Source organism: Pagrus major, chromosome 3, assembly GCF_040436345.1.
Source record: "Pagrus major chromosome 3, Pma_NU_1.0".
NCBI lineage: Eukaryota > Metazoa > Chordata > Actinopteri > Spariformes > Sparidae > Pagrus > Pagrus major.
The window spans coordinates 9,916,664-9,988,752 of NC_133217.1; the positions used below are offsets into that span (position 1 = coordinate 9,916,664).

General features: G+C 40.8%; 2 protein-coding genes across 3 annotated transcripts in view; both read right to left on the reverse strand.

Moving 5' to 3' along the window:
* Positions 1 to 15,603: 15,603 nt before the first annotated feature.
* On the reverse strand, positions 15,604 to 56,264 carry sh3bp5lb (SH3-binding domain protein 5-like, b). The gene is made up of 6 exons (XM_073463512.1): positions 55,916 to 56,264; positions 55,549 to 55,611; positions 25,420 to 25,548; positions 22,145 to 22,306; positions 17,319 to 17,492; positions 15,604 to 16,580 (listed from the first exon to the last, which is right to left on the reverse strand). Exons 1-6 carry the CDS (start codon positions 56,162 to 56,164, stop codon positions 15,960 to 15,962), a joined length of 1,398 nt encoding a protein of 465 aa, XP_073319613.1. The 5' UTR covers positions 56,165 to 56,264; the 3' UTR covers positions 15,604 to 15,959.
* A 2,120-nt stretch (positions 56,265 to 58,384) lies between these two features.
* gtf2h4 (general transcription factor IIH, polypeptide 4) overlaps positions 58,385 to 72,089 on the reverse strand; it is a 21,266-nt gene continuing 7,561 nt past the window's right edge. For both annotated transcript variants that reach the window (XM_073463376.1, XM_073463375.1), the window contains exons 6-14: positions 70,504 to 70,612; positions 68,946 to 69,014; positions 68,720 to 68,803; positions 64,582 to 64,753; positions 63,635 to 63,765; positions 62,002 to 62,049; positions 61,816 to 61,894; positions 61,241 to 61,302; positions 58,385 to 60,212 (exon numbers count right to left, since the gene is read on the reverse strand). In XM_073463376.1, the coding sequence (XP_073319477.1) occupies positions 60,102 to 60,212; positions 61,241 to 61,302; positions 61,816 to 61,894; positions 62,002 to 62,049; positions 63,635 to 63,765; positions 64,582 to 64,753; positions 68,720 to 68,803; positions 68,946 to 69,014; positions 70,504 to 70,612 (865 nt within the window). In that variant the 3' untranslated portion in view covers positions 58,385 to 60,101. The remainder of the gene's footprint in view (positions 60,213 to 61,240; positions 61,303 to 61,815; positions 61,895 to 62,001; positions 62,050 to 63,634; positions 63,766 to 64,581; positions 64,754 to 68,719; positions 68,804 to 68,945; positions 69,015 to 70,503; positions 70,613 to 72,089) is intronic.

Sequence of the window (72,089 nt, forward strand, 5' to 3'; positions counted from 1 at the left end):
TAGTGGAGACCAAGAAACATGAGGGGTAAGGGGCATAGCTTCAGATTTAGAGCGATTAATTTTGTAACCTGAAAATTGGCCAAAAGAATTAATTATTTCAACGACTCTTGTGATAGAAGATTCGGGAGTACATCATCACAGTAAAGAGATATTTTATGGTGTGTGGGGCCCATTTCTATGGCTGTCACCAAAGGATCACATCTAATGGCCACTGCTAAGGGCTCCATGGCAAGGGCGAACAAAAGTGGCGAGGCCGGACAACCCTATCTTGAGCCATGTCCCGCTGCAAACGCAGAAGACCTCAGGTCATTTGTAATGACAGAGACACAAGGGGCAGCATATAGAAGAGATATCCACTTAATAAAGTTGTCACCAAGGTTAAATTTTGAGAGAACACCCAGCAGTTAAGGCCACTCAATCCTGTCAAAGGCCTTCTCTGCGTCAAGGGAAATGACGAGAGATCGGGCCACATTGAACCATACCATACTGTATGAGATTCAAAAGTCCGGGTCACAGGCCTGTTCAGCCTCTCTTTCTGCATTTCAGAGGCTTGAGGGAGTTTGACAGATGACAAGAAATTATGCATCAAAGCCTCAGAATTGTGATCTGATTCAGAATTGTACAAGTGTTCATAGAAAACAAGGAATGAGTTGTTAATGTCTTTGTTGTTATTGTACCAGAACTGTTTTTTATAACTGGAACAGCCAGGGAGCCAGCGTTTCCCTTAATTAAATTTGCTAAATACTTGCTTGGCTTGTTGCCAAATTCATACATCTTATGTTTACCGAACAGTAAGGATTTCTGAGCCTCTTTAGATAGAAGAGTGTCCAGAGCTGCTGTGGTAGCATCAATTTGGCGCCTCAGGTCTTCTGAAGGCTTAAGGTTAAATTCTCCCTGCAGTTTGTTTAGTTGATTTTAAAGAAGCTGTTGTTCGGCCCTCTGTTTTTTCTTAAGATTCACTGAAAACAATGTAGTAGCGTGGCAATGTAGTAGAGTGGCGAATAACAGCCTTATCAGTTTCCCAGAGTAAACTAGGAGACACATCTGGGGTGTAATTCTTGGTAATGAAATAATTAAACTGTTCAGTAAGATACATTTTAAAGTTTGGATTTTTAAAAAGGTGGTTTGGGAAGCGCCATGCCCCCCTAGTGCTCTGAACCCTGCCGGATATGACCAAAAACACTGGTGAGTGATCACTTATGTTAGGACCGTCCACATGGTTCTGACATCAGATCAGCCCGCATGTAGCTCAACGCTTAAATGCGGCCTCCTTGCACTAACGAAGCCTGGTAAACAAAGGAAAGTGCACCAACCCTAATGTCCAGTAGGTGGCGCCTGCTTGTCACAGTCCGCCCAGGTTTGAAACTCCCATCTCCCATTGTCTGTGAGCGCACCGGACACATTAGTTCTGCCACGACCGGAGGAGATAAGTACAGCTGGAGAATCATTTAAACGCGGTCCCAGAGTTACGTGTTGCTGGAAGCATCAGCTTTTGCCTATGCAACTAATACTCAAAGGAAGCATACAGATGTCTGGATTTTACCCGCCTAGGCCGCAGTCTTTCATCTCGCTGGACGAGCCAAAACTGCCTGGTGTTCACCAAACACGCTCCGGACCCAGAAAAGAAGCTGTGCAACCAGCGTCTTTCCCCGCCTGCAGAAGGAGGATTTTTCCTCAGAAAACGCCCACTTTGCCCCTTTTCTTAATGCCCACGTCGATTACGCTGTTTTAACAGCCAACGCAGGACGCTGCAACCAGGGCCGGCCCTGGGCATAGGCAGTATAGGCAAATGCTAAGGGCGCCGTCATCCATGGGGGGCGCCGCAAACGGGGGGAGAAAAAAAAAAAAATACTATTTTTTACCAGTGCTATTACTAATATTATTTCGAAATATTATATAAGCCCACATCAACATAACCTTATAGCAAAGCCTATTAAATAATGGAGAGGCCTTTTTTCTGGGTCCTGGCTGGCTCGTTGCACTGTACCTGCCCTCTATGAGGGTGGGGGGCGGGGTCGAGAGGCAAGCTGCCTGAATCTGACCGGACCGTGACCCAAAGACCAAGAGAGAGATAAGTCAGTACTGTAGCGGAACCACTATGTCCAAAAGACTGAAACCATCCGGCGCCCAGGGAAGGAAAAGAAGGAAAACAGAGGAAGCAAAACGTGAAAAAGAAAGACGTACAGTAACGTCAATGTGATGAAGTGAATGAAATGAATAGTTTAATGCATCGTAGTTACCGTTGTTGGAGCAGAGTGTTAACTTGCTAGCTTACTTCGGACGGTAGGAGCATTGTTTAATAATCAGTAAATAGCTGAGTCGACGTAAGTTAATGTTATTCCACCATAAATTCATCAGGGACATTTGGAAAGTTAACGTCAGGCCTGTTCAGGTGTTTTCATTATTAGTCTAAATTAGTCTTATGTATAGCACACACCAAGTATCTGTTTTTATTAAAATGTAACATCCAGTGGTCACATATATTCTCTTCTCTCTTCAGATTCACTTTTAAAGTATTTCACCACCACCCCCAGTGACACAGCATCAGGTGCTCCTGTCATCTACCTCAGCACACCAGAGTGACACAGCATCAGGACTAAAGGCTGCACCAATAGACCCTGCTGACTGGCCATCTCTTCTAACTGACAAAGTAAGAAAGGAGTTAGTTCACAGAGGACCATTTCAAATAAAAAACAGTTACACATGTCCCAAAAACAAAGATGAGAGAAAGTGTCCACATGACCTTTTTACCAGAGTCTTAGTCAGTGGGGAAAAAATCAAAAGAAGCTGGCTGATGTACTCAAAAAAGAATGATAGCTTGCACTGCTTCTGCTGCAAAAGGTTTCCTCCCAAAGAATACAGACTGTTTTTATTTTGTATGTAAATAGAATATTCTTTAATATGTTTGTGCAATACCTTATTTATATTGTATTTTTAATTTATCACTTGTTTCTTTCTTAAGTTTTTATTTGGTGTGATATTTTTGACTTAAAAGAAATTAAATCTTGAATACATACATGTAGTTTCTGTGTGAGTGTATGAAACTTAATTGTAAAATTGACTGTGATGCAAGGGGGCGCCAGCCAAAATCTTGCCTAGGGCACCAAATTGGTCAGGGCCGGCACTGGCTGCAACCGCCTTTAATCCAACACGAGGAAGCGAGCTGGATTAAGGAAGACACGACTACAAACGAGGCTTAATTAGTGTCTGGGCAGATACTAGAAGTTAGCGTGTATTGTATGCTTGTAAGCTACATTGTTTGTTTGTGAGTTTGTGGACCGCTGAGTCCTTTTTCAATTGTTGTTAGTTTTACGTTGTAAAACATTGTTGTTGCTTGCTTTTCCCTTTCGCTCAGCATGAGCTGATTGGAGCCTCTCCACTTTATGTAGCGGAAAGTATTAGCTTAGCCGCCGCTAAGGGCATTAGCCCTTTGTCTTTGTCTTCCTCTCTCTCTCTCTAACTAACCCACATGTACACACACATTAGGGGTTACGCGCACACACACGTAATCTAATGAGCGACCTGTTGGAGACTTATGGTTGATGACCTCGCTATAACATAAGATACGTGTGTCTGGAGTCACGTGAGGAAGACCTGGGAAATGGCGGCGCCTTAGATACACTCCCATCCTCTGCCTACAATTAATAACCACTAAACTACATAAACTCTCTGTGAAAGTGTAATTAGTGCCGTAAGTAGTCGGTGCTCCCACACAGCCAAAAGTTACACCGAATTACATAGGTTTGAGCCCACAATGAACCAGGGAAAACGAAGCGTGCAAACTCACTTGAAGAGCCCAGCTATCGTGCAAGCTAACCCTGCTAGCCCCACTAGCAGCGAAGCTAGCAAGAGAAACAACATGGGTGATATCTTCGCAGAAATTGCAAAGATGAACACGACTCTGACGAAAGTGGCGAGTGATGTGTCGACAATTAAGTCGGATACAACAGAGCTCAAAAACAATGTGAGTGCATTGCAAACTCGTCTCGAAAGGCGGAAAGTCGCATTGGTGATGTGAAAGATAGCAACGCCAGCATGGCTAATGAAAACAAAGTGTTAAGACAGAAAGTGGAACAACTTTGGAGCCGGGTTGACGATCAGGAAAATCGAGGGAGACATAAAAACATTAGGCTGATTGGACTGAAAGAAGGAAAAGAAGTGGGGAATACAATGAATGACTACATAAAGAAGATACTGAACGAAGGATTGGGGCTGCATGGGGACGAGTATGAGATCGAGAGGAGCCACAGAAGTGGGGGGCCACGGCTAGGTGATAATAACCCACGGCGGGTGATACTGGTGAAATTTCTACGCTACACTGCTCGGCAGAAAGTTTTGATGGCTGCGAAAAAAGAGAGAGGGATACGGTGGGAGGACTGCACTCTCCATCTACGAAGACATGACCACACGTTGGCACACCCGGCAGTCCTTAGGTTTACATGGAAGGGGGAGAGAATGAGCTTTACTGACCCAAAGAGGGCTGAGGTCTTTGTTTGGGAGAATGTGCGGAGCACGGAGAGCAACTTACTGTGTGATATGAACATGAGGGAGAGTGGAGCTTTATTTTGAAGGCACGGTGGAGGGGGAGACTCTCGGGCACTGCTGTAACCAGACGGTTGGTGGGAGAAGTGGAAGGTACCGTACAGGACCTACACGGACCGGAATCACACAAGGCCCAAGGCCCACTACACTGTCATGTTCATTTTAAAGGCAGTGTTTTTTGAGTTATTGTTATTTGGTATTGTACATGTCCTTGTTCTGGGATACTGTTTTTGGAGGTGTTTTTATTTTTATGATGGCAGGAGTAAGGCATTAATATGTGTTGAAGTAGTGAGGGGTAGCGTTGTGGATGAGGTTAAAGGCAGGCAAATGTGTATACTCTTTGGAAGAAATGAGTAGTGGACATATCAATATAGTGACATGGAATATTAATGGCTGTAGTACACCAATTAAACGCAAAAAAATACTAACTTATCTCAAATCTAAAGGCACAGATATCGCATATATTCAGGAAACGCACTTCAGGGACCAAGATGAAGCTGTAAAAATGAAACGTGATTGGGTCGGCCATGTCTTTCATAACTCAATATGAAGCAAGAGCTGTGGGGTTGTTATCCTTGTTAACAAAAAATTAAATTTTGTCGTACTGAATCAATTTAAAGACTCTCATGGATGGATTTTAGTTGTAGAAGCACTTATTAATGGAGTTAAAATAGTACTTTGCAACTTATACGCTCCAAACAAAGAAAACACATTCTTTTTTCATGAGGTCAATAAAATATTGGGAGATGCAGATAGTCAGATTATTTTTGGGGGAGACTTTAATCAAACATTAGATGATCATCTAGATCGCAGCAAAACCAGAACAGGCACATCAACCAGAGACAGAGCAGCAATAGATACCTTACAGGAAGAACTGGGTTTGATAGATATCTGGAGACTCATTAATCCAAAAGAACGGGAATACACATTTTATTCTCACTCTCATGGATCCTATTCATGAATAGATTTTTTTTGGTTGCTGGTTCACCTGTTGACCTGGTGATAGACTGCAATATAGGAGTTATAGCAATAACAGACCATGCACCTGTCGAATTACATATAGATATACGTTCTAATAAAGGCAAAGTTGGGAGGTGGAGACTAAATACAAGTCTATTACAAGACAAACAATTTGCTACAAAACTTGGTGGGGATATTAAGGTATTTTTAGATATTAACAGGGGGACAACAGAAATATTAGCTACTGTTTGGGATGCACTCAAGGCATTTATCAGGGGGAAATGTATAGCTTATAGTTCATGGAAGAAAAAGGACAATAAGGAAAAAGTACAACTATTGGAAAAGGAAATAGGTAAATTGGAGAAGCAGTTAGCTGAACAATACGATGAAGAAAGTTTTGAGAAAATTTGTCAACTAAAATTTGAGTTACATAAAATATATAATGAAGAGGCAGAGTATTCACTATTTAGGCTCAAAACAAATTTTTATGAAAATGGTGAAAAAACTGGATGATTAATGGCAAGACAACTAAAACGCCTGGATTCACATAACACTATCACAGCAATTAGAAAAGATGATAAACTATTTACATCAGCTTAATGAAGTTTTCAAAAACTTTTATGAAGATTTGTATACATCCGCGTGTTCGGCTAGTGATGAAGACTTGAACTCTTTCTTCCAGAAGGTGGAGCTACCACAACTTTCTTCAGAGGAAAAGGATAGTTTGGATGCTCCCATAACAGAAGCTGAAGTTAGAATGAAAGTTAGGTATGAAAACCGGACTTCCGGGTGAGACAGCATAGTGGTATGCAGCAGTAGGCAGTAGCTCCATACGAGTCGGGTGCAAAACTAACTAAAACTCGAGATATTATTACTTCAGAGGCTGTGTTTTGTCACTATGAAAGGAGCGAAGACAATTAAAGGACAAAAAGGCGTACAGAAAGTAGGGAATATAACACAACCGGCGAAACAACCCGACTCGGAGGGCTCCAAGGCGGAAGAAAATGGCGACAAGATGCTAGTGGAGAAAACTCAAGCTGGTGACATACTTCAGGAATTAACATCTGTTGCCAAAGACCTGCGGGAATTCAAACATGAGATGCAAAAGACCTTTAAAGATTTTCAAGCCGACCTCAGAAAAGACGTAAGAGAAGAATTAACTACATTCAAACAAGACATTAGCCAGAAGCTAGCGGAAACCGCTACTACTCTACAAGCTCAAGACCAGGCTATCAGCGAGGCTGAAACGCGCATATCAGAACTGGAAGCTAGCGGCCCGGTAGCTAAAGACGCCCTTCTGCTGCTTCTAAATCAACACAGTAAGTTACAAGAAAAACTGACAGACTTAGAGAATAGATCCAGGAGAAACAACATAAGGCTCTACGGGATACCGTAAAATACAGAAGGCACCTCAATGGCGGACTTTGTTAACAACCTGTTCACCACCGAACTCACCCTGCCAGACGGAGTCAACCTAGAGATCCAGAGAGCACACAGAGCACTGGTGGCAAAACCCGACCCGAACTCACCACCCAGATCTGTTATTGTGAACTTTCTACGATTTGAAATCAAAGAGATGGTGCTAAAATCAGCATGGAAAAAGAAGGTACATGTGGGTGAAAAGCAGATCTTTTTTGATCACGAAAAAGAGACTGAAGTGAAAGATGTGATTGGTGTGGAAGACACGCAAGGACACATGCTTAGAAAAGAGAAATTTTCAGTTTGAATTATACACAGACATAGTAATGTCCCACTTATTTATAGTTAATTTATATTACATCTAGTTATAAGATGCAGGGTTTATATCTTTCTTCTTCTTACAGACCCTTCTAAAATATAGCCCTCTTTAACCTTACAAAACTGCTCAGTCACTACTAAATATACAAAATAACGCAAAGATTGAGAACTAACAGCATCTGACTGGCTGGATTACATTTTGACAAATGTTGGACATATCTAGGAGGAATGGAAGAGACCACTCCACTCCTAGGGGGGGCCCCATCTTTTGGGAAAGGAAGAACCCCCTACCCACCAACAGGGACTTAAAGGGAATAATGTTTTCCCTATTCACGGAAGAGACTGTTCTTATTTCTATTTCTGTTTCTGTTTCCGTTTCTGTTGAAACATTGTTCTGTTCAGAGAAAAGAGAAGACCTAAATACATTTGGAATGCTTATTGTAAGAAGTACAGTACACAGGGAGGTTTTAAGTTACTTCACTCCATTAGACAAATGGTGAAAATAATTACCCTGAATGTTAATTCAATTCAATGTTAAGATTCTTAAACCGACAAAGAGGAAAAATGTTTTAACTAAATTACAGAGAGAGAAAATAGATATAGTTTTCCTACAGGAGACACACCTCACAGAAATAGAACACAGTAAACTTAAAAGGAAGGGTTTCAAACAAGTATTCTCATCCTTGAATGGATCAAAACACAATAGAGGTGTGGCCATTTTGATCTCAGGGAATGTGGTTTATGAACATTTAACACAAATAACAAACAAGGAAGGTACATTTATTTTAATTAAGGGCAAGATTGACGGTGTTTTAATAACTCTGTGCAATGTATACGCACCACCAGGGTCAGGATGGGAATTCTACCAGCAAATAATTGACAAAATAGTAATGGAATCACAGGGAATAATGATCTGTGGAGGAGATTTCAATCTAACCTTAAACCCGAACATGGACTCTTCTGGCACAAGAATTCTCCAATCCAAGAATATTGCTAAAAAAACACGCACCTTAATGGCAGAACTAGACATAATTGATGTATGGAGAGAAAATAACCTGGCGACTAAGGACTATACTTACTTCTCCTCCCCACACTTGACATACTCAAGAATTGATTACTTCCTGATGTTTAAGAAGGACAAACATTGGGTTAATAAATGCCACATAGGATGCATGGATGTATCAGACCACTGCCCAGTTTACATGTCAGTAAAAATAGGAACTAGACCTAAAGAAACACTCTGGAAATTGAACTCCAGTATCCTAAACAAAGACACGATTGAACACATAACACATGAAATAGAGAAGTATTTAGAATATAATGATAATGGAGAGGTGTCACCGACTGTACTTTGGGGACACATGCAAGGCAGTAGTGAGAGGTAAATTAATCGCTATGACATCCTTGCTTAAAAAACGCAGGAAGGAAAAACTAGATAAACTCCAAAACGAACTAAAAATACTAGAACAACAACACAAAAACTCATTAAACCCAAATATTAAAATAGAGATAAAAATGAAAAAAAAAATGATATCGATGAATTATATGCACAGGAAATTCAAAAAAAATTAATGTACACCAAACAAAAATATTATGAAGGAGGCAGTAAACATGCTCGACTCCTTGCCTTTAAATTAAGAAAACAACAAGCGGATAATACAGTTTATTCCATAAAGGATCCTGTAACTAAACAAATGCATCATGACATTGATGATATTAAAAGATGCTTTAAAATTTTTTATGAAAAACTATACACTCAACCACAGGTAGATAACGACAGCAAAATGGACGATTTTTTGAAATCAGTGAATCTGCCGGTGTCGTGCCAAAAAGTGATTGTCTGCCAGAATCTGACTTCCGGCCGCGGGAGCGCGCACAGCAGCCCGTTGAGCGGTAGCGCAAAACCGTCTGCTTTTCTCTGGATTAAACAGTCATAATATGCAGAAACACACAACTGCATTATAATGTAGGCCTAATTATAGCTTCGAAAGCTTAACGTTTATCACGTAACGGCATTTACGTGATAGACATGTCTCTGTGCTTGGTATGTCTGATGACTTTGTGTAGCCCTGTCTTTGGAAATTAGACTGTAATGAATATGATTAAGGCTATTGGTGGGTTTTCAATAAAGATATGATAACTTTTGCGACGATCCTCGTGACTGCATTGTTTTTTATCTGATCTGGGCCCTTCATAGTATTTGCTTCCCATGTTTGGATGTGTTTTGCAGTTTTCAATCAGTTTTCACCTGTCAAAAACTGATTGAAGGCATAGTATAGTTACTGAGAGGTGATTTCTGCCTAAATATGACTTGATCTCATTCATAAGCTTCATAATATAAAGATCTGAGCTCACAGGACAACTTGGAATTCTTTTAAAGGACCATTACAACAGAAAATGTGCATTTTCACCTGCCAAAAATTGATTGAAGGCCAAATACAGTTAATGAAAGGTGATTTCTGCCTAAATATGACTTGATCTCATTCATAAGATTCATAATATAAAGATCTGAGCTCACAGGACAACTTGGAATTCTTTTAAAGGACCATTACAACAGAAAATGTGCATTTTCACCTGCCAAAAATTGATTGAAGGCCAAATACAGTTAATGAAAGGTGATTTCTGCCTAAATATGACTTGATCTCATTCATAAGCTTCATAATATAAAGATCTGAGCTCACAGGACAACTTGGAATTCTTTTAAAGGACCATTACAACAGAAAATGTGCATTTTCACCTGCCAAAAATTGATTGAAGGCCAAATACAGTTAATGAAAGGTGTTTTCTGCCTAAATATGACTTGACCTCATTCATAAGCTTCATAATATAAAGATCTGAGCTCACAGGACAACTTGGAATTCTTTTAAAGGATCATTACAACAGAAAGCTTATGAAGCTTATGAATGAGGTCAAGTCATTTTTAGGCAGAAAACACCTTTCATTAACTGTATTAGGCCTTCAATCAATTTTTGGCAGGTCAAAAAGCCCGTTTTGTGTTGTAATGGTCCTTTAAAAGAATTCCAAGTTGTCCTGTGAGCTCTAGTGTTTATATTATGAAGCTTATGAATGAGATCAAGTCATATTTAGACAGAAATCACCTTTGAGTAACTGTATTTGGCCTTCAATCAATTTTTGGCAGGTGAAAATGCACATTTTCTGTTGTAATGGTCCTTTAAAAGAATTCCAAGTTGTCCTGTGAGCTCTAGTGTTTATATTATGAAGCTTATGAATGAGATCAAGTCATATTTAGACAGAAATCACCTTTGAGTAACTGTATTTGGCCTTCAATCAGTTTTTGGCAGGTGAAAATGCACATTTTCTGTTGTAATGATCCTTTAAAAGAATTCCAAGTTGTCCTGTGAGCGCTAGTGTTTATATTATGAAGCTTATGAATGAGATCAAGTCATATTTAGGCAGAAAACACCTTTCATTAACTGTATTTGGCCTTCAATCAATTTTTGGCAGGTGAAAATGCACATTTTCTGTTGTAATGGTCCTTTAAAAGAATTCCAAGTTGTCCTGTGAGCTCAGATCTTTATATTATGAAGCTTATGAATGAGGTCAAGTCATTTTTAGGCAGAAAACACCTTTCATTAACTGTATTTGGCCTTCAATCAATTTTTGGCAGGTGAAAATGCACATTTTCTGTTGTAATGGTCCTTTAAAAGAATTCCAAGTTGTCCTGTGAGCTCAGATCTTTATATTATGAAGCTTATGAATGAGATCAAGTCATATTTAGGCAGAAATCACCTTTCATTAACTGTATTTGGCCTTCAATCAATTTTTGGCAGGTGAAAATGCACATTTTCTGTTGTAATGGTCCTTTAAAAGAATTCCAAGTTGTCCTGTGAGCTCAGATCTTTATATTATGAAGCTTATGAATGAGATCAAGTCATATTTAGGCAGAAATCACCTTTCATTAACTGTATTTGGCCTTCAATCAATTTTTGGCAGGTGAAAATGCACATTTTCTGTTGTAATGGTCCTTTAAAAGAATTCCAAGTTGTCCTGTGAGCTCAGATCTTTATATTATGAAGCTTATGAATGAGATCAAGTCATATTTAGGCAGAAATCACCTCTCAGTAACTATACTATGCCTTCAATCAGTTTTTGACAGGTGAAAACTGATTGAAAACTGCAAAACACATCCAAACATGGGAAGCAAATACTATGAAGGGCCCAGATCAGATAAAAAACAATGCAGTCACGAGGATCGTCGCAAAAGTTATCATATCTTTATTGAAAACCCACCAATAGCCTTAATCATATTCATTACAGTCTAATTTCCAAAGACAGGGCTACACAAAGTCATCAGACATACCAAACACAGAGACATGTCTATCACGTAAATGCCGTTACGTGATAAACGTTAAGCTTTCGAAGCTATAATTAGGCCTACATTATAATGCAGTTGTGTGTTTCTGCATATTATGACTGTTTAATCCAGAGAAAAGCAGACGGTTTTGCGCTACCGCTCAACGGGCTGCTGTGCGCGCTCCCGCGGCCGGAAGTCAGATTCTGGCAGACAATCACTTTTTGGCACGACACCTGTACTTTCTGAAAGTCAAAGTAATACATTAACGTCAGCAATAACCAGTAGGCGATATGAGGGGGGATGCCGTCCCCCTTGTTAGCAAAATTACCAAAAAGCATCCCCCTTGTTAGCCTGCCATCACTCTCCATCCCCTAGTAGCAGAAAGTGTGTTACAAATCACAAGCGGCCGCGATCGACGGCGCACAGTGGAGTCAAGCCGAGCATGGCTGCTTGTCGGTCCGGCTGCCTGGTCGATTTATGACAGAAGCCGCAACAAGCTGCACAGAGCAGATCGCGTCGGCAGGAAGTCAGAGACACAGGAACGGCATAGAGCATCCGGTCAATTTTCAAAATAAAACACCGTTTGCAGACTCCTGATTGTATAAAAACGAAAAATGACCAGATCAACAAAATCTGAGCAAGTCAACAATATCGGGCAGGCCAAAGGCTCCGCTTCTGAAACGTTCCCACTGGGGTTCTCTTCATACATTCATGGTATGATGCCATGCGGAGGGCGGAACAAAACCTGTAGCAGACGCGACGTCATAAAGCAGCTTCCGGTGGATTCCCAGCGCGTCTCTCATGTAGAGGAGGAGCACAACAAGTTTGCTTTTTCTAAAACTAAAATGTTACTTTTTTTAAGTGTTTTTAGTGTGTCTGTTCAGAACATGGTGGCTTATGTTATGTTGGTAATTGTCATTTTTGTGCTGGTTTATAGTTTAACTATTAGTAAGGTAGCTGTTACATTTCCTGAAACCAGCTGTTTTATCCCCCGTTGAAGCGCACTCTGCTGGACAAACTATGTCATTACACCAATTTTAAATTAGCCCAAGCATGTTTTTCTGCATTATAGTTTTTAAATATAAGGTTTTCATATCAGTGCATATCGGACAATATATACACCGATACTGATATATCTGTGATAGGCTAATATCGGCCGATAAAATCGGCCTACCGATAAATCGGTTGGGCTCTACTATTTTTGCACAATGTTCAATGTGTGTCCTTCAAGGAATTTAGATGGTAAAAAATTCCAAGGAGTCATGTAACTTAAAATGACCCTGCTTGTAGTGTATTATGAGAAACATGAGAAAACCCTGCCTGAATAAACTCAGTCCACTGCATACAATTTAAAGGTGTATTTACTCATTACTTTAACACAGTTATAAAAAGACATTTGTAGTAGGGAGAGAAGGAAGATAACTGGATAAAATGGAATTGTAGATATTTGAGAGAAATGGATCTTTTGTGTATATAAAAAAAGTTTTAGATCTTTGAGTTCAGCTCATGAAAAATGGGAGCAAAAACAAAAGTGTTGCGTTTATATTTTTGTTCAGTGTAGAATAAATAAAAAGTGCTCCCTATTTGTTTGGAGCCGATGGCTGTGATTTACAAAATGCTCCTTTAAGGATTAACTTGCAATCCTTAAGTTCAATTGAGAAAGTTATGTTGACCTGCTATGAAAACTAAATACCCCCTTACAACACAGCAAAACAAGTTACACTGTAACTTTTTAATAATGAAGTTCATTAAAATAAAATTTGCATGTTGAATAAGGTATCTGATGCTCAGCAGGATTATACATCTGTTACTCCTGACACTGTACAAACCATTAATACAGTGCTTTCTACAGCGATGTTGTAAACAGGGTTTAGAGTTAAGTCATTACATATGCTGTAACAAAGACATCAAGTGCAAACACACAGCAGTTGAGCAAACCTTTTTTTTTTTTTTAACAATACTGTTTGGATCATAAGTTCAAGTCCTTCTGTTTCAGCTTTTACTGCCTCTTCATGTTGTAACTAATGTGAACGTGTGAAGCCAAATTAGAGAACACACACACACACACACAGTAAATACAACCCACAATTTGCTTCATGTTGGGTTAAAACAAATATGATGTTCCTAATAAACTAACTTAATTAATAAACTAATAAACTAACTTAATTTCAAAATTAAATTTCACTGGATTACACTGAGATATCATTTCCCAGTTCATCAGACGGACATTACAGCTCTGTTCAGTCCGTCAGTATCATCCCGCTCAGTAGTGATGGACAATTCAAAACCTGCAGTGACATTACATTTGCACATATTAAATAGTTCAAGAAATAAACTGGTAACACTTTATATAAACCATCACTAATATATGATAAACAAACATTTCATTAAATTTCAGTTAACAGCTATTTTACTGTTAACAAACAGTTCAACAAATGCTTTATAAACCTTTTTTTTTTAAAAACTTTTTTAACATTATTTGGATGGCCATTATAAAGCTGCAACCAATGTTTGGAGACCTTTACAATTGCTTAATGAATGGTTTATAAATAACTATTAACTCAAGTTAAATTAACTATACATTTAATATTGATTGATGTTCATTTTTAACATTTATTAATTCATTAATTTTTGGAATGTTAAATTCCAAAAATTTACAAAAATGTACAGTAACTCTTTTGGGCAACTCCGTACAAACATAAATGTCAGAACAACTTGTGGTTTTAGCAGGAATTACATGCTGGAACTATTTCAGACATTCAAATTGATATCAGTCTTCTGGGGGAAGCACTGAACTCTTAAAATGTCCTGTATTTACATGTAGCTCACCTGAAGACAATGAATACTCATACATGACCAGTGTCAAACATTGGCTTTCAGGTCATACAGTTTGAATCTGCTGTACCTTAAACATTAATAACATATTTCATAATTTAACAACATAAAGATAAACAAATGATCACAGACTATTAGCTCTCCCCAGTTGAAGTAGATTATCCATTGACTAATGCTGATTTCACTTCAGCTCCTGTAAATAATTCTATATTTGGATAACTGAGCCCAATCAGGACTCGAAGGCACTTTAAAAAAAATAAAGTAAGTCATCAACAAATCAAACATTTGGCAATTTCCCTCCGCATAAGGGCATAACTTGGTATATGGCTATCTGTGCAATAGACCTGGGTCTTTAGTTCCATGGCAGTAAACTGGAGGAAACTGATGTTTGAAAAAGTTTTTAAACATTTAAAAATATGTTGCCTGATAGTCATAAACATTTTTGAGAAGGATACCCTAAATGTACTACAAGGAACTTTTCACTGGTTATGAAACAGTCTCATTTTAATATGGATGCCTCTATATGACCTACATACGCAAATGAGACCATAAGCTCTTTAGTTTGGTGGTACGGCACTAAAACAAAGTTGACTTTGTTCGCTTTTGTTCACAGGGGCCGCCTGATATACTGGCTCGGCATGTATAGCTCTATTTAGATCATGTGATCACACCTGAGCATGTTCCATTTGCTGAACAAGGCAGTAGCTTATGTGAGAATCAATTAAAGTCACTTAAAAAGGAAATACCAATCTGAAGGCATAGGGGACAAATTTCCTCGTCACGCTGCTGTCAGTTACTGAAGGTTAATATTAGTTTGTACGGAGGCTGATGTATCTCAGTATTGAACTGACATTTGACAAATAAACTTCTGTTAAACTATGAAGTCAGATCCAGACAAAGGCATGGATCCAGGAACTTTGTCTCACTTTCTTTAACATTGCTAGATATGGTGTTTTTTTTAACATTTCCATTCTTTGGGAAAAATGAATGGGTGTTGATGGAAAAAAATCATCCCTATGTACAGTAGGTGGCTGGTGTCTATAAGTACAATATGATGCAAATCCTAGATCTGGTGAGTTTAAATTCTGATTATGCAGTTATGGCTGGTTTCAAATTCAGAGTGACGCAGGGCAATCCAGTTTGATATTGGATTAGGAATTAAAGGTGACTGCTGGGCCTTGGTGCAGGTATACACTCTACTGAGTGCCATTCTTATTTGGTTTTTCTTAAACAAAACCTTTTCAGTAGGATCACATACTGCAAAGTACTGTACAAGAGTGATGGGTGGTCAGTGCTCTCTGCAGGACCGCTCTCTGTTTATTGCTGCCGTAGAGAGAGTCAATAATCTACGGCTGTCTTACCTGCCAACCCTCCCTGCTGTTCCTAACTGCTCTGTCAGTGTGGTGCTGTGTCAATCACTGTCAGCCTCTCCATATCATATTCCTGCCAGCCCATCTACCACTTCTGTCAAGGTACTTTCTCTTCCCTCAGATTTCCTCTCTGAATCCCTCATCAACTGCTTGCCATGATCCTCACTCGTCATCACTCATCAGCTTCCTGCCGCTCACTATCATAGACTTACACTTCTGTGGTGATGCTTGATGAACCTCTCCTGCTTCTCTTTATTATCTGCTTCCTTCTCCTGGTGGGCCCTCTCCTGCTGGGGCTCCTCAGTCATCACCCTGCAGACTGACTTCTCATTGGACTTCCTGTCACAGTCCCACCCCTCACCCACCATGCCCACCACACTTCCAGCGTCACTCAAGTCACCCAGGTGCTCCACCGAGTCACACTTTTCCAGGTCGGAGGCGATGGTCTGTAGGCTGATGACTGACATACAGTCTGAGCCAGCATGCTCCACATCCAGCCGCTCCCTCTGGCCCCAGCCACTCTCTCTGTGCCTTTCCACCCACAGCCTGGTTTTCTCGCCATCTGCCCAGTCGCTCTCTATCCCGCCCACAGCCACACAGCTACTGACATGAATCCCAGTTGCAGCTCTGACCTCAGCCTCAGCACCTACAGGGGAGCTTCGACCCCCACAGACTGCAGGACGCCGGCTGCGGGCCCTAATTCGGCCCCTCTGTGCATGGATCTGCTCGCTAATCTGTTCCAGGTTCCGCAGGGCCACAGAGTAACAGGTTTTTACTTTTGCCACCTGCTCCTCCAGCTGCACCACTTTAGCCTTATGTTCCTGAAAAACAGTGAACAGCAACACAACACTTGACACTTAATAGAGTAGCACTTGTAATACTACTTGTAATTATATTTTGGTTTAAACCATCCAGTTAAAAAACAACTTACAAAAAACTGCTAGTCAAAGCTTTATCATCAGTCGTCATTATTCTACAGTCTAAATGTAATATAGCACAATAGCAGCAATTTAAATATTAGCTCTACCAGTAGATCCATTGATATTCACACATATATGGATTAAATAACTCCACAGTAATAAAGAGGCATTTTTCCATGCAAAAACATCATCAGGTGCAGTTTGGTGTGAGAAAACAACAGTTAATAAATACCAGCTGTTTCAGCTGAATGCATCAATTAGGCTGTTAATGTAACAAGCCTAAACAGCTTGTACGAGATCAGCTGACTCAATTTAGTTCAAATCTTTCAACTTCAAATGACGGTCACTAAAAATTGAATGCTTTCACTAGCAGTTTGTAATGCCTTATGGCCACAAATGTCTAAATGCAAGGTAAATCATACATTACAACACACATTTTCAGGCTGTGTGGTAACATTACAGCTGACAGTAGCTGCAGGTAAAATACATCAGTCGAAAATCATGTGGAATGTCACGCAGAGCCTGTGTCCATGCTCACTCTTGGTCAGCAAGGTCAAATTATTAGCTTGTGGCTTGCCGTATGACCACATGGTGTGTATTTGTTATATTGTTACAAAAAAAAACACTGCTGGTACACACCTCCAGAATGTGATTGAATTGAGCCTTGAGTTCAAAATAAGGTTTGGATTTGAGGATGACTTTCTTCAGGGTTTTCTGGAGGGTCTGGACTCGTGCCTCGGCATCTTGGCAGAGCTGTGTGACTCGCTGGTGCTCCCGCTCACTCCGGAAGCGCTCCTCTTCTGCTTCGTTTACCTAACCAGCACAGGAAATTTGACTGAGAGAAGCTACGCTGCATGAGCTCATAAATCACACATTACTTTTCTGCCTCTACGCCACCATGGTTCTGATATTTGAGTGGAGACATTCAACAGGCCTGTTTCACAGCATAAATTTTGACTTGTCATCGTAGGAAAGGCACAGGTGTTACTAATAACATAAAAGATTCTGTGTGTCCAAGTAAGCCCTGACAGTCTCAAGGATGACAACAAATTGTATTCCTATCCAGCCAATTGGTACAAAATGAATTAAACATTTATTTATTCACTTACTAGTGAACATATTTGTAATAAATGAATAAATGTATCCATGTCTATGTTGCTTCACCAAGATTCATGCTATTTCTAGAAAAAGTATAAAAAAAACTGCTGACAATGTGGAATATTAAACAATCATTAGATATTGTATCGGGAACACTGTTTCTAAAAAGATAGGCAGGAATCTCAGACATACACAGTCCTTCCTGGGTTTGGTCTGTCAAAAAAGTACAGTTAGATAGTTGAAAGAACTATATGTTTTTGGATGGTCTTTCATGCTTTCGATTGTAGGAAGTCCTCTTTACAAAAAATGTTATTTGGTATGAAGGGTTTGCAAATAAAAGTGATTTGTCGCATATGGAGAACAAAATGCTGTATAGTGGTTCGACCAGACTGACAATAGAAAGGGCAGTGAAAGACAAAGATAACCTTGAGCAACAGTCAAATAAGAATATAAGAAATCTTTGGTAAAAGAAATTGGAAGCTTACTATCAGTATCTGTGCAGATTTCAATGGGAATGAGTTCCTGTTTCAGTGTCTGGAGCACAATATTATGGTAAAATCATGATCTAAATTAATAATCAAACAATATTTGGGGAAAACAGATGTTACAACACTATTATCTCCTGGCATGGAGCACTGTGAATCAACTAAATGGGCATTTTAAGAAGTTCATTTTGCTTTTGGGGCAAAAATTATTTCTAATGTAAATAATACATTTGGTGTCTGAATTATACTGTTTTTTATCTATGTAATTGATGGCTATTATCAATAAAAGAAAAACAGAAAAAACATCCAAACTTTTGAATGGTGTTTCATGTCAAAGCCTCGACACATGAAGCCAAATGTATCTACATGGATATTTCAAACTAGAAGGAAGAGATAAAACATTTGTTCCATAGTTTCCAGAGGCGTCACGGCGCACTGGATGCCCCTGATTTGCATAGAGTAGCCAGAATTCAACTTTAATCAAATGAACAGCAGGAAATGAGACACATCTCTCTCAAAGCACAACCTGCCACGACCAGAATGCATTGCTAAGGCTCCCTACAAAGACAATGAATAGGATGCATGATGAACAATGGCTCCTGTAGACACGTACAGTCACGTTCAAAAGTTTCCACCCACTCATAAAGAACATGTATATCATGGAATCTTCAGTTCCAATGATTTCTACAACTCTCATGTTTCTGTTTCTACTTTGTCACAAACACATTCATGAATTTTGGTTCAGTATTTTATTATAAAAATTCTAATATTTGGTTTAATGTCTCTTGGCCATTTTCACCTCAGTTAGCTGCTTTTGATAGCCATCCACAAGCTTCTGGTCGTCCTCTGGCTGAATATTTAACCTCTTCCCCTGACAGAATCGGTGAAGTTCAACAAAATTTGTTGTCTTCCTGGCACATACTTGTTTCTTCAACACAGTCCACATGTTCTTGATGGGGTTCAAGTCAGGACTTTCCAAAACCTCCATTCTAGCCTGATTGATCTATTCCTTTACCACTTCTGATGTGTGTTTGGGATCATTGTCCTGTTGGAACACCCAACTGCACCCTATCTTCTGCTGATGATTTTAGGTTTTCCTAAAGAATTTGGAGATAATATCCTTCTTCATTATTCCATTTACTTTCTTTAGAGCAGCAGATCCACTGGCAACAAAACAGCCCCACAGAATAATACAACCAGCACCATGCTTGACAGTAGGTATGGTGTTCTTGGGTTAAAGGCCTCACCTTCTCTCCTCCAAACATATTGCTGCTCATTGTGGCCAAATGACTGAGTTTTTGTTTCATGTGACCACAGAGTTTTCCTCCAGAAGGTTTTTTCTTTGTCCATGTGATCAGCAGCAAACTTCAGTCGAGCTTTAAGGTGCCTTGTCTGAATCAAGGGCTTCTTTCTAACACGGCAGCCTCTCAGCTCGGGTTGATGTAAAACACACCTGACTGTGGACACTGACACCTGTCTTCCAGCAGCTTCTAATTTATTGCAGATTTGCTTTTTGGTGGGTTTTGGTCGACTCTTGACCATCCTGACCAGTTTTCTCTCAGCAGCAGGTGATAGTTTGCAGTGTTTCCCACACATTGACTAATTTGTGGCGGTGCGCTGTAGGCGATTTGAGGGGGGATGAGGGGGGATGCCGTCCCCCTTGTTAGCAAAATTATCTGAAACGTTCCCACTGGGGTTCTCTTCATACATTCATGGTATGATGCCATGCGGAGGGCGGAACAAAACCTGTAGCAGATGCGACGTCATAAAGCGGCTTCCGGTGGATTCCCAGCGCGTCTCTCATGTAGAGTAGGAGCACAACAAGTTTGCTTGTTCTAAAACTAAAATGTTACTTTTTGTAAGTGTTTTTAGTGTGTCTATTCAGAACATGGTGGCTTATGTTATGTTGGTAATTGTCATTTTTTGTGCTGGTTTATAGTGTAACCATTAGTGAGGTAGCTGTTACATTTCTTGACACCAGCTGTTTTATCCCCCGTTGAAGCACACTCTGCTGGACAAACATACAATTTAAAGGTATATTTACTCATTACTTTAATACAGTTATAAAAAGACATTTGTAGTAGGGAGAGAAGGAAGATAACTGGATAAAATGGAATTGTAGAATTAGAAATGTAACAGTTATGGTTAAGGCGTCAACAATGTTCTTTGGGAGGTGTACATAGGTGTGTTGGGGTAGGGTGGTGCTCCCATTGAGCCATCCCCCCTGTTAAAAATTAACAAATCACCTACTGGCGGTGCGCCACAGAATCAACACCGACTGCCACACATTGCATTTCGTTTTGTTTTTTTTAACGCTATTTAAAAACACAGCTATTTGTTCAGCTGCATTTCCTTTCCCTGCTCTCTGTCACTCACGCGTCTAGCACACACACACACTAGTGATGCGCGGGCCGACCCGTAACCCGCGGGTCGGGTTGGGTCGGGTCAAGAAATGTTCACTTTATTGGCGGGGCGGGTCATTAAGGATTTGATTTATTTATTGTTTATTTTTATACGTATATATATTTATTTTTATTAATATTTTAATTTGTTGTTGCCAGTTTCCAGTGCCACTCGAAGGGCTGTTTTCAAGCACATTTGTCAGACCAGTCAATGACATATTTAACGTGTATTTAATAGCGGCGGGGCGAGGTGAGGCGGGTTGTGAAAATAGATGCGGTTGTGCGGGCGGGATGGAGCGGGTCAAATTATTAAATAAATGCGGGACCCGCGGGTTGGAAAAAACCCCGACCTGCGCATCACTGACACACACACACACACACACACACACACACACACACACCTCCGTGCACACCATGTCTGTCTCCATGAAAATGAGATCATCCCTGGAAATGAAAGCATGGAAGCTTGATATTTGTTGCAGAGAAGACGGCTGGTGAAATTCAAGAGTTCACGAAAGGTTGGTATCTCATGAACATCCCCCCGGCCGTGGACCTGTTCAATCAAAAATGCACTCTTTCAGATCAATGCTGAGCTCCTTAGACTTTCCCATTGTAGTGTTTGTGGCTGAGTCTAATGGCTGTATCAAACAAGCCCTATTAAAATGGGCCCAGAAAGGTCACCAGCTGTTATCAATCAGAATCACTCAGAAGAAGTTAAGAGGCCATGCTACAAAGAAATTTTGATTCACACAACTTTCTATAATCACCAACATTGATTGTTCTAGTTACTGTATGTATATTTTTGATCCAGCAGATTTGGTCACATTTTCAGAAGACCTATAATAAATTCATTACTGAACCAAACTTCATGAATGTTTTTGTGACAAAGTAGTTTGTGTTCCACTCATTCATCACAGAAACATGAGAAGTGTAGAAATCAGTGGAACTGAAGACTGACATGATATACATGTGTTCTTTACAGGGAGATGGAAACTATTGATCTGAACCTTGAGTTCCCTGTTAAGATACTGTTACTGTATGGGGCTTTTATTTCCAGAAACAAGGTCCATTCCTACTTAACTAATGAACTATAGTTACTCTATAGGGCATTTATTTTGAAAAGCAAATCTCATCCTGAGCTTCCTGTTAAGTTACAGGCACTCTATCTGGGTTTTGAAATAAACAGCCTCATCCTGAGTTCCCTGTACTGATAGTTCCTGTCAGGGGCTTTTATTCTGAAAAACTAGGTCCATCCATACTGTCCTGATACCACATAATTACTGCTGGGGGCTTTTATTTTGAAAGATAAACCTCATCCTAAGCTTTCTGTTCAGATACAGTTACTCAAAGTGTTTTTATTTTGAAAAAAAGTAGCCTATTGCAATTAATGGGTCAAGTAGTTGAAAGATACAGAAATGTCCCTGACTTTGCCTGCAGAATACACAAAATTCAGGTGTGAGAGAGAAGCCTGGCTGTGTACCTTGGCAGTAGCATGGTTGAGCATTTCCTGCCAGGTTGGGTCCATGGTGTTTCTGTCTGCCAAGAGGCCCTGCTCTGCCACATACACCATCTCTCTGGCAGCAGTGTGCATGGACACAGCCCTCTCATATCTCAGAGCTGCCTTCTGGGTCTCCTGTTGGGCCTGGGGGAAAAGACAGCAGCAGTTAAAGAAACACTCTAACCACATAATCTACTGCAACAATGAATCAATCATTAAAGGCTGCAAGCAGAGTGGAGCTGATCTCTTTAGCAAAAGGCTGCCACCCAGGACTTCGATCCAAATTGTTGATTTGATGACTTAAAGAACATTTTCATGACAGAAAATTTACAAAAATGCATTATAAAATATCATCATTTGGGTTAACAAGTCTTGATGCAGGCTAAGGCACCTTAACGATATCCTTTCTAAAATGTATCCTAATATTGATTGCATGTATGACTGATACAGATTGCTTTCTGCCTGTCATGCTTGTATTTTGTCAACATCCTAAATTATTCGATTTTTCGAGCTCTATTTTCGGTCAGACATTTGTGAACAGCCGAAACAACCGGATCTTTTAATTGTGATTTGTTTTTTCAGGTGAGAAGAGCCACATGATTGGAGCCAGATAAACGTCTATAGCCTTGTTTCCACCAAGCTGTCAGCTTCAGTTCACAAACTCGGGGCTAACCCTGCTCCGGAACAGGGCGAGCAATCCCCAAGCTGAAGTTGGGGTTAGCCTTATTTGGAATGTGCCAGGATTGTGCCAGTGTGAATCAAGCTGCAACCTCCGGGGGTGAGAAATTAAGCCAATGCGGAAATACCAAAAACTGCAGTTCCTCAAATGGCCACTTGAGGCTGGCTCCAAAAGCGAGTCCATCCCCATTAGGGCCAAAATTAAAATGCCCAACTTAACAGCTGAAATTCTTTTTATATAACTCACTCATTTAAATTATATTAAGGCTTAAAGTTTTGCATAATTAGGGGTGTGGCTGCTTTGAGTTACAGGTACCCACAAGCTGTCTGCTCAGCTTTACCTCAGCTTATTACAGTCACTGAACTTGATGTCCGGTCCGTGTTTGTGGTTTTGATTCCTTTTGGAGAATTTGGAGATTAATGAGCAACTCTTTTAGCATTAACCAGCAGACAACTGCTGGAGCCGGCAGGCTCCGGAGGAGCAAGCCAGAGGCCAGAGCTTCTGGAGGAAAACACCGGGAGTCAGGGAGTACAGAGTTTGTTTTTTTAACTTTTGGGATTAAAAACTAGATTTATCTTCACTCTCGCTGCCATAACGAGCCACAGAGGTGCTGAAATCCACTGTAATGTGGGATAACTCTTATTTGACTGCTGAGTGGAGGAGAAATTAAATATTAACATTACTTTACTTCATTAACGTACAGAGAGGAGATGGGAAAAGAAAAGACACTGCAGGATAACAGAAACAAGTATTTGGTGAGTGTTAACTAGCTCAGATTGACGCACACCATCTGTGTCAGTTGTTGTTGGCTATCTTGCTGCTAATGTAAAATGTATTCTGGCTGTTTGTGGCAAATAAACCTGCAGTCAAACTCACACCAGTTACGTGATGTGAAATTTATTCATCTTTATATGTGAACACAGATAGCTTATTAGTGTTAGCTAGCTTGGCAGCTTCCAGCTCAATTGGCTTGTTTAACTAACTTGCTTGCTTAAGCTCCACCTCTTTGCCCATTTTTGATTAGCTAGGAATTAGGTGGAGTCAGGTGCTGCCAAGATGGCAACGGCTGGTACCACCCACCTCGAGCTTCATTCTGGCTCTTTAGAAACCTGTGGGTGACGTCATAGAGGCTCTGACCACTATTTTTATTCAGTCGGTTAAATACGGGGTTTATGGGGTTAAATGTTTAAATGCTATGAATTGAGTGGTAATTTTACTTTAAACTTGCAAATGACAACTTTTTTGCTGTAACTTCTAATCATTTAGAAGTAAATACTGATTGCACAGTATAATGACTGTAGAAAAATGACACCATCCACTGATGGGCTGGATTTTTCCAGCCCAGAAAATGATGGGTGAATATGGCACAAAGGAAGTGGTCTGCCATTGAGCAACCCAAACAGGGAAGAAAGACTGTTTTCTTTCTTATTTAAAAAGTTGCATAATCTCACTTCAGGGCTGTTAGTTATCATATTTATTTATATGTGTGTTTTAGATCTCCTTTCAAAATAAAATTTCAGCGTTGCTGGTTTTTATCGTAATTGGAGTACAAAATCACTCAGGACATGTACATCAGAGAGCTCTGTGACAGCCTGGAGGAAGGTGCAACTGTATTTGGGAGAAAGCTGTTAAAGGCAAGGTTACTTTGATCACATGAGAAGTTCTGACTGTCATTTCTGCATGAGACAGCAGCAGGAAGGCGCGACTGGATGGAGAAGGTGAACAAAAAAATGTAAGGTCGCTACTGAATGATTAATGACTGCAACACGGTTTATGATGAAGGCTTTTTTGATCTTGAGTCTTTATATGAAACATGTTGTGGTAGTTATAATAAAGAATGCAAAGGCTGTTAAAATCTGCACATGTTCACCATTGATGTGATACTAATGGTATTTTTCTCATTTTCCAATTTGCAGTTGTATTACTACGAATGACAGTGTTTAAACGTTTAGATGAATTATGTATTATTTGCTTTATTTCTATTAAATTGACCTCTTTTTACATGCAATTTTCATCCATTCAATTACAGTAAAAACTAGAAGGGCACGTAGTAGAGCACATACCTCCACTAAGGCCCAATCAAACCTAATCCAATATCAAATAAAGGATATTTAAATCCCCTAGATGCAGATTTTTATTTGGATCTGCGTCATATTGTACTCAGTCAAAGCCAGTAACAGCCATCTTAATATGCCTGATTCTTTTCATCAGGATCCATACATTATTTCCTGAGAAGTAGGTGATGCAGAGAGGACCCAGCAAGTGAACCTGGAGCGAGTTAGGGTCTTCTGGAGGTTTGCAGAAAGACATTAAGTTAGGTATAAAAATCCTACACCGAGCACCAGCACAGACTCTTGCTGAGTCATTTTAAATAGCCATAACATCATAGATAACTGACATGAAAATGTATAAATAGATATACTTTATTAACCTTAAGATAAAGTGGGAGATTGTCGAGCTACAAACTCGCACACTGAATTTTGACTAGTTGGACCTATTAACCTGCCGACTGAGTGTATTTTTCTCATACTTATTCATGAACACACACTAAAGAATCATGTGCAGCGACTACACATACCTCTTTGGCCAGTCTGCGGGCTTCATAGTAGGGCCTTGCTTTCTCAATGCAGGCACCGAGCTGGGAGCCCTGAGCATTGAGTTTCCTGGCAGAATCAGTAAGAATCCTCCTGTAGCTGGACCTGGCATCCTGAAGGTAGCACACCCATGACAAAACATTGCAAATCACAATCTGTGAGGTGTTATTATGGATCCCACCATAGATATAGAAATGTAGATACTTCATTGGCTGCTGGATCGCACGTCAACATCACTGACATATTGAACCGGTCAACTGGTTTCTCAGTGAGTCTTTTTATATTCAAGGGTCTATGTCAGGGGTAGCAACTAAAATTCAAATAGGTCCAGTTAGAGAAAATTTCCTCAAGCAAAGGTCTGGAACATCATAATGTCTAACTTGCATTATGATTTAGTGTGATATATATTGAAGTAGCCTAATAGTTGTATCAACGTCTGCATGTAATCAACAACTGACTGTCAAATAAAATAAAGAAAGAACAATTCAAAAACATTTCGACAATATTTATTGTCACTTAACATTTAATTATACAGATATATAATACTGTAGATATGTATTATTTTCTTCTCTCTTTAAGGAAAAAAAGGGCTGCATTTAAAAATAAAATAGTGAAAATAAATAAATAGCTTTTTAAAAATTGTGCATCTTAAAATAAAGTACTTCATTTTTGAAAAATAAAATAAAGTGTAGCAGCAGCTTGAGTTTCCCTTTTTCTTTGTTAATGTTTCACATCTTAACAGTCTCAACATATTTTACAACAGATAGATCCCAACACATCTTAACAATTGAACAGTTTTACAGTTTCTCTTTCATTGAGCTCTAGCTTGTCCTGCCAGGATTTTAAATCACACATGTGCTGCTCATTGGTGAGCCTGGAACGATATTTAGTTTTAAAAATGTTCATTGTGGAGAATGAATGAGTCTGTCCATTCTGGGTTGAAAGCCCTGTTTTCGCTGTCCACTTTTCTCTTCTTAGAGAGCGCAATGTGTGGTTATTTTTCTCTGTTGTCTCCGGCTCACTCGTCTCTCTGTCTTCTCTCCCTGTATCGCTCACTCATCTTTCCATCTGTCACTCGTTTCTCACCTCTTTCATCTGTCTATTCAGAGTCACAATGTTTATTGCCTGGAATGCACAGATTTGATTGGCTGAGTAGCATCACGTGTGATGACTTAACTCGCATGCAATTGGTCAGTGGATTTCCTCATCCGCTAAACCAGTACCGTAAAGTATAAAAAAGCTGCGCCGGTCAAAATAGAAGCGCCCAGTCAAAATTTAAAATACTTAAATAATTTATTGACTATAGGTCCAGGTACATATAGGACGGCGTCTGGGTCCAGACTCAGACCGCGGTCCACCTGTTAGTGACCTATGGTCTATGTGGAACAGAGAAAAAGTGTTGTCTCCACTTACTCAGAAGTTTTGCTATAATTGCTGGTAAATTCACAAGAGAGGAGTGTGTTTGAACATCAGGCTTAACTGAACTGATTACCCTTATGTGGTGAAAATAGTTAATTGTCATAGGGAACTGTAATACATTCTGTTTGTCAAACATGGTTTTGGTTTATTTTCCTTGTTTAAAGTTGGGGAAACATGCCTATATATATAATTTAATGTGCTAATGTGCATAAAGTGGGAGACAAGAGAAGGATTTTCTTCACTCAGGGGAAATGTACCTAATGGACATCAGTAGAGAGGAGAGGGGAAAAGAAGTCTCCTTAGTCTTCCCCACATTGATGCAGAGATTGTTTGCTCTGCACCAATCCACAAGTTCATCCACTTCCTGCCTGTACACAGACTTGTCGTTGTTGGAGATCAGTCCAACTACAGTCTTGTCATCTGCAAACTTAACTATATGATTGCCCAGGTACCTCGCAGAGCAATCATATGTGAGGAGTGTGTACAGCAGGGGGCTCAGGACACATCCCTGTGGGGATCTGATGTTGAGTTTGATGGTGGAAGATGAGATGCCCTGGATCTTAACAGACTGTGGCCTGTTTGTCAGGAAGTCCAGGACCCAGTTGCAGAGAGATGGTTTTAGTCCCAGCAGCAGCAATTTGTTGACTAGAGTTTGCGGGATGATAGTATTAAAAGCAGAACTTAAGTCTAGGAAGAGCAGCCTGACATCGGAATCCCTGCTCTCCAGGTGGGTGAGAGCAGAGTGGATGACAGCTGACACTGGCGCTTCCTATAAGCATACTGATGGGGGTCCACATTGATGTTGATAGTGTCCTTTGTGGGCCAAAACCAGCCATTCAAAGCATTTCATGACCATTGGGGTGAGGGCCACCAGGTGATAGTCATTCATGCTTTTCACAGCTGAGTTTTTGGGCACCGGAATAATAATGGACATCTTGAGACAAACATGCACCACAGCTTGGGAGAGTGAGATGTTAAAGATCTCCAGTGATCTCCTTTGAGCTCCTGAGCACAGTCCCTCAGAACGCGTGCCAGGATGTTGTCCAGGCCTGCTGCTTTGAGGGGGGTTGATCCTCCGCAGCGTACCCCTCACATCCACAGCAGACACACTGAAGGGCAGCTCACCTGGTCGGTGTGCGAGCCTGGTGTTGTAGGAGGGGTTGAATGACTGGAAGCGGGCATAGAAGGTGTTCAGAGCATCAGGAAAAAATGGGTACCAAGGGTATTCAGCACCCCTCCCTTTGAAGTCCGTGATGCTCTTTATGCCCTTCCACATGCTCCAGGGGTCGCTGGTTGAAAAATGACCCTGTATCCTGAGGGCATAAATAGCCATCACCCTTTTGATGCCAGCCTCCAGTTCCCTCCTCGCTGCTCACAGTGCCACTGCATCTCCGGACCTGAAGGCTGAGTCCCGTGCCTTCAGAAGAGACTGCATGTCTCCATACAGCCAGGGTTTCTGATTGAGGCAGACGGTTATTTTCCTGGTGATGGTGACGTCAATACATTTGCTGATGTATCCACAAACAGATGACACATATTCCTCCAGGTCCACCCTGTCCTCACCAGTTGCTGCTTCTCTGAATACCCTGAATGCCAGTCGGTGCACTCAAAACAGTCCTGGATCATAGAGACAGCTCCACTGGGCCACACAGTGATGGTCTTCTATGTGGGCTTGTTGTCTTTGAGCGCAGGATGATGAGCAGGAACCAGCAGGATGGAGATGTGGTCAGAAAAGCCCAGTTGGGGGCAGGGCACCGCTCTCTATGCATCCCGTCTCTTGGTGTACACATGGTCCAGCGTAATGTTTCCTGGGGTTGTTAAGGAGACATGCTGGTGATAGCATGGCAATGTTTAAAGGTAAAGTTTTATTCACCTTAAATTTAGCCTCCTTTGCTGACTTCCCCATCCTGGAAGTAGTGGCTGCGACCAAATTAAAACGCACCATTAGCTTGAGTAAACTTGTTGATTTCTCTGGTTTGAACATTATTGGAAAAACTTGGGATAAATACACAACTCAACAAAATATATATCAGAGGTCGGGGTATTTTTAGTCATTTTAATGCAGAATTTTTACATACTGTACTACACTTTTAAATATTTACATTTAAAAAAGTAATCATAAATATTTTATGGTAATTTCAAACTTAATAACAAAAATTGGTCAGAGCCGACAAATGAGTGAACCCACACCCAGACGGATTTGCTCGCCACAAAACATATGCACAAGCACGGACGTAATTTGGGGGGGGGGACACAGGGGACATGTCCCCTGCACTTTTTCAAAAGGCCGTTGTGGTCCCCTGCAGTTTTTACCGTCCAAAAACAATGTTAGGCTATAGTAAACAGAGACCCGTCAAGCACTAGGACCAAGCGGAAAACGGCCACTCAAGCTGAAGCCTGTTTCCCTTAGTTTAGACTGCCCACAAGCTCCTCGATTGGCTCTGCCATTTCTTGTGTGATTGGCCGTCCCCGCTGTCACTCCATCTTGCTTGCACACTGCTAGTTACCCAGGAGTCCTTATTAATCTGCCACAGTAAATTGGGCGTTTGTTCTGCCTGGGTCACGTCAGCTAGAAGGATTGTAATATCAGAGGTTTCATTTACATTAACGTTTGAATCGGTGTCCATGTGCGTGCGTGCGTGCGTGTGTATGTGTGTTTGGTAATTAGGCGCAGCCAGGATGTCTAAAAAAAGAAAATAGGACATGAGAGACTTCTTTAGAAGTCAAAGTGTAAGTTACTCAAAGAAATGCGTTACACCCATCCTGCAACTGGCTCCCAATAAAGCAGCATATCCACTTCAAGATCCTCCTCATCAATTACAAAGCTCTCAATAATCTTGTAAAGTGTCTTTGAGTTGTATTGAAAGTGCTGATAAATAAAATGAATTGTTATTAATAATAATAATAATAATAATAATAATAATAATAATAATAATATTATTATAACTGTAGAGCCTCAACAATGCAAAGATTTAAAAAAAGCTTATATTTAATGCCAAAGAGATACACTTATTTTCATGTATTATTTTTATGTTGAAAGGCAGCAACTGTTTAAAAAAAACATCAACAATGAAAGATTTAGGGAAAAATACAATAAAACCTCGGATGACAAATGAGATTTTATACATCCAAACTCATGATAATTGTGAAACTAAGTTTTTTCCTCTATAACCGTATCATCAAAATTGAAGATTGTTGCACCCCAAATTGTCCCACTGTTTATGTCATGCATCAATATACTTTTGTCAGGTGACGGATAGTAGAGATGCAGAAGGAGATACAGGAGGAGAGGCTGGAGGAGATGGAGGAGAAGAGGCTGGAGGAGGTAGAGGAGAAGAGGCTGGAGGAGATGGAGGAGAAGAGGCTGGAGGAGGTAGAGGAGGAGAAGCTGGAGGAGATGGAGGAGAAGAGGCTGGAGGAGGGAGAGCAGGAGAGGCTGGAGGAGATGGAGGAGAAGAGGCTGGAGGAGGTAGAGGAGGAGAAGCTGGAGGAGATGGAGGAGAAGAGGCTGGAGGAGGGAGAGCAGGAGAGGCTGGAGGAGATGGAGGAGAAAAGGCTGGAGGAGGTAGAGGAGGAGAAGCTGGAGGAGATGGAGGAGAAGAGGCTTGAGGAGGTAGAGGAGGAGAAGCTGGAAGAGATGGAGGAGAAGAGGCTTGAGGAGGTAGAGGAGGAGAAGCTGGAGGAGATGGAGGAGAAGAGGCTGGAGGAGGGAGAGCAGGAGAGGCTGGAGGAGATGGAGGAGAAAAGGCTGGAGGAGGTAGAGGAGGAGAAGCTGGAGGAGATGGAGGAGAAGAGGCTTGAGGAGGTAGAGGAGGAGAAGCTGGAGGAGATGGAGGAGAAGAGGCTTGAGGAGGTAGAGGAGGAGAAGCTGGAGGAGATGGAGGAGAAGAGGCTGGAGGAGGGAGAGCAGGAGAGGCTGGAGGAGATGGAGGAGAAGAGGCTGGAGGAGGTAGAGGAGGAGAAGCTGGAGGAGATGGAGGAGAAGAGGCTGGAGGAGGGAGAGCAGGAGAGGCTGGAGGAGATGTAGGAGAAGAGGCTGGAGGAGGTAGAGGAGGAGAAGCTGGAGGAGATGGAGGAGAAGAGGCTGGAGGAGGTAGAGGAGGAGAAGCTGGAGGAGATAGAGGAGAAGAGGCTGGAGGAGAGAGAGCAGGAGAGGCTGGAGGAGATGGAGGAGAAGAGGCTGGAGGAGGTAGAGGAGGAGAAGCTGGAGGAGATGGAAGAGAAGAGGCTTGAGGAGGTAGAGGAGGAGAAGCTGGAGGAGATGTAGGTGGAGAGGCTGGAGGCTCACAGGTGAGGTTGAAAGAATAAACATATGTTAGTCATGAGATTAAGCATTGTGACAAATGTTAGGGTGATGATAATCTGTATCAGAGCTTTCAAAGTTCAAACACCATGCATCTATATATTTTGTCAGATGAAAGAAGCAAACTGGCCAGGTACAATTTTATATTGAGGCCGGTGTACTAAAAAGTCTGTGTAAATGTGTAAATGTATTATTTTATTGGTAAGAAATAGTAGCGACTAAGCAGTGAGTTCATGAGCTGGGTCAGGAACTCACAGTAGGGAGGGAGTGACATAAACTAGTTTATTTGGCAATATTTTTTGTCATTATTGTAATTAATTAAATTATAAGTTGCTCATAGATATTCCACCTTTTGTTATGTTTATCTTAGCTGGATCAGCAGCAGCCAGGGGTCAGTGGATGCTCAGGCAGTAAAGGAGCACAAGATGGAAGAGCAGAAATGAGGTCTGTTTACCATATATTCCAAAAATAAGTGTAAAATTGGTGGTACTGAGTTGGAGTGAAGTTGACTAACAAGGTGAAACACAGTGTAGGAACACATGTCCATCGCCTCTGCATTACATTGAGGCCCCGTTGTTCTTGTTAACTCCTTTCATATGGATGAAGACGATTTACAGGCTACAGGCTGACACCTTATATCCTGGCAGAGAGGACAGTGTTTTCCTGGACCATAAAGACTTCAAATGAGGACAGTTTTAATTAATTTACAACTTAAACTGTGAATGAACTTTCTCTCCCCTCCAAACAGATAAATTGTTCCCTCACAGGTCAGTCTGAGTAAACATGGAGTTACCTATTCTCTCCACATCAGGAGGGACCGGAGCTATCTGGTCATCAGAGACTGTGTTAATACAATGTCTTTACATTTGGAAATTAAGTAACACGTCTGATGTCTCTCTCTCTCTCTCTCGACCTCTTTGTCTGTCTGACTTCTGATCCACAAACACACTCTCCAGAGTGGACACCAGACACCTTCTGACTTGTGTTCTATGCTATTACTCTGTCTTCTGTTATTTACGACACATCTGGTCTCACTATCTGTGGGACATTCCATTCAAATGGCCTCTGTATTCTTCCAGATTTCAGACCATTTCTAATTAACCATTAAGTCAGTATCTCACATTCTTAGTTCTAACACATTAAGAAACAGTAAAAGAAGTTCATAAAACTGATCTTTTTCCCGTTTCTCTACGATTAAGATTGACTGAGATCAAGTTTTAATGTTTAATCTGTACTGTGTTCGGTGGAACCACAGCACCTCCTGATGGTGAGTCCTGGTACAGTTGGACGAGAAATATTCTGTTTAATATGTTCATGGTTATAACCAGTAAATGACTCTGATATGTCTTTGTTTAACAAGTATTAAGCAGAAATATGTATAATTGATTTTAATCACGTCATAATCCTTTTCATGATAGACAAAGTACATCTATTAAGCCATGGTGAGATTCTGTGAAAGGTGAAGTACTGTTTTGTAACGTTTAAATCTTGGAGACAAAAGCCGGTAAGCCCCACCCAGACACCCCTCGATTTGTAAATAATAAAACAGAGAGATCACGTCTCTCGAGTCCGTTTTTAGTCAGAGTTTAAAGTTCAGTTTTAGTTTTCAGTTATTCTTTAGTTTAAGTTTTCTTTTGTTTTAAAGTTTTCTTTTGTAACTTATTTTTGAAGCTCTTTACTTTACTTTGAAACACGCTCCAAGACAGCGATCTCAGCAGAAGTGCTCACGCGTTGATTTTTCTCACTTTTATATTTTTCGCAGTATTGATTAGCTTCTTTTATTAAGTTTGTACCAGAACAAAGTTCTGTTTTAATTCGTTTTATACAGTTAAGTATCGTAACCTGCTTTTGAAGAAGTGAACTTAATTTAGATTATCTTGCATTAACTAACAACGGAAGATCCGCCTGATCAACGTATCATCCTCAGTTATTTTATTCAAGAAGTTAAATTTAGTTTACAAAGTCAGAGCCTGAGAACCACTCGAAGAAACGAAGAAGAACATCTTTATCAATCATCATCACGACACTACAGCAACTTGCTGTGTCCGAGACCGTGCAAGCGGTTTCCAACGAAAGACAGACTCTTTGACAAGCCCCCAGCGCTCGCTAGCGGTACCATCCCGCTGGGCATTGAGCCAAGATCTGCACCGGATCGGTACGGGACCAGCTGCCCTCTTCCTAAGACAACGGACCGAGGTGCCCAACCGACTGATACCGGACGAGCTGACCCCCGGCCATTGGACCGGGACTGCCAGCTAGAGCCGCAAATCACCCGAGGGAATCCGCTGCCGCGGACTCCGCAACTCTGCTAAGAAAGTAGGCTCTCCATCACTCATAACAGCTGGATTCACACATGATACATGAGACGGTGTATATGGCTCTGATTATGATCTTTTAGCTTAAAAGAAATTCGGTTAGGGTCTCATTAGTATTAAAAATTCCTCCCGTAATCTTTAAATGCTTCAACCTAACTCGTGATCTCACCATCAGCCCATATTCCACTAATAACCCATGACTTAGTTATTCCATATTTCCTGTTACCTGTTGTTATTCATATAAATTGCCACTTCATTTATTTAACCTGAATTATTTAGTCAATAAACATATTTAACCGTATGTCGTTGTCTGTGCAGGTTTGTTTTTAATGTGGAGAACCGATGGATATGTGTAGAATTCACTACTTCATTTATGAGATTGAATAAATTGATCTGAAATTGATTAGAATTGATACAAGTTAAACTTGTCCAGTTGAATTTGATTAATTACCTCCGGATTATTCAAATAGACAAAACAACGGAGGTGGTGCCCCATTAACGAGTGTTTTATTAATCGCCAGTGATTAATAAATTACATTTATTATTAGTGTATCTCCTACAACAGAATTGGGTGATAATGTTTTGCTACATGCTTTACAACCATTCAAACCAAAAAAGGGAACAGTAAACTTAAAAGTAGCAATAGAAAACTAGAAGAACTTGTGTCCCCCCACCTCTGAAATCAAAATTTTGTCCTTGTGCACAAGTAATCACAGACAACTGCTCTGTAGTTTATTTATCATTACAAAAAATTATCAATAATCAATAACACTTCAATCCATAAACATCTATTGTTCAAGCACAGTTACAGCAACTAAACACTACGGTACACTCAAGCATCAAACAAAACAAGCATGTGTCGTGTGTGTGTGTGTTTGTGTCTGAGTGCATGCGTGACAGAGAGAAGGGGAGAGAGAGGCAAGATGGCGTGAGCTCGTGGAGATCACGTCAAGTAAAAGCTCAAGCTGCCAGACATGGCATATCAGTGGGTACGTCACAGCAGGGGCTCGTCAGCAAGTGACCGCAAGACTTGAATGAGACCATGGTGCCTTTAATCACAGTGTGGTTTTGGACAGAGCTGAACTCTGTGGTTCAGAGTGAGGTGTGTGTGTTACCACATGCGGCTGAGTGAACAATGGCTTGGAGGCGAAGTTAACTCCAAACGATCTGTTCACCTGAGGGTGTGCATGGATGTGCGCAGGTGTGTGTGTGTACATGTGGATTATTAGAGAGGAGAAACAGAGAAGGAAAAAGAGATAACGCTCGGAGCTCGATTACCTTCCTCAGGTCATTGTTCCTTGGAGAAAATAGAAATGCAGCTTATTGTGCACTTACACGGCAGCACAACTAAAACTCAGTCCATAGATTGCTCAAATAAGCTCTTGATGAGCATAAAAAAGGCAAGCAGCAATCACAAAACTTTAGAATAGAATAGAATTACTTTATTGATCCCAGACTGGGAAATTATTTTGTCACAGCAGCAGTGGGTCTGTACATAACATAAATAGAAAGCAAGATATATACAATGTATATACACAGTGCAAACTATACTATAAACAATAATAATCTATACAACTATACAAGAAATAAACAATTCCTATGAATGTGCAATAACAGAACCAACATATACTTATGAATGTGCAATAACAGAACCAAAATGTACATATGAGTGTGCAATAATAGAACCACAGGTAATATAAATAGATAAATAGACTTAAAAGAACCTAAAATGTGCAGATGTAAACATGTTAATAACGGAGTAAAAACAGTAGAGAGATCAGAGATCTCTCTGTCAGGCAGAGGTGAGAGAGTTATTGTATGAAGTGATGGCTTGTGGCAGGAAAGATTTCCTGTATCAGTTGTTATGACAGCGAAGCTGAAGCAGCCTTTTGGAGAAGGTGCGCTGCTGTCTGACCAGTGTGAGGTGGAGAGGGTGGAGAGGATTATTCATGATGGATAACAGTTTTTTCAGTGTCCTCCTCTCCACCACAGCCTCCAGAGTGTCCTGTTTACAGGACTCAACGGCCCACAAAACTCACAAATGCAGCTCATTCCCTCCGTGTGGATGAATGGCGTTGCCGCTGTAGCGTCCTATCAGTGGGCTGACGGTGGCTGTTCTCAGCACTGTAGCGGAGCAAACTCAGCAGCAGTCTGTTTCTTCCTGAGGAAAATTCCTTATTTCTACAGAGATTAGATGCTGCGTTGCACAGCGTCTCCTCTGGATCTGGAACGTGTTTAGTAAACACAAAAACAGTCAGTTGCTCGACCTGCAAGGTTGAAGACTGTGGCCTAGGGTAGGTTGAAGTCCAAGTGTTTGGGTGCTCCCTTTTAGCAATTGTTGCACAGAAGAAAGCGGGAGGTCCCTGCAGCAACGTGTTACGATGAGAAACGCAGTGAGTAGCGGGAGAGCAGCTGCACTTAAGATCTTCTGACATCATGGCCATTCCACCGGAACTGAGGTGCATTTAGGTACGTCTCAGCCAATGGGAGATAAGAATTTCAGTTTGGGTAAATCTCACAATCAGGTGCATGGAGGCTGCATGTCAGGTTATTGGTTTTACATGCAGGCCTCTCTACTGTCCTCCATGTGGTGAGGTCCCAACAGCACCAACCTGTTCACCCAACTTTGCTTCCACCTTCCTGCAGATTTCACCACAGGAGACAGCATTAGCCCTTTCACATTGAACAAAAAACCCACTACCACCCACTAATATCTGCTTTTGTCTTCAGTGTGAATGTTTATAACTGGCATTTACACCTGCATCAACTGACTTTGTTATAGTCACAGCCTTCGCACCTGTTAACATTGTCTTTTTTGGTGGGTCAGACTCAATGAATCAACCATAGTATTTAGAGTTCATGCTTGTTCTGCCGACGAGTAAAAATCAATGTTAACTTCTGATCAACATTAGCTAGAGTTAACTCCCTGGCTACAGGCTGACAAAATAGTATGTTTCTAACCCGTGACAATATCACAGATCATTAAACAAAATCAATCTACATGCACCAGATCAAACATAAAATCCTGCTATTACTAAAACGGAAGTTACGTGTAAACATACCTGCACATTGATTATGTGTCTATACATCGATGCTCCACTCTGATCGACACTGGCCAATAGAGACGTGTCTTACATCTTTCAGCCTGGGTCCCGCCCACAAGATGCAGCTCAACAGCAAGCAAAAATGTTTGATTTGCATTAATACATTTTTAATCGCAAATTTATTTTACTGACTTAACTTACTTTTTTTAATTGCAGTATAATAATAAAGACACAAAAATAACTCCATACTGGTTCACCCAGTTTGTGTCCACAGTAGAACTACGGTTGCCATGGAGTAAATGTGGGGCCGGCACCTCTCTCATAGAGCATTGTGTATTGTATGTGGAAAAAACAGTAATACACATGCTCAGGGTGTTTGTGTATACATTACACTGTAAATCACAAAAATTTGATGACAACTGGGGCTTACAGCCTGAAGCCCCACTACAGCGTGATTTGATATTTCAGACTTGATTGGCTAATATTTCAAAGCGGAAAGGATGATTGGCTGGCCACTGACACAAGGTGTGAACTTAAGCTAGTCGGCAAGAAGTGGGGAGACTGTAAAGCTAGCTAACTTGTGAAAATGAATGAAGTGGATTTCATGCTGGAGCACAGATTTGAAACCCTGAATTTGCAGGAGAAGTTGGAAATAAGTGCCTGGGTGCCCACCAGCCAAGGGATATTGTCATTACTCAAACTGGATTCAACATGGACTTTTTTTCAGATTTAACTGCTTTTGCCATGTTTTTCCCTGGCGCCCCAAATGTTTTTTTCATTGCTCATGCCAGAAGTGGACGTTTTGTACAACACTTTGCAAAAACGCTGCATGGATGCACCTGGGGTTAGCTGTGCGCTCACCCATTTCAAGGAGAATGTACAGAATATAACTCAGCAAACTGATGAATTAGCCGCTCGTGATGAAGCAGATGAGCCAGGCCGACAGGTAACCAACACAGCACCAGTAACGGAGGAGGCATGCGCCACAGTCATCTTTCAGGTTGAACAGAGGCTTTCAAAGAGTGATCACCTGATTGCTACAAAACTGGTTGGCAGCTCGCTCTTCCCACAGTTTGTCCTATCATTCCCAACAACTGAGCTTGACTGTGCTGTGAAACTGTGGCCTGTAGGAACCACGGAAAAGTTTAAGTCTGAGCTGACTACTCTGTACCGTCACACTGAGCTTTTCACTGGTAAGACGGCCCTGTCTCTATCAACATCTGTACATGAGAACAATTTAGAGGAGGCTTTTTCTGAGACAGTCACTGCTGAAAATCATTATAACGGTTGAGAATTTATTTGAAAGAACATATTATTTGTAAGAATTAATAAGTTAAAATATAAGTTAACATTCATATTCATAAAAACTGTTAATATGTTAAATATGTAGTTAAAAGGAGAACTGCATTTCATTTCATTTCATTAGGAGTTACATTAAAAACAGACTTCATTACCCAGGATGCTCTAGGAGCAAAAGGTGAACGTGACGTTCAAGTTTTGTGGCAGGAAGCTATGCTGTACCTCTCGTTTAGTTAGCACACGCTATATGTATGTTTTTCTTTGCCCCTTCTTTACTCATTAAAGGACGTCTGAATGGAATTAACAGTCTCACTTCGTCATTTTTAGTTATAAGCTGATTCTGCTACATTTTTTGGTGCTGAAACCCAGGAAGCAGGAGATAATGGCTGATGAAGACGGAGACAACGAGGGGCGACTGGACGGTGGGGAACAACTTACTGAAAGGTTAAAAAGAAAGCATTGGACAATACAGAGTTCCACCACGAAACTGCTGAATCAGATCGATGCTTAACTATTAAAGGAAGACCCGAACGTTGGCCGTGTGCGAGAGATGCTGGCTGTATTGTCAGCAAAGGAGGACAGCTTGCACGAGCTTCACCGCGTAGTGGAGGAACACACTTCGCTGGAAGACGTCGAGGTGGAGATCGAACTCGCAGAGGATTACAGAGACCGCATCATCGGTAAGAAGGCGCGAGCCCACCAAGTGATCAGAGCACATGAGACTGTGAGTAACGACGATCCCCGGCCTGCTCGGCTAAGTGATGTTAGCGGAAGCTCCGCCGGCTCTCGGTACAATAACCCGACCGTGAGACTGCCAAAGCTGATGATCGATAAATTCAACAGAGATGTAAGTTTATGGCAGGAATTTTGGAGCCAGTATGAGACTGCCATTCATAGCAATGATGCCCTTTGCAAGTTAACCTACCTGAAAACTTACCTCACTGGAACTGCTGCAAAGGCAATAGCAGGACTCACACTGACAGACAGTAACTATGATGCTGCAGTTGATATACTTCAAAGCAGATTTGGAAGGAAAGATCTCATTGTAAACGCCCATATGTCAAAGCTGCTGAATCTCACTCCTGTGAAGAAGTCGTATGATGTCAGTGCATTGAGGCAGTTATATGAGGACTGTGAAATTCAAATCAGAAGCCTAGAGTCACTGGGAGTGGTATCAGACACCTACGGAGGTATGTTATGCCCAATACTGCTCCAGATGATGCAGGAGGACATGGCTCTTGAGTACAGCCGTCAGAGGGGAGATGAGGATGAGTGGAAGGTGCCTAGTGTGCTCAGGTTCCTGCAGAAAGAGGTTCAGAGCCGAGAGAGAGCTTTGCAAATGATGAGATCATATAACCAGAGAGAGAACCAGTCTGCTCACAAAACATACAGCAAATCATATTCAGCCAGTGACATGAAACTAAAGAAACCAAGCATGACATCTGCAGCTGCACTACACACTGCCAACCAGACAACACAAAACTGCCTGTTCTGTGATAGTGCTGAACACAAATCTGAAAACTGTCCAGACCACCAGGTGGCAGCATGTAAAGAAAAGCTGAAGAAGCTTGGCAGGTGCTACGTGTGTTTTGGACCCAAACACATCGCAAGGTTCTGCAGGTCAAAGGGCAGGTCATGTGCCACATGTGGAGGCAGGCATCATGCAGCCATTTGTGAGAAAAATGAGGCACCCCTACCTGCTGTTTCTGCCGACATGGACTCTGTTATTTCCTCAGTAATTCCTCAAGCAGAAAAGAGCAAGCCTGATAATGAGAACACTGTGCTGCTACAAACCGCCAAGGCATGGGTTGTAGGGCCGACAAGCAGGAAGATGGTCCGCTGCTTGCTAGATGGAGGCAGCCAGGGGAGTTTTGTGCATGAGAATGTGGTGAGGGCACTGCAGCTACCTGTCATTAGACAAGGGACATTTACCCTTCACACATTTGGCTCCTCTGCTCCAACTGTGAAGCGCAGCATAGTGAAGCTCAGCTTGGAGAATGTCTGGGATAAACGGCAGAGCATTGAAATAGAGGCAGTTGTGACCCCCAAGGTGTGTACAGCGTTGATGAAAGTCCCTGGTGAACATATACAGGAAGAGATGGAAAAGAGAGGTCTCCAACTCGCAGACTTCGCTGGAGATGACAAATCTGAACTTTCTGTGCTAATATCAGGCTGAGTAAAAGACTCACAGAGAGCCTGGTGGCACTGGAGAGCACCTTCGGATGGGCAGTACAGGGCCCAGTAGCAGTGTCCAGCATGACAGGGACAACATGCATGCACATTCAGCTCAGTGAGGATGCACAGGTTGACGAACAGCTGCATGCATTCTGGGAGCTTGAGTCCCTGGGCATCACAAGCGAGAAATCTGACAGCCCAGAGGATGTGGAAGCATTGCAGCGGTTCAAGGATACCTCCATCTTCAAGGATGGGCGTTACCAAGTGGAGTTGCCATGGCGACAAAACCCTCCTCCACTCCAAGACAATTACCGCATCGCAAAAAAATGGCTGGAGAGTTTGAAAAGAAAGCTAAGAAAAGATGTCACACTACTGCAGATACAATGAAGTAGTGGAGGACTACTTAAAACAATGAATGGCTGAGGGTGTGCTGAGGGAGCATACATCACCACCAAGCAGTGAGACATATGTGACCCGTCACGAGAAAACCAGGAACAAGTCGGCCCAGCACAAGTCGGGAAAACAAAGAAAAATTTATTTTTTTTAAAAATGTGTGATTTTTGTTTTTTTGCAGAATATGTAAGTTGAAATCAAGAAGAAGCCACTCCATGTTTCAAATAATAGTATCGGTGGTTTTAAAACTTTAAACTTTATATTTGAATTTGGGTAGTTTTAGAGTAAATCCTCGCTGCAGCTGGGACCTACTTGGGAGGAGGGGTGATCTCTTTGGCTGAAAAAAGAACAAAAGCACGTGAATAGCCAATCAGCTGCACGTTAAAAGGGTCTCACATGGCTACTTATGCAGCCGCTCAGCTTCATGTGTTCTCATCATTGAATGAAGATGGACCAAGAAAAACGCATTGCAGAAGAGCTAAATCGTGGCTGTTACAGTGCAAATCTTTTTCAGTACTTCTTCAACAAGACAGATTCTTCTGGTTATGCCGATGCCGATTTCACTTCTGATTCTGAACCCGAACTAGAAGATGAAACTAAAGAAAACGACGAGAGCGACTGCATTACTTTGGAGAACATCCCTAATCTACAGTTGACTTTAGCCGAAGATAAAGACGACGAAGAATCCCTTGGCCTCGCAGCGGAGGAGCTGGAGCGTAAGATATCAGAAGCTATATCTACTGTAACATTTGAAGGCGACAAAGACAGAGAAATGGAGAAGATCCTTAACTTTGACTGCAAATGCTACGGAATAAGAAAGGAGAATTCTCTCCTTGGGACACAGTCGTGTAGCCACAAACTTTGTCCAGAGCTTATGTACAACATACGGATGGATTCTTTAGCTGCCTAAAGAGAGTGGCAGGACATGAGAATAATTGGACACCTTGAGGCAAACAGACGTACAGTAGTTACTTCGGAGATGACTACATCCACCAAGAAGCCCCCGACGAAAAGAAAGCACCCCCGGACCTCTTATTTAATCGGAGGCATTGAAGTTTGCAGGAATACTTTTCAGTTTCTTATGGGGTGAGTTTTCATTAACGTCCAATTTATCTATGTTACGTTATTGTTCATTCAAAGACACACACATGGATTACAAACATTTTTTTTTTCATGCTAGACGCCATTTTTTAATAATCCACTGTGAGTTTTCAGTAATGTCCAAGTTATCTACGTTATGTAGTGTTCATTCAAAGTCACATACAGGGATTACAAACTGTTTCATTTCTTCATGCTAGACGCCATCTTTTAATAATCCACTGTGAGGGGCGAGTTTTCATTAACGTCTAAGTTATCTACGTTATGTAATGTTCATTCAAAGTCACACACAGGGATTACAAACTGTTTTATTTTTTCATGCTACGCCATCTTTTGATCATCCACTGTGAGTCCAAGTTATCTAGCCTACTTAATTTCATATGGTTATACCATACATGTTAATAGCTAACTCAGTATTGTCGTTTTAAAATGCAAATGATATGCACATCGAAACTTGTTAGATCAGATGATCCTATTACAAGCTGTAATGTGAGCATCTGCTATTAATTTGAATAACACACCAACCTGATGATGTGCTTGAATAAAGTGTGAATAACACACCCATGGGTTCAATAACACACCTTTGGTTCATGAATAACACGCCCATGGGTGAATAAGACACTTTGGGTGCATGAATAAAGTATTGACTATGATGCTAATGGTTCAGGTGAGTCAGATGACAAGGTGCCTGTTTACATGACCCATGATCTGAAACAATGGTTTTCTTTTTGTCTTTTTCAGAATTGGCAAAGACACTCTGACTGACATAATCAAACACTTTGATGAGAATGGGGCAGACCACGGTTAAGGAAGAAGAGCTCACAGCCACGGCCAGCCAGGTTCATCAGCCGTGAACAAATTGACAGAGCTGTGGAATTTATAAAAAACTATGCAGAGGCCATTGCCATCATGCTGCCTGGCCGACATCCTGGGCATAGGGATTGGCATGTGAAGTTGCTGCCAACCCATGTGTCTAAGGCCTCAGTGTGGCGTCTCTACATGAAGTCTGCTAAGGAGCTTGGTATGTGTAAAAATTAATTTCTATATAAGAGTTGAATGCTTCTAATGACTAGTAATATGAAGCACTATTAGCAATTAAAGTATACTTAAACACAAGTATCTGTATTTTCAGGTGAGCGTGCAGTTTGTAAATCAAGCTTCAAAGCACTGTGGAACCAGCTCCTCCCGCACATCAGAAGTTGCAGGCCACGTACAGATCTCTGCTGGCAGTGCCAACACAATAACGATCAGCTGGTACGAAGTGCAAACCTCCCAGATGATAGAAAGTCTGAAGCAGTCAAGAAGCAACAAGATCATCTTGCCCTTGTGCAAAAAGAGAGGGCTGTGTACAACAAGATGACTGCTGCCTGCAGAAAGACATGTGCTGACTCTCAGTTGTCTTTTGGACCCTCCCCACCAGCAAGCAAGAAGATCAGGATGCATTACAGTTTTGATTTTGCACAGCAGGTACTATTTATCACACGTTGTTTACCCTTAAGACAGAAAGTTTTTTATTTCTATAGTTTTTTTGTGTTTGATTTATTAGACTGTTATGAATAGACATGAACTGCTTTCATTTTATATCTAATCCTTTTTCCCTCTCTGTCTTCTTCAGATGCACTTTCCCTCAAACCCAAATCAAAGCCAAAATCTTCAGCCTGGGCATCCACTTCCTTATTGCTGGCCACACCAAATTTGCCCCTGACTGTGGCTTTGGACTAATCAAGCAAGCATTCATGAGGACCAGAGTCAACACTTTGGCAGACATAACCAAGGTTAGTTTTTTTATTTGACTACTGTAAATGTGTAAAACATGCATTTTTAAAAAGAATCATGAGAGAAAACAGTGAGCCATGTTTTAAATATCCTATTATGTGCTTATATTTTGTCACAGCTTTGATGCCAACAGACCAGGCGTGGTGCTTGCAAGAACTCACAGTGATGCAGAGCCTGTCAAATTTCAACTACTGCGCAATCCAGGAGTTCTGCCCCCTATTGACAGTCTTTCTGTCCTGGCCCCAAGCACGCAGAACTATCTTTTTGAAAAAATCAGGCCTTTCTGTGCTGACGAGGCGAAAGACATCACATGCCCAGCGCCAAGGGTCACAGGACAGAGGAGTACGCAGAAGAGGATGCGGGTGTGATCACCAAATATTGGACTCTCCTTCACACTCTCTCCACAATGTGCTGGCTGATCAGCCACAGCTCATTCAGCAACAGACTGATCCATCCACACTGCACCACACAGTGACTTAAATTTGTTTTATTCTATTTTATATTAGAAATAAGTATCTACATTTGCTAATTCTAAAGTATATTGCCTTTCTTGTTTTTCTTTTTCTTTTTTTTAACAACAGAATTTCCATTTCAATAAAGTAAATTCTGATTCTGATCAGTCCACTAAAGTGTTTATGAAAAATAACACTACATGAACATTACCTACATTCATTCCTTTCTCTAGGAACCCCTCAGGGTCCCTAGACCTAGTTTCTTTCCTGCTGGTTAACAGTAGGGGGTTGGACTTAATGTAAATGAGATGTAAATGAGCAGCATTGTGTTACCTGGCTCCCCAGGTAGGTGAGAATTCAGAATCTTTCAGGCTTGATTTCTCACTACACTAGTTTCAGGAATGCCTACATTCAAATGGCCACATCTTCTTCAAATATTTTCAGATTTCCATGTGTTAGACATCGTTGGAAAGCTTAGAACCTACACTTTCAGAATCCGCCAATAACTCAAAATGCCCCATCGGGAGACTTGTTCCTGGTTTTTCCATGGCTGGCCACATATTACTTACCTCACCACGCTGTACTGAGGGAGGATAAGGTGACAACAAAACTGCGGGTTGTGATTGATGCTTCATCCCACAAAGACAGAAGTCCCTCACTAAATGACTGTCTCTTAACAGGTCCCAATCTGAATCCAGAGCTGATGAGTGTTTTGATCAAGTTTAGACTGCATGAGATTGCATACATGGCAGACATCAAGAAAGCATTTCTGCAGATCTCACTCTCAGAAAGAGACCGGGAGGGGCGCTAGCGAGCAGGCGATGGAGTAGGCAGCACAAGCAACATGCTCTGCTGAATTTCGGGTTAAAAGTTTTTCTTAGGCACCTTATATCAACAAAAAATACGACACATCGCTCTGAGTTAATTCTTTTTCATTATATGTTATTTTTATTGCGATACCGCAGCGCAAATGGCCAACAATTTGCGAAAATTCAAGTTCACTGGAGGAGCCTCCACAACTGGGCCCAAAGCCTCAAGCTCAAATGATTCACCATCCAGGTGTAGCACTAAGACACCTCAGCCTGATGACCAAATGGACGTCGCGGACCTGAAGGCAGAAATCCTCACGTCGTTGAAAACAGACATTGCTATGCTGCTCAGGTCGGAACTGAAGACTGCTCTGGCTGAAGATTTTGAAAACATCAAATCCGAGCTACAGGCAGTAAAAATGGAACTAGCAAACAACACCACAGCAATTCGCTCCGAGGTGGAGACGATGAAAACAACAGTGTCGCACATGGAGCAGGGGCTCTCATCATGTTCAGACAACGTGACTTTGTTGCTAATGAAAGTGGGGAAACTCGAGACAGAAGTCGGCAATCTGCGGGAGAAATGTCTTGATATGGAAGAAAGAATGAGGCGCTCCAACATCCGAATATTAAACATCCCAGAGACCCCAGGCTCAAGCACACCGACAGCTGTCTCCAAACTATTAAGAGAGGTACTGAGAATAGACAAAGACGTCCTGATCGACCGGTCTCACAGGGGTCTACAGCGGAGGAGCCAAGACGGTAAACCACGTGTCATTGTGGCGAAAGTCCACTATTACCAAGATTGTGTTGATATCCTTCGTCGCGCCAGGGAGTCCGGGCCGCTTTCAGCGAGGTGAGACGACTACTTCGTAGACGGTGTTAAATACGGCCTTCTCTACCCAGCACGGCTCTGGATCACATATAATGGAACTGAGAAACGGTTTCAAAACCCAGAAGAAGCCATGGCCTACGTGAAAACCAGAATTCTACCGGACTCTTCAAAAGACTGACCATGACTTGAAACAAGTGAGAATAGCTAAATTCTACATCTGAATAAGGTTGGTGCTGTCCACTCTCTAAACACATCACCTTGACCGATACACTGTACACTGCTACAGAGCCATAAGGCTCCAGACTGTTCCAGATGGAGAAATAGAGAGCACCTAAGAAATCAAAATTGTGCTGTATTTTCGCTCTTTTATTTTGTTTACAACAGATATAACAATTTGACTGGTCAGAATACTGTAGTGTGTCTCTATTATTATTATTATTATTTCCCTTTCTATCTATGCTCAACACTTAGACTACGGAAGAAATAATTTTTGTTTTTAAAAAAAACTTTAAGTTTTAAATATTTAATCCGTCATTCTCTAAGGTGCCTCATACAAAACTATGTTCTATATACAGCAGAGTTTGTTCTTTTAGAGCTAGTGTATCCTCACACAAGCACTTAAATGTGTGGATATCTTTGCGAGGGGTTTGGGAGTCACCTTGTTCTGACAGGTGAGGGTTGGGGATTTACTGTACCTGGGTTTACAATCGTTTTTTTTTTCTCCGTGGTTCATTGTTCATACTTACTTATCTTTTAAAGGTCCTTTCAATATTCTAGAAAGTATAAATGCAGGCAGACGTAATACACCACTAATCTTTCTCTGTCTTGAATATGGCTACGACTGACACAGATTTTTCAAACCGATCAGCTAATTGCGATGTAACCTTTGTAAGCTGGAATGTAAAATCCTTGAACCACCCCATCAAACAAAAGAAAGTATTGACTCATTTGAGTAAATTAAAGGCGGGAATTGCCTTTCTTCAGGAGACACATCTCTGAACCTTTGACCATTTTCGACTCAGGGGAGGATGGATTGGACAATCATATCATTCTAATTTCCATTCCAAATCTAGAGGTGTGGCCATCCTTGTTAATAAGAATATCCCATTTGTTATGTCAAAGGTTGAAACAGACTCCTCAGGGCGTTACATAATTGTAGTGGCCAGGCTGTACAACACACTGGTTGTCCTGGCCAACATATACGCACCACATTGGGATGATAGTTCATTTTTTATACATTTCTTTGCTCATATCCCCAACATGGATACACATTGTCTTATCGACGGAGGAGATATGAACTGCACATTATCACCTACTCTGGACTGTAGCTCGTCAAGGACTGCATCCAAATCCAGTGCGGCCTCTCAACTGCAGCTTTTTCTTAATACGAATGGTATAGCTGATGCGTGGCGCTTTCAAAATCTATTAACCCACCTTAAGCGAGATTTGGAACGTTGGAGTTTAATTCTCATTTTTTAGATTTTTGCAGCTCCGTAGTTTTATATCAACATCATTTATTCACTTCCCATCCCTGCCACCCAACTCCCTCTTAAATTCCATTCTGAAGCTTAATTCAGGTTCCAGAGGGACTATTGGGAAAATATACTCCTTACTAAATCCATATAATTTGGAGCCTTTGATGTCATTAAAGATTCAATGGGAGGACAACTTGGGGTTCGAACTTCCTGAGGAAATCTGGGAAAAAGCTTTAGATAGAATACATTCCTCTTCAATCTGCTTACGACACACAGTTATCCAGTTCAAGGTTATGCATCGCCTTCACTGGTCTAAAGTGAGACTAGCAAAGTTCACACCTAGCATCAATCCTATTTGTGATCGGTGCAGGCAAATGCCAGCCACCCTCTCACATATATTCTGGTTTTGTTTGAAACTAGACAATTTCTGGCAGTCAATATTTAAAACTTTTCAGATGTTTTACAAGTACCTATAGAACCTTCTGCCATCACTGCCATATTTGGAATAACTCCACAAGACACTCACCTTAACCGCCAGGCAAAGAATATGATAGCTTTTGCATCTCTCATAGCTAGGCCATTAATACTCCTTAAGTGGAAGGAAAAATTTCCCCCAACCTTTAGGATGTGGATTAATGACCTTCTATACCATTTGGTATTAGAGAAGATTCGCTATTCTACAAAAGGATGTATTCAAAAATGTTATGCTACATGGAAACCTTTTTTAAGTTATATAGAGAAATGAGATGTTACTAATAGTGTTTTATATGACTGATCCTGTATTGTGTATAATTTGAAACCCATAAGGACCATTCTTGATAACTTATTGATTTTTTTATTTACTTATGTATCCTACTGTTTTGTTTTAATTATTTATTTTTTTTGTATATGTAATTTTGATACGTAAGTGATGCATGTAATACAAGTGGTTGCATAAAAGTTCAATCAATACTAGGTTGTTGAATGGTACAGTAATATTGTTGCAGGGACGGAGCTCTGTTGGAGCGAGGGGGGGAGGTATGATGTTTATACTTGTATTATTTCTGTCCATCTAAGCTTCTGACTTTGTACACTATCTTTCTATGTATAAATATCAATAAAAAGACTTGGAGCATAAAAAAGGAAGAGACTGGGATGCTGTAAGATTTCTGTGGTTCACAGGCCCACCGACAGAGGAGAAGGACGAGAAGCTGCGCATGCTTAGAATGACAAGAGTGGTGTTTGGAGCTTCATCACGCCCATTCTTACTCGCAGCCACCATAAGGAAGCATTTGAGACAATATGAGCTAGAACACCCGCAAGTGGTAGAAACCATCAGCTCCTCACTTTATGTGGATGACTTTATTTCAAGTGCAAGTGAGGTGACAGAGGCCCACGCAGTGACAACAACAGCCAAGAACATTATGTCTGCTGCAGGCATGGAGCTATGTAAATGGATGACGAACTCTCCTAAGCTCAAAGAAAAATGGCAGGAAAGCTCGATGGATTGCACTGTACAGCCAGAAACACATGGGTCAGTGCTGAAGGTTCTAGGCTTGGTGTGGAGACCAGTCACCGATGATCTTGTGTTCGACCTTAGGGGGCTGCTTGATATTCTGAAGGAAAGGGAGAACACAAAACGAAGTGTTCTGCAGTCTTCTGCTCGAATTTTTGACCCTCTAGGATTCTTGACCCCCTTCACCATCAGGATAAAGTGCTTGTTCCAAGAGATGTGGGAGAGAGGGCTCAGGTGGGATGAGGAATTGCCGCCTGATTTGACAAAAAAATGGCAACAGTGGTGTTCAGAGCTCCCTCAACTGCACCAGCTGTCAATCCCACGGTGGTACAAAACACACATACAGCAGAACGGCCATGATTTAAAACTACATTTATTCTGTGACTCAGTGAAAAGGCTTACAGTGTAGTTGCTTATCTTCAGGGAGAAACCAAGGATGGAGAAGTGACCGTAAGCCTGGTTGCATCCAAGTCCAGAGTCGCCCCACTCAAAAGGATGACACTGCCACACCTAGAGCTGATGGGAGCTGTAATAGCAGCCAGGCTGGGGAGCACTCTCACAAAGGCACTGCAACTAGACAATCACAACTCAGACTATGGACAGACTCAATGATAGTGCTACGCTGGATTCGCAGTTCTGCTAGCAAGTGGAAACGGGTTGTAGCCAATAGAGTGAGAAATCCAGTCTCTAACCGACCCACAGTCATTGTCGCACTGTAAGGGGAAAATGAACCCAGCTGACCTTCCCACCAGAGGCCTAACTGTGCAGGATCTGAAGCAGAGCACTTTGTGGTGGAATGGACCTTGTGGTCTGATATCACCTGATCAGTCGGAAAGCACTCAGGATGATGTTCAGGAAGATGAGTTAAATCTGAACTCAGATCCAAATACCAGATTGCTGTACAGTTTGTTAATCAAGACACAGAGCTCTTAAAACCTGTGTTATGTCTGGAGAAGTACAGTAAACTAAAAACAGTGCTCCGAGTGACAGCCTGGATGAAGAGGTTTATCACCAACACCCGCTCAAGCACAAAAATGAGGGGTGAACTGACAGCAGAAGAGCTGAATGAAGCAGGAAAACATTGGATAAAGGTGACTCAGATCCAGAGTTTCCGCTCAGAAATTGATCTGCTGAAAGCAGAGGGCAGAGAGCAATAACAGAGCGGAACTTTTCCACCCTCAAGAGGGTAAAAACTTTCACTCACAATACCATGGGACAGCCCCGACTCAATGCTCCGGCCATGTTGTCTATAGAAAGCTAACTGATTCAGTAGCTACAGGATTTCATGGAACTGACAGGTTGGCCCAGGGGAAGAACCGCCGTGCTGCCTTTCTTTTTAGGTGAACCCTTAACTTTGGTGAGTAATTTCACTTAGGCTGGAATTTTGCTGGATTGATTGATGTAGATGGTGACCAGTGTCTGTTATTATCTAGGAGGTTGTTGTCAATGGATCTGCATCCCTAGAAAGGTGCGCTTTATAGTGGCCCTCAGTGAGCATTTTGTTGTTTGTTGTTTGCTTTTATGGCCATGTAGGGTCATTTGTATTGAGCTCAATTGTGTTGGTTTATGACGATGGAATATTGCATTCTTAATTTAGGCGTGTGACAGTGGTGACATAACTTGTGTCAAACTCTCTCTCTCTCCCTCCCTCCATGTATGTATGTTCGCAATATGTGTTACAACCAAGCCAATCTGGCTTGAAAAGAGTGTTTAGTGGAGCCCTTGATATGTTAAAAAAACAAAACGTAGCAGTAGCAGTAGTACTGCAGTTTTCCTGGTATTTAGGGTATCAGTTAAAGTTTACATATACAAAACACCACTGATTCTGTTCCTTTTGGATTTATTTTGCAGCAGGGAATTTACTTTCCACACTTTTTATTTTTTTTAGATGCTTGTTAAATATGGGGCAAATCTTGTTTCCTTTTTTAACAATGCTGGAGACTTCATTTGGATCACAAAATAAATGCTATTGGTTGACGTTGGACTATTAGGATGTGTGAAATGGCGTGTTTGACCTTGGAAAATTGGAGGTCAACTGCTCTTTCTTTATTTTCTTTATTTAGCACATGTCGTCCAGATGTTCAGGCCTGTGCAGTTTTAAGTTGTCTGGAGGTTTGTGAATGCTACGCATTGTCACTTAATGTAACTGGGATAAATAATCCAGTTAAAAGGAGCAAGGTACTGGCTAAATTGAAAAAAGAAAGGGCTATTTTTACAAGAGTTCCACCTGCCCCAACAAAAACATGAGAAATTAAAATTATTATTATTATTAATTAATTAAATAATTAATTATTATTATCACAAATGCAGTTCAATTTGAATACCATAAAGAAGTAAGGGATAAAGAGGGGAGATATGTCTTAGTTAAAGGGAAACTAGAAAACAAAGTGGTGACACTGATCAATGTATATGTCCCCCCAGAGAGTACCAAATGTGTTTTCAAAACTCTGTTTGACATTATTGCCTTCGAAACTGATGGTATTTTGATATGCGGAGGGGATTTTAATGTGGTCATGAATCATAATCGTGATACAACAAGTCTCAAGAAAAACAATATGCATCTAACCAAATGTATTAACACACCAGTGCAGGAAACGGGACTATTTGATATTTGGAGAGAACTTTACCCACTAGAAAAGGACTATACACATTATTCAGTACCTCATTCTGTCTACTCTAGAGTTGACTACTTTTAAACTAATATTGATGAAAGTCACAAGGGTCATAGATTGTAAAATTGGGGTGGCGGATGTATCAGACCACAATGCAATTACTTTAACAATACATTGAATAGTAGAAAAATAAATACCGTATAGAGGCTTAATGTGGGTGTTTTGAATAATAAGGCAAATGTGGAACAAATCAGGGAAGAGACAGAAAAGTCTATAGAAGATAATGATACTAGAAATGTTGACCCTGCAATACTTTGGGATGCTATGAAGGTAGTTATTCATGGAAAGCTGATTGCCCTGACAACATTTCAAAAAAAGGCCCGGCTAGCTATATACAATCATGGAGTAGACAAATTGAGAGAACTACAGAAAAAAACATTAAAATACACAAGATCAGTCAATATTACAGCAAATTAAGGAAACAAGGGGGAGATAGATGAGATACTTAGGGGTGATATAGAAAAAAGGGCAAGATTTGCCAAACTGACTTATTATGAGGTCCAAAAGCAGCCAGACTTCTGGCCACATGCCTGCGTAAACAGCAGGCCTACAAGCTATTAACTTCAATCATTTGCAAAAGACTTGAGACTTTTGAAAAGTACTTTTGTACTTTATATGCTGAACACTTAGCACAAGCAATAAGGCAATTTAAAGACCTGCAGGGCGTCAGTATTAGGGGGAAGGAACATGTCATTGGACTTTTCGTGGATGACATAATTGGTTTTTGAGATCAAACAGACATATGTTTCCCAAATCTAATGAACCTATTGGAAACATATGGATACTACTCAGGGTATAAATTGAATATATCAAAAACACAAATTATTTAATTTAATTAGTCTATCCTACCTCAGCTACTATATTTATTTCAATCTCTCTCAATTAATAGTCCAAAAAACAAATTCCTAGCCTGGGCCAAGATGATCTCTAGATTCATTGGGAATAGCAAAAAGCCAAGAACAAGATTTACAACATTTAAACTGCCCAAAAATTAGAGGGGAATGGCTCTACCCAACTTTAAGGAATAGCTCTAGTAGCTAGTAGAGTCTCAATGGAAAGAAATGCAAAGGGAGATACAGGGTTACCAGACCCAGATCCTGGTGGGGGACAACTATTTAAAGCAACACTAGGTAGTTTTTCGACCTTAAAATAATGTTTCTAAACTTAGTTAAGTGGTAGAAAAATGGTTAATAGGATGAATGGTGATGTCTCTGCAGCCTGAGGGGGGTCGCACTGGCAGAAACCGCACTGTGTAACTTCTCAGAGCGGGTCGGAACCTATCTGACGTAAAGGCGTCTAGTGCAACCTGCTTTATCGCATACGTCACACGTTATTCATCGGTGGATTTAGCCCGCAGGTACTTGGATTTTCCGTAAACCAACGCCACGGCCGAGCCAGCTAAAAAAGCCAAGAAGGTATTGTCTGAGGAGGCGAAGAAAAGAAAAAGAGAAAGTGATACAACACGAGCCCGGACACGGATAAATATTGGACCAGCTTACACTCGGTGGCGCGAGCTGAGTAAGAAATGGGTTTCAAGACTGATAGCGACCTAGCCTTGATGCTACTGGATGTTTAAGTCATATATTACATATATACATATTTATTATCTTACCGTCTTTTACTTTGAGTTGATTTGTTGTTCTGTGGTGTTCATTGGGGCACTATTTGTCCACAGTTTATAACCGTAATAAAGCTGGGAGATAATCTAATGCTGTCCGTTTCAATAGCTTGCACGTTTTCATGTAGTGACTTAAACGATGACTAACTTACTAAAACACTATGAACGTCTTGTCTTGAAAAGTTGCAGATTCCTTAGTTCATGCAGATAATCAACGTAATTGTTGAATAGTGTGGTCGGGAGGTAACGTTAGGCTGTTGTTGTTATCGGTAACGTTAGCATGCTACTTATTGTTGTCGTACCGAGTTGGTTGTAGTTATTACACCAAACACAGCGTCAACTTGCGATTGTATTTAGTAACTCCTGAAAACAGTTATATATTCAGACGTTACTAAACACATTCACGCCCAAGCGTCGTGTTTTGGAAGTAACTTATTCGGTGCAATCACTATAACCAAGTCGGTATGAGAATAATTCTAGCATGCTAATGTGCTGTGCAGCCTATATGCTAACAAACTACCAACTGCTATCTCTGAATCTAGCTTGTTGTTGGCACTCGATTGAGGTTTTTTCAGACGATTTCGTGATTCGCCAGCTCCGTCAACAAATTCACGCGTATTCACTTTCCCCAGGGATGCTCGTACAGCGACAGCATTTACGACACTGGTAACAGATAATTGCGCTTTTCAACCAGCTGGGGGTAGTAATGAGTCCAAACTACCTAGTGTTGCTTTAAGGGGGGTATTAAGACATGTTATGGACCCTACAGTAGCATTTACGCTAGCAATATGGAATGTTATAGTAGAAAAATACAGATTTAAAGCGGGGGCTTTGTACTCTGAGGTGGTTCGCGTATGATTCAAATTTTAAGCTAGGGGTGCATGACCCAACATTCAAAGAATGGGCACAAAAAGGCATACAGGCAATATGTATAGTCTCAGAAAGTGGGGAATTTATAAGCTTCCAAGATTTAAAGGAAAAGTATGGTCTCCAAAACAATGATTTTTTTCAATACATGCAGTTAAGAGACTACTTTCACAAAGAGATAATAGAAAAACCTTGCATACAATGCAAAAAATAGAAGTAGTGTTGGTTCATCTCAGCTTTCTATCAAGCTTTGGTGGGAAGCAGGGTGGATTCAACGCTCTATATTAAAAAAATTATTGGGAAGCAGAGTTAGAAAACAAACACAAGACCTCCAAAGGGTATAAGGCCATCTCCAAAGACCTTGGTGTCCCTGTTTCAACAGTGCGTAATGTTATTAAGAAGTTTGCCAAGCATGGAACTGTCAAGAACCTCCCTGGACGTGGGGGGAAGAGAAAAATTGATGAGAGAAGTCTTCGAAAGTTGGTGCGAATGGTGGAAAAAACACCACGTCAAACATCCAAAGACCTGAAGGCCAATCTGGAACAGTCTGGAGTCATGGTTTCAACAAGTACCATACGCCGCACACTAAACCAAACAGGGCTTCATGGGCGAAGGCCAAGGAAGACATCACTGCTGAGGAAAAGACATAAAAAGGAACAACTAATCTTTGCCAAAGAGTACCTGGACAAACCACAATCCTTCTGGGAAAATGTTCTGTGGACAGATGAAACAAAAATAGAGCTTTTTGGCAATGCACACCCACAGTTTTTTATAGACTACACAATGAAGCCTACAAGGAAAAGAACACCCTACCAACAGTTAAGCATGGTGGAGGATCCATAATGCTGTGGGGCTGCTTTGCTGCATCTGGTACTGGAGGCCTTGACCGTATCACAGGAATCATGAAATCAGAGAATTATCAAGAGATTTTAGAGTGAAATGTCCTACCCAGTGTAAGAAAACTTGGTTTGAGTCGAAGATCATGGGTCCTCCAGCAAGACAAAGACCCAAAGCACACATCCAAAAGCACGCAGGAATGGTTGAAAAGGAAAAAATGGACTGTTTTAAAATGGCCAGCCATGAGTCCTGATCTCAATCCGATTGAAAATCTTTGGTATGAGCTGAAATCTGCCATTGGGGAAAAGAAACCTGCAAACGTTGAAGAGCTTGAACAATTTGCAAAGACAGAGTGGGAGAAAATACCAGCTGAGAAGTGCAAGAAGCTTATAGAAGCGTATAAGAAACGTTTGGAGGCTGTCATCACTGCCAAAGGGTGTGCAACCAGATATTAAAGAGGGGTGCCATTATTGCTGCACATGCTGTTTTTTCTGTTTCTTCTTTGAAATTACAATATGTAAGTTGAAAAAACAATTTTCTTTGTTAAATTACTTTGGACCTCCGATTAAAAGATCCTGATGATATAAATTTGGTACATTTCCATTTATTTCTGACGATACTGTAGAGGTTATGCAAAAAATGAAGGGGTGCCAATAATGGTGAGCAGGACTGTACTTTGTTTGGGTTAAAATAGGTGCTTTCACAATGTAAGCTTATGGGAAAAAGTATTTTTGGGCCGCAGTGCATCATGTGGCGATGTAATTACATGTTTGGCCACTATGAAAATTGACTGACAAAGCCTGGTGCTCTTCCTCGGGGCTTGGGACAGAACCCGAGAGGAGCAGTAGCAGGCCCACAGGAGGGATGTGACAGATGACTGGGTCAGTGTGTAAACTGTGAAAAATGCAGCTCACAATGCGTGTCAGCACCGCCGCTGGCTGTTTGTTGTACAAACCAGATATAAGAAAAACACAAACACAACCAGAGCTTAGCACAATACAGCCCTGAAGTTTAACTTAAGTTTTTAACTCAGTCATGCACAGCAAACGCAACCAACCAAGGCAACCAATCAGTGGCAAAGTAGGGCAGGTCTTGCAAGAAAAGCAGTGGGATCCATAATAAGGCACATGGATAGCATCATAATAATATTATAATAATGTAATAATAAGGCACTAAGGCAGTGATAAGAGGTGTACACATGTTCTGCTTATGACAAAAACAACTCCCTCACATCCAGCTGCAGCTCCAGCTTGTTGATATCATCACTGGCCTGGTTGAGATGCTCCAGCTCCTCCTGGAATCAAAGGGAAAAGATTACCTATTTTATCAGCAGAATATGAATATAATGGCTGGAAAATGCAAGAAATAAAGCAATTCTAAAGTGTTAAGCGGGGGGACATTTGCTAGGCTACCCAGAGATGCACGGTTGGCTGTCCACTCCCAGTACCAGTCTGCGGAAGGAGCAGACTAGAGGATCACATAGCCCATGTGTTTCCTCCGGCTCTGCTCAGTAGATATGTGGATCATTTGTGTCAGAGCATTTAACACTGGCTACATCTCCTTACTGCATGATTAATAATGATAATGTGCTAACATGCCTGGATTCTTGGGTCTAGTTCCTCCTGGTGTTTGCCAACATCTTCTTCCTCTCCAGCTTTAATCTGCTTCTCAGCCTCACGCAGCGTTTTCACCTCCTCCGCCGTTGCTTCGTCCACTCCTCTTGGCTTCAGCATCCCGGTGCTCCCCTCTCGTCCTCTCGCCTCTCCTCCCGGGGTCTCCTCCCGTGCACCGCTCGGTTTAGGGTACCCCGCGTCGTTCGGAGTTTCACGCGAGGTCCCCGGCTCCATCTGCGGCCTGTCGGTCGGCTGACGTTTTTATCGCTCCTACCGGACAATTTGGGGTCAGTGCTGAGGCTCCTGCTGCTGAACAACACCTGCTTCCAGTGTGAGAGTGCCAGGCTGTCCATGCAGCCCAGCCCAGCCCAGCTCAGCTCAGCTCACACAGGACTGTGAGGCTAACTGGAGCCGCGACCTACGTGGAGGCTGCTGTAGTGTCTCACGCTGCACATGACTCCACCGACACTCCCTCGTTTTATCTTTGGCTTCTTACAATATTAGTGATTTATTTTAACTTGTCCTAGTATTTTTATATACTTTTATTAATCCAATAACAAACGTAGTTTGTGGCCTAGGCTAAATAAAAGTCCATGTTTTGCACAAATGGATGAGGAGAGGACTAACATACACCAGGAAGAAAAGGAGGAAGACAGAAAACTCTGAACCGCACCAGAACTGAGGAGGACGAAAAGAACAGATAAAGGCATTAAGATGCACTTTACAATGATCAAATGCTTTACACATTAAAGGGGCACTGTGTAGTTTTGCCAAAGAAATTCAAACTCAGAATTTTAATATTTACAAAATTAATGAGTCAATGATACAAACGTTTTTCCATAAGTGAATAAACAAGCTGTTTATATGTGGCGGACCCTGCCACCTTTCTGAGAACAAAGTAAAACAGTATAAATTGTGTTGTCCTTTAAGGTCAGTTTGTTTATTCGGTTTATTCAGTCATGAAAACAAAGACAGTTTGGTTATTTAGTTTGTTTAGGCAGAACAAAATCAGCCAACGAACATCTTTCTCTGCTCATTAACATTTCTTCAACAACGCTACAGAGTGCTGCTTTAAAGCCCGTGGATTTTTGTTTAAATGAATTTTTGATCAAGCCCTGTACATACCCTTGGCACATTCTTCAGATTGCACAAGTTGTCTTTCCAAATGAAGCAGAGGCCTAGATTTGAATCCAGTGGTACCTCCATCTTTGTCATGTGTTTCAGCAAACACAACTGGTCATGAAGGTTTTCATTCTTAGTTCAGAAAACTATGGAAGCCTTGAGAGGCAAGTGAGACAAAACAATTCCTGAGATGCATTTTCTAAATCTGATTTAATTGGTTTTCTCTCCTGTGTTTATGGCTTAAGAACAGGTAAAAAAAACAAACTGCCAGGATAGTTTTTCTATCTTTTTGGAGTAACTTTTTTCTCATTTGTGAAAACTGGGAATAAAGTTTTGGTATTTGCTCATAGTGTTCAAGTGTTTTTGTAATACTCATTTCAGCCAGGACCAAGAGGTCTAAAATCAGACTAAAAGCATTCATCTTTTCTTCCAGGTCAGATTTTATTTCTTCATGCATTATAAACACAAGATACATATATTGTGTTCAAACAAGTTATGTAACATCACCGCCATGTCTCTCTTTTGATTAAGAATCTATTATAAGAGGCACTAATCTGTTGTTAGTGTGATGGATGGAATAATGTGTATTATCAGTCAGATCAAGCAGTGAAGTAGTGGCCTCACATGAAGACACAGTATTTCTCACATTCAGACAGCAGTATTGAAAAGAATTGGTGAAAGGAGTTACGTTGTACAGAGCACAAACCACAAAGGTGATTGATGACACTATTCACATCCCAGCAGGTCTGAGTATCAGCATGGAAAAAACATTCATATGCACCCAGTGACTCTATTTAGTATTCACACTAGTGCAAGTTATGCTTAAGTACTACACCCCAATCAACTGCCATTTTTTTCTTTGACCACACCAACCTGAGATGGGGCTGTACTAGGTGTCATTTGCTCTGGATGCTGGAGACATGTCCCGACCACTTTTTAAAATGACAGTTTTGACCCTCACCACTTTATACAAGCATAAATTGTTGAAGAGAACTGACAAATAAGAATGCTTTGCTCTTCAGCAGCACCTGCAGCTGAACCTGACGATTTGCAAAAAGTGTAATAAACTCATTATACATTATAAAAAGCATAACCACTCCTTCTCAATAAAATCATCCATTCTTAGGGTATGTGATCTGGAGGCCTTTAGGTTTTCACATTACTCTGGTGTAGGATGCATACTGGACTATGATTCTGTCCATCAGTCCTGCTCATATACACCACTCAGATTTAAAGCTGCTGTAAGAGATATTTTTTGATAGTTTTTTTAGATAGTGTTTGGTCAGTAACCCACGTCCCCTTTTTATAATAATGGATTTTTTGGAAAAGCAATTATTAAGGCAAGGCAAGTTTATTTGTATAGCACAATTCAGACACAAGGCAAGTGCTTTACAGGGGCATAAAAATTACATTAAAGAAATTAAAAATTGCATTTAAAATACATTAAAACAAAACATTAAAACAAGAAATAGGAAAGTAGGCTAAAATAGAATAGGTTTAAAAGAGACAAGACTAGAAAATAAGTCACAGTGCAGTTCAAAGCCTTAAAATTGCTTCAGTGAAAGTCAGTGGCAAACAGAAAGGTCTTCAGTCTTGATTTAAAAGAGGTGAGAGTTAGAGCAAACCTGCAGTTTTCTGGGAGTTTGTTCCAGATATGTGGTGCATAATAACTGAATGCTGCTTCTCCATGTTTAGTTTTGACTCTAGGGACTGAAAGCAGACCTGTACCTGACTCAGCCAAGGAGGTTATGTTATGTTTACCTGTGCCCATTTGTTTGTTGGTTGTTTTGTCAGCAGGATGACACAAAAACTACTGTATGGATTCCCATGAAACTTGGATGGAGGATGGTTCTCAGCTCAGAATAGACCTCATTCTGTTTTGCTGTGGCTCTGGATAAAGCGACAAATCCAGGATTTTCTTCTTTAACATTATGAGATAGGGTGTTTTTCAATATTTCAGTTATTTTCTCAGGAATAATGCGTGGATCTTGATTGAAAAAATCTGGTGTATTTAGGTTGGTATCTGTGAGTGAGTACAATCTGATGTGGATCCTAGATCAGGTGAGTTTAAATCATGGTTAAGCAGTTTCAAATATAGAGTGGTAGAGGGCTATCCAGTTTGATATTGGATTAGGCTTGATTGAATTAAAGGAGACTGTTGGGCCACGGCACTCTACTGAGTGCCATTTTAGTTATTAATAAAAAGAACCAGTACCAAATTTGATTTTGGCTGCACACACAGGTACATGAGCAGAATCTTTTTCAGCACAAGGTGGTACACCAAAGCTATCTTCTCAGGCTCAGCCACAACTTTTGTTATACTGCAGGTTTCACCTTGCATTGTCAACTACAATACTACACTCTGTTCATTGAGTGTATCCATACAAATGTCCTCTTTTGAAAACAGTAGCTTGGCGTGTGTGTGTGTGTGAGAGAGAGAGAGAGAGAGAGAGAGAGAGAGAGAGAGAGAGAGAGAGAGAGAGAGCAGACATTAAATCTAAGCCTACAAATTTCATATCAATCTAGATCTAGCTATCTAAATAACAGTCTAAGACCAATGTTAATGAATCATTGCAGCTAAATGAAAGCAACCTGAATCAGCAGCGTATTTGTGGTCCTAAAGACATTCCATTACACCCACAAACAAATGACTTGAATCAGTCAGTGTGTGTATCCCTGCCTGTTGCTCACAACTGACTGATTGAGAGCTCAAATTATATGACTAATAAATGGATAATTTCAGGAAGTGATGAACACAAAAAAAAGGATCTAAATCCATATTTAGATATTGCTTTATGTACGGTATAAAAGATAGTATTTCATCATAGGCTTATTAGAAAATTGCCTAACTACTCAAAAAGGCAAGAAGAATGACCAGATGAGTATATTTTCCTCTTAACACCATTTAATTCAAATACAAAATAATTCTATCTTCTCCATTTTCTTACAGGACTTGCAACAATGAACAACTGTGGCAGCAGGAACATCTGGACGCCACAGGAACAGCTGTCTGGTGCGATATCACTGCACCTCGTTTCTCTTCCTCTGGTTACGTGTGAGACTTCTGTCGTTTCCAGAACCTCTTCACCTCACTGTGTCCCTGTGGTGTCACCACCATCACCCTGTGAGCCACGTCTTGCCACACCAGACAGCCAAGACCCTGCGTCACAACAAGTACAAGAACTGCTGTTACTGTAAGGAGTTTATGATTATGTCATTAAATGGTGATTGAGCAGCAGTGAGTTGGAAAAGTCAAAGACATGGAGGGGGTGGATAATTTTCTAGAGCTAATGTTGAAGGAAAAGAAAACATGACTTCATTAATCCCTGCAGTGGTTATTGGATCATCATAGCAGTAACAAGTAATAGCGTGCATAAGAGAAAACAACATATAATACGAACAGAGTAAATGAGGGCTGGCGGACCAAAATACCCATGGAAAGAAGAACACTACCAGGCTGTGCACACTGGACACCTGTGTGCTGCATGGCGGTTGCGTTACCGAGCTTCTGCTGCTCACTCGCGTGTTTGTGTTCACACAGGCTGCGTGTCAGCTGCACTGCTGCTGCAGCGTGGTTCCTGCCTGCCCTGTCTGTTTACATGGAGTTTGCCTTTGATAATTATCAATAAATATGATGACGTGATTTTCCTTTACACCGCTGAAAGAGCGAGAAAGCCAGAGGGGAAGTGAGAGGGAGAGAAAGTGAAAGTGAAAGAGAGTGCACAGGAAAGAAACTGTCCCTCACATGTTGTGTTTGTATTCTCTTCATGTCTGTGGCATACTCTACACATTCAGACATTAAAACTGTAGTAAAACGTTTCTATGATGTCCACGTGACTGTCTACAGGTTGTTTTCAGGTCGATTTTTGCCAAGAACCGCGCATGTGTCGCAGTAGAAATAGGCGAGACTCTGGCCGGCAGATGTAATGGAAAAATGGCATATGTGACAACATCTGACTCTTCCACATTCTCCTCAAAGATCACTTGCTCTTATGCTCCAACACTATAGTACAATGAAGCCTAAATTATTTACAAATCTAAGTCTATTTATTTATATATTTATTTGAAGGACAAAGAGATGAAATATGATGGGCCATCTCGTTTTCAATGAAGTCTTATAAAATCCATAAAATATTGAATATAAAATATTATATTATTTAATCATTGATATAGAAAAAAAAATCCAACCTGAGCTCTGTCTCGCAGCACCTCAAAGTCAGCCTGGGAGAGGAACTGGTTATAGAGCACTCCTGAAGGAGACATTGACATCAACAAAACATAGACAGGTGATAAATGAGGTTACAGACCAACACAATATCAATACTCATCCTCTCCATTACAGCATCCAACAAGTCAGACAGCAAGTTACAGCTGTCAGTGAGGTTCAGGCAGGACAGATGAAGATGACCAAACAAATTAGTTCACAGCAGCTCTACAGAGAGAGCTCAGATTCCACCACACACACACACACACACACACACACACACACACACACACACACACACACACACACACACACACACACTTCTCCACTAGATTTTCTTTTAAGTTAAGTAATGCTAAATTCATTAGCACTGTTACAACATGCATTTTTTTTCATAAACTAGATGAATGTTTTGCTCTTGTTATGCTGCTCTTGCTTTCCCTTTAACACAAATACTGTTTTCATTCACCTGTTATTTCCAGTGACTGTCATCAATAAACATCAGTGAATTCAACACTATCCCCTAAGCTTGCACATACTGAAAGATAAGAATGCTCACCCTCTGTGAACTGCAGGCGATCACGCTCTAGCTCCCACAGTCTGATCTGATCAGTTATAGTTGGAGGCAGGACTGGGGTCTGAATCACAGAGATAGAGGATGAAGACACTGTACAGAACCGCCAAAGGCCAACTAGTCATCATATATTATAATCAAGTGTGAAACGAATGAATTGGCTTGATGTACCTGTTTGAGCATGACAGGGTGAGCTCTGGTCCTCAGAAAGTGGATAATCTGGACAGTGAAGAAAGACTTATTACACTAAAGCAGGCAGAATTAGACAATAGATATTGAGCACAATATATGCAATTTCAGTTAAACACATACATCGATCAGCCACAACATTAAAACCACTGATAGTTCAAGGGAACAACATTGGTTGTCTTGTTACAATGCATTGTTCTGTTGAGAACCCTCGAGTCCTGGCATTCATGCGACTTGACACACACCACCCATCCAAACATGCAGACCAAGTACGATCCATCATTGGCAACGGCACTCCAAATTCCCCAGATCTCAATCTGATCGAGCATCTGTGGGACGTCCCAGAACAAGTCCGACCCATAGACTTCACCTGTTAATGTTGTGGCTGAATGGTGGCATCAACCCATCTTACTGTAAGTACTTTAAGTAACTGCACAGATAGTTCATCTCACTGTACGGTTGTAGCTGTAGCTTTTGACAGAAGTATATTTAAAAAAAAAGCTTCACAGCATCTCTAAATTAACATTAAAAGGTCCAGTGTGTAATATGTAGTGGCATCTTACAGAACAGACTTGGCGGAAATGGAATATAATAATCATAAGTATGTTTTAATTACTGTATAATCACCTGAAAATAAGAGTCCTTGTGTTTTCATGACCGTAGGATGAGCCGTCTATATCTACATGGGGAGTGGGTCTTCCTCCACAGAGGTCGCCGTATTGCATCGCAACGTTTCTACAGTAGCCCAGAACAGACAAACCTGGCACTAGTGAGAGCCTTTCGTGTTTTTAAATTTAGTTGGTGGCCACAGGAAATGCATTGGTTGGAAGAACAAGAACAAGAAGAACAAGAAGAACAAGAACAAGAAGAGCGAGTGGCTGCTGTTTCCTGCCAAATGATGATGCTGAATGAGATCGGGACAAGTGATGGCATAAGACAGGAATAAACATTGGAGTTGCCTTTCCAAGCTGGAAATCTCTGATGATGAAGAAATGTCATGCTTTCTGCTGGACAGGCAAGAGTAACATTAAGGATTACAACCATGGGTGTAGTGCTGCGGGAGCGCACCAGAGCTGCTCCACCACTTTTTTTTCTTTCACTAAGTGAAGAAATAAAATGTTTAGTTTGCATAATCTGATTAAATGTTGAAATATTAAAGTGATGAATTGCTTAAACTACTTAGTTGTGTTACTGAGTAAGCCTCAGTTTGTGCCTCTCAGAGAGCTGTGGTATTGTCATGTTAGCAAGATTTATTTAGATTTTATCCTTGTCTGTTGCAGTAAGACAACACATGGAGCGATAACTAACTAACTAAGATATTTAGAGCTGGGTGTGTCAAAGACAGTCAAAGTAATGACGAGTCCATATTTAGAAAATGAGTTTCTTGTCCGTGAGGGCCACCGTAGCTTCTGGAGCTTCTCCAATGTCTTTAGAAAGAGAGGGGTAAGCAAGGGAGTGTTGTGATCTAGAACCTCACCGCTAGATACCCAAATACTCCATATATTACACACTGTACCTTTTAGCCAAAGTAGTACAATATACAAGTTCAATATGTCCCCCTTTGAATATCCTAAACCTCCCCTGTAGCAGTACAGTGTGTGTTATAGTTCCCTACCTGTTGTGCAGTGATGCCATTGGCAATGGCCTGTTGCACTGACTCCCTTGTAACCTGAGCCACAACTACATTGGGGAAGCGATACAGCAATTCACTGAAGAGGGCCACTAGGGCAATCTGAAGTTCTGAATCTGGGAGGGATACACAAACACAAACAAGACAGTATGTTCTGTAAGCTAATGCGCATCCTTTCAAAAGCCGGGTCAATTCTGGTATTAAGTGTTCGAGGTGTGGATAAGTAAATTTTGGATTCTGGGCAGAGCAAGGTTTACCATTTCCCCTGCATTCAGACTAAATGCTAAGCTTGGCTTCTCATGTGACTCCATCTCTGTACTTAACACACAGATATTAGATTGTTATCTAATATCTGACCATCTCAAATTCAGAGAGAATGTACATAAGGGTTTGTCCAAAACTGCGTGGCTGTTCCTAGAAGTCTCTTTACATGCTCAGAGCATGTCAAAGAGCTCAAGCTGTCGACCTGGCCCCCAAATTCCCCATATCCCAATCTACAATGTAGCTGGCTTGTCTTGTGTGGTCATCACTGGTTTTAATGATTTAACTGTGATAATGTTCACAGTTCACTTGGGTCAAGTTACAATGAACCAGAGCAGGCAGGAAAGAACCACAGCCAGCCGGTGTTGCCAAAGTTAGGCTGCACAATATGAGGGGAAAACTAATTATATTGCGATTATTTTGACAGATTGCAATATAATTCACGATTAGTAGGAATGACCGTTTTTGCATCACAATTTTCATTTTTATTGAAAAAACCCATTAAAATCATGACATTTAAGATATTGCACTTGGCCATATCACGATTTCAATAATATTTCAATTAACTATGCAGCCCTAGCCAAAATCCAATATATAAGAATCTACCAGCCTTCACACAGAGTCTCATATGTACAAAGATTTAAACATTGTCTTTATACTTGTGTACATACTTGTGTAGGCGTAGATACGATAATTGGTTTCTACCACAATGAAGCCTGCATCACCAGCACCTGGAGTGGAAGACAAATTACAAGAGGGGGAGGAGGAGGACGAGGAGCTAGTGGTGACTCCTGCAGCCAGAGTGATGGCCAGTCTGGTGGGGTAGTAGCGCCTAGACTTCCTCTGTTGACACAAGACAGAAGAAATTATATATATTATACAGTGCATTCAGAAAGTATGTAGACCCCTTTCATGTTTTTCAGAAGCGGAAAGAGAATTTTTGAAATTTTTGCAAAGTTATTAAAAAGGAAAAACTGAAATATTACATTGACATAAGTATTCAGATTCTTTGCTATGACACTTGAAATTTAGCTCAGGTGCCTCCCATTTCTCTTGATCATCTCTGAGATGTTTCTCCACCTTTAACTAGAGTCCACCTGTGGTAAATTCCGTTGATTGGACATGATTTAGAAAGGCACACACCTGTCTATATAAGGTCCCACAGCTGACAATGCATATCAGAGCAAAAACCAAGCCATTACATTTAGGGCATTTAGCAGACGCTTTTGTCCAAAGCGACTTACAGTAATTCATACACTGATGGCGGTGGCTGCCATGCAAGGTGCCGACCAGCACATCAGGAGCAGTATCTTGCCCAAGGACGCTTCGACATGCAGACCAGGGGAATCAAACCAGCGACCTTCCGTTAACAAGACGCTGGCTCCACCCCTGAGCCACAGAAGCCATGAGGTCGAAGGAACTACCTGCAGAGCTTAGACCCAGGACTGTGTCGAGGCACAGATCTGGGGAAGGCTACAACAAAATTTCTGCTGCATTGAAGGTCTCCAAGAGCACAGTGGCCTCCATAATCCTTAAATGGAAGAAGTTTGGAACAACCAGGACTCTTCCTAGAGCTGGCCACCCGGCCAAACTGAGCAATCGGGGGAGAAGGGCCTTGGTAAGAGACGTGACAAAGAACCTGATGGTCACTCTGGCTGAGCTCCAGAGATCCTGAGAGGGACACTCAGACTGTGAGAAACAAGATTCTCTGGCCTGATGAAACCAAGATTGAACTGTTTGGCCTCAATTCTAAGCGTCATGTCTGGAGGAAACCAGGCACCGCTCATCACCTGCCCAGTACCATCCCAACAGTGAAGCACGGTGGTGGCAGCATCATGCTTTGGGGGTGTTTTTCAGCGGCAGCGACTGGGTGACTGGTCAGGGTTGAGGGAAAGCTGAACGGAGCAAAGTACAGAGATATCCTTAATGAAAACCTGGTCCAGAGTGCTCAGGACCTCAGACTGGGCCGAAGGTTCACCTTCCAACAGGACAATGACCCTAAGCACACAGCCAAGACAATGCAGGAGTGGCTTAGGGACAACGGAACCCTGACTTGAACCCAATTGAACATCTCTGGAGAAACCTGAAAATGGCTGTCCACCGATGGTCCCCATCCAACCTGACAGAGCTTGAGAGGATCTGCAGAGAAGAATGGCAGAAAATCCCAAAATCCAGGTGTGCAAAGCTTGTCGTGTCATTCCCAAGAAAACTCTATGCTGCAATCGCTGCCAAAGGTGCTTCAACTAAGTACTGAGTAAAGGGTCTGAAAACTTGTCAGTGTGATATTTTTCATTTTTTTCTGGAATCAGCATCTCTAGGTTATTTGGGTTAGGGGTTAAATTCGAAATTTTTATTTCAGTTAATAATGCTCATTAGGGTTTAAGTCCATATATATATATATATATTTATATACACACACATATATATGTATAAGGGGTGTGACGATTCTCAAAATCCTCAACTCGATTTGATTTTCAATTTTAAGGTCACGATTCGATCTGAATCTTTTGTTTGTTTGTTTGTTCTTTTCTTTTAGCACAGATGGCAATGACATTTTTAGACTAGTCTAGTCTAGTATATATATATATATATATATATATATATATATACATACATATATATGTATATATATATATTTATATTAAGAGACCAATGCAAATTTTTCTGAAATCAGCATCTCTACATGTATGACAGCCATTCCATTCCAGTGTCTGTTGAATTCTAACACAAGCGCACCTCATTCTACTTAATGAGGTACTGATTAGGTGATCACATGTACCCAAATCTTATTTAACGAGGAAAAGTATAAAAACCACTACTGTGGTCATCACTATCCTCTTGCAATAGGACCAGCTGGATGGCAAAAACAGTGCTAGTAGTACCTCAAAAGTAATTGGAATCAAAAAATAACTATTGACCATGCCAAAAGAGTTGAAAAGAAAAGTTTTGAGTGAGGAAAAGAAGTGTTCAATTCTGGCTTTACTGGCAGAGGGATACAGTGAGCGTCAGGTTGCTTCCATCCTTAAAATTTCTAAGACGGCGGTTCATAAGAACAAGGTCAAGCAGCAGACATTGGGGACAACAAAGCTACAGACCGGCAGAGGGCGAAAACAACTCTCCACTCTCCACACAATGCTCCATGCCACACAGCTAAGTCAATCAAGGTGTGGATGAAGGACCACCAGATCAAGACCCTGTCATGGCCAGCCCAATCTCCAGACCTGAACCCCATTGAAGACCTCTGGAATGTGATCAAGAGGAAGATGGATGGTCACAAGCCATCAAACAAAGCTGAGCTGCTTGAATTTTTGCACCAGGAGTGGCATAAAGTCACCCAACAGCAATGTGAAAGACTGGTGGAGAGCATCGTAACATCAGAGAAACTGATCATTTTGCAGTGGTCTCAATTTTTTTCAGAGCTGTATATATATATATATATATATATATATATATATATATATATATATATATATATATATATATATATATATATATAATAACTATATGCAGTATTTTTAAAGTCATTTCATATTTCCAATTGTTTGGGTCAGATTCTTTTCTTTGTCTCAAATTTCCTTTGATAAGTCACATTATTTATGAGAGACAAAATTACACACATCACATTTGGCCATTTATGCATTAGACACATGAAGTTATTTAATGTAAAATTGTTTTGTAGCTTAAAATATGCAAAACAGATGAATTTTTCACAGTTTTTGTTGTGCCAAAATCTATTGCAGTCAAACAGGGGGATTAGTTGTATATGAGCTTCATAGTGTTGCAAACTCAACAGCTGAATCCCTAAAAATGGTTGTTGGAGCTATTTGTTTGTTGTTTATTTTTAGTTATTATTATTAATAATAGTTATTTGTTTAGTCTAGTTATTCCCTTGTTAAGCATGTTTAGTTGTCTAGTTGGTATTTTGTTTTGTTTGGGAATATGGGTAACACTGGGGTTATATAGGTAGAAAGATCGGTGTAGGACCATGATGCACCTGGGTGAGGCTATGGTTTTTTTACCAGAGCAGGAGAGGCATGCAGAATTCCTTTGTTCTTTGTTTGCGTGGGTTTTTTTTGGAAAAATAAACCATGAAAACTAAAGGAACTCTGAATGGACATTGAACTTCTTTTGCCGTACGATACGAGCCCATGGTGCAGCAGTGGCTCTTTGATTTGCGTTTTGACGTTTGATTTAAAGTTTAAAGTAGATTTTTTAAAACAAATGGCCACTACAATGGTAAAAGGTAAAAATGCATTCACTACTTTTCACTTCACTTTCCTATATGTCGCAATCCAATTTAGAACCAGGATCATTTTTTGTGGAACATTTAATGGCCAGGAACTTACATTATTGACACTACAACTGACTTTACCTTTTAATATTTGGCCACAATATATCACATTAGCCATGCACGGTCCAGCCATATACAAGGTTTCCACCTGGTCTTGTCACTGTTCATAGATTCTGTCTGTCTGTCTGTCTGTCTGTCTGTCTGTCTATCTATCTATCTATCTATCTATCTATCCATCACACGTGTACATTTTTCTACATGGTCTACAGCTGAATGTTGCTTACATATAAACCATTTGCTCACTTTTATATTTAAATTAAGTGTAACTTTTATTATTATTATTATTATTATTATTATTAATAATAATAATAATAATAATAATAATAATAATAATAATATTATTATTATTATCATCATCCTTACAGGTGTAAGGTAGGTACAGTTTGGTGTGTATACCATGTGGTGCTGACTGTATTTCAAGCGTTCGTGGATCTTCTCTCTCCATTCCAGTGCCTTACCTTCCTCTGAAAGACCAGTCCAAACTCCCGCAGGTGCTGCAGGAAGGTGAGTAATGACTCACTCATGCCCTCCACTGAGTAATCCTGAGACACACAGGCAATGCATATCATACTAAAGAAAACTCAAACTCAGCAGGAATATTTTAAACCTCAGACTTCTGACATTGTTATTTTGCTTTCCTGCATGCACAAAGATTCAAACAGAAGGAGACTGCAGTGCACTCACTCTTCCAAGAGTAGAGAAACTGAGCTGGAATAGGAATGACAAGATCTCCACCAGGTCCATCCCTCTGGACTGCAAGGGACAACGAAATGACAAATGAGAAAATATTCGTCATTAAAAGAGGGCATTCAAATAATAGCAGGAACAAATAAATGACAGTCCCTAGCAAATCTGGGCTAAAAACGCTGAGGCGGAGTGGAACTACGCATACTTTATAGCTTATGGTAAATTCAGTCTGATTTTTCACAGCACCAATTCCATCAGCACAGCAACAGTCATACTTACTATTCTGCTGAAAACACTTTCTCCTTTTAAAAAGAAATTGTGCTTTAATTTACTACACATACATTTCCTACAGAAGTGTTTAGTTTCATTGACAGTAGCTTAACACCAAAATGGATAGTATCCTTAAGTAAATACCGAGGAAGTGTTGAGTTATCATAGTCAACCATGTTGTCATAGTATCATGATAACCCAACACTGGAAAATGTTATTGTTAACAATATTGTACTTATGCTGTCTCAAAAGAAACTCTTCACCTCAACATACTTGCTGGCAACATTGCTGCCTTAGCAGGATAAAAGGATTTTAAAGAGGTCCACACTTAAAATGTCTAGAGGAAGCTGTGTGAAGTCTGATAAATGCAATGTCAGTCAGTGTTAGTTGAGGCTGAAGACAACAAAGTTAGAAAATGACAGAAAATCTGGCAGCGTGCAGTTAGAAAGAAGCGTGCTTACCACACAGACTGTAGCTGCTACTCATCTCTAATTGAGGCTACAAGCTACATTAGCCATAATCAGCATAACGCACCCCAATCTACACTCAAATGTTGGTGGTCGTATTGCAGTGGGGCTAATGTATGTACAAGGTTTTAACATGGCAGGAGACTGCAAGGAATAAACTAGAATTACGGCCTCATGATTGTATACCTCTACTCACCAGTCAGGTTGCAATTTACACCCGTCTGTTCATACTCATTGAATATATCTAGTGAAGACTTGAAGGAATTTAATAGTGTAGTTCTTGGGGAACGTTAGTCACTGAAGTGAATAATTTCTGGTGGGAAACATACTGTCTTCACTTAGAAACTATTTTGCAAACCCCAATCATCTGAAAATCAACATCAGCTACAGCTGTATGTCTGTTAGAGTGTAAAACAGTCAAATTCCTTGTATGTGTTCACATGTATAGCCAATAAAGTTGATTCTGATACATGCTACAAATTCTAAAATGTGGATACTTCACACACAAGTTCAACCCAGCAGCACAGAAGATCTCTACAATCAGCACAGTTTGAAGGTTGGCAACTGAGATTAGTGTCACCAATTCAGTTCTGACCAAATGTGAAATATCAATCTCCCCTCTGTTCCTCAGTTATGGGTTGAATAATGACCAGAAAAATGTCTTTGTTGAAAATTATGATGTGGCAGTGAAGTTGACCGTTGACCTTTTGGATATAAAATGTCATCACTCCATCATTTTATCCTGTTAAACATTTGCATGAAATGTTGTCATAATTAGTTTACTAATCAGGTCAAAGTGGCAGATGATACAAAGGTACCTGAGCTGTTTTGAGGTACTGCAGGGTAAAGTACCACAGCTGAGAGGCTGTGTCCAGTAGGAGGAACTGGAAACCAGCTGAGGTGATATAGGGTGCCTCTCCAGCCTCACTGACAAACAGAGAAGATGACAGGGCAACATGAGCACAAAATACAGCACAAAAACTGTGGTCTTGGTCTGTGGTATTGCTATTGTTGCTGCTGATTTGGCATATTATAAATAAAATTAACTCGACTTGACAGTATCACTTAGATAACAATAATTCAACCTGTAGCTAAAGCTCTAACTGGAATCCACATTAATTTTCATTCCTTTGTGGTGGAGTCTGCTCATGCAAAGAATCCACACACTTTCTATGTCTGGATTAGCATCAGTTACTAGAAATGGGAGGTCGGTCAACCTTTGATTGCTCCACATGTTGGAGCAGGGTGGAGGGGGCTGTAGTAAGATTGGTTTAAGCCTGAAGTGTGGTGTTTTATCCACTTTCCAAAGTCAAGAACACAAGAGCAGAACTGTAGGGAATCTATTAAAAATCCATTCATCTGCTCAAATCTAAGCTTCTAATGCTAGTAAGCCTGACTACTTAACTTATTGCTTCCAAGGCCTATAGTTAGCATGTCCCTAGATAACTATTATATTTTGAATGGTTATAAGTAACATTAGATGAAGCCCTCTTCAATGACAGGAACATCTACTATTTGAGGGTTAGTCCTCGATGCTGCTTTATATACTGTAGGGTTTAGGGTAACATTAGAAGCTGTTGTTGTTAGCTAGCTAGCTATAGCTGATATATTCAGCCATGTCCATGGGCAACGACTAGGAGTGAGAAGCTTGTATCTTATTATGTCTGAAGTTAACAACCATCGTTAAAACCGATGAATTTCCAGTGACAATCTGCCACCACTGTCATTGTAAACTGCTTATGCAGAGCTCCAATGGAAAGCTTAACAGTAGTATCAACAGTAATGAAGGCTCAGCAAAGGCTCAGTTAGTTTCACAGTGTTATCAATACTGAATTTCTGAGGCCAACACTAACGTCATAACTTATTTTAAAGTTAAAAAAAAATCTGTGTAATAAACAAAGCACTAAACATTTTTGATAAGGATCCTTCAAATATGGTTCCTAAAGAACTGTACCTAAGGATGCACGATATGAATTTCTTTCAATAACCCATAATTGTCTGCTTCTCATGGCTGATACTGATAATTTCATATTTTTGTATTTAAAAAAGAAGTTCATAAGTAGTGTAGTGATCAAAAATGGCTGATTGAATATTCCATAGCTCGAATAAGATTTGTTGTGTACTTGTTGTGCTCTTCCCTCCCTTTAGAACCCTTGCAGACCATGTGTTGCAAATTGCAATGTCCAGACAGACGGCGACATGTTTGGCTCTCTAGTTCACACTGTGTGGCTCTACCTGGGTGCAGCAATCTGATGTCATGAGCACGACAACAGCAAGCTCTATTTCTTTGTTTCTATGTTATAAAAATGCATACCGCCAACTAATGTGATCAGAGTGTGTAGATGATTTGGCTTTGTATTATCGGCTGTATTTATCAGCTACAATTCACAGATCGATAACTAGC

What these genes read in the sequence shown, in the direction of transcription:
- sh3bp5lb (XM_073463512.1), bottom strand. Translation starts at nt 56,164, where the DNA reads ATGGAGCCGGGGACCTCGCGTGAAACTCCGAACGACGCGGGGTACCCT. An exon ending in TCAACCATGCTACTGCCAAG is followed by an intron (nt 17,493 to 22,144) that starts GTACACAGCCAG and finishes TGTGCTGGTTAG; the next exon opens with GTAAACGAAGCAGAAGAGGA. An exon ending in AATTCAATCACATTCTGGAG is followed by an intron (nt 16,581 to 17,318) that starts GTGTGTACCAGC and finishes ACTGTTTTTCAG; the next exon opens with GAACATAAGGCTAAAGTGGT.